Source organism: Phyllobates terribilis, unplaced genomic scaffold (assembly GCF_046119375.1).
Source record: "Phyllobates terribilis strain yellow unplaced genomic scaffold, ASM4611937v1 Scaffold_3__8_contigs__length_932513732, whole genome shotgun sequence".
Taxonomy (NCBI): domain Eukaryota; kingdom Metazoa; phylum Chordata; class Amphibia; order Anura; family Dendrobatidae; genus Phyllobates; species Phyllobates terribilis.
The window spans coordinates 13348715-13420803 of record NW_027362763.1 but is presented as its reverse complement, the minus strand read 5'-3'; the positions used below and the strand labels follow the sequence as shown (position 1 = coordinate 13420803).

At 45.8% G+C, this 72089-nt stretch overlaps 1 protein-coding gene across 1 annotated transcript; it reads left to right on the top strand.

Annotated features, from left to right (window-relative positions):
* The first annotated feature begins 34185 nt into the window (after nucleotides 1-34185).
* Nucleotides 34186-35118, top strand: LOC141257874 (olfactory receptor 2D2-like). Its single transcript, XM_073672882.1, has one exon. The coding sequence runs from the start codon at nucleotides 34186-34188 to the stop codon at nucleotides 35116-35118; it is 933 nt and encodes a 310-aa protein (XP_073528983.1).
* The last annotated feature ends 36971 nt before the right edge of the window (nucleotides 35119-72089 follow it).

Sequence of the window (72089 nt, the reverse complement as noted above, 5' to 3'; positions counted from 1 at the left end):
AGGTCAGTATAGATGGACTAATAGACCAAGTCCCACACACCGCTAGAAGCCCAAATATTTTTTCAGAGCTAGATGCAGAAATTTTTTTTATTCAGTTTGCAACCTGATGGAGGTCAGTATAGATGGACTAATAGACCAAGTCCCACACACCGCTAGAAGCCCAAATATTTTTTCAGAGCTAGATGCAGAAAAAAATTATTTTTAATTTGCAACCTGATGTAGGTCAGTATAGATGGACTAATAGACCAAGTCCCACACACTGCTAGAAGCCCAAATATTTTTTCAGAGCTAGATGCAGAAAAAAATTATTTTTAATTTGCAACCTGATGGAGGTCAGTATAGATGGACTAATAGACCAAGTCCCACACACTGCTAGAAGCCCAAATATTTTTTCAGAGCTAGATGCAGAAAAAAATTATTTTTAATTTGCAACCTGATGGAGGTCAGTATAGATGGACTAATAGACCAAGTCCCACACACCGCTAGAAGCCCAAATATTTTTTCAGAGCTAGATGCAGAAATTTTTTTTATTCAATTTGCAACCTGATGGAGGTCAGTATAGATGGACTAATAGACCAAGTCCCACACACTGCTAGAAGCCCAAATATTTTTTCAGAGCTAGATGCAGAAAAAAATTATTTTTAATTTGCAACCTGATGGAGGTCAGTATAGATGGACTAATAGACCAAGTCCCACACACTGCTAGAAGCCCAAATATTTTTTCAGAGCTAGATGCAGAAAAAAATTATTTTTAATTTGCAACCTGATGGAGGTCAGTATAGATGGACTAATAGACCAAGTCCCACACACCGCTAGAAGCCCAAATATTTTTTCAGAGCTAGATGCAGAAAAAAATTATTTTTAATTTGCAACCTGATGTAGGTCAGTATAGATGGACTAATAGACCAAGTCCCACACACTGCTAGAAGCCCAAATATTTTTTCAGAGCTAGATGCAGAAAAAAATTATTTTTAATTTGCAACCTGATGGAGGTCAGTATAGATGGACTAATAGACCAAGTCCCACACACTGCTAGAAGCCCAAATATTTTTTCAGAGGTAGATGCAGAAAAAAATTATTTTTAATTTGCAACCTGATGGAGGTCAGTATAGATGGACTAATAGACCAAGTCCCACACACCGCTAGAAGCCCAAATATTTTTTCAGAGCTAGATGCAGAAAAAAATTATATTCAGTTTGCAACCTGATGGAGGTCAGTATAGATGGACTAATAGAATGATGCTATGCCCAAAAGATTTTACTTCACTAGGTGCAGTAAAAAAATTGGTATTCTATACACAGGTGGTATATCTTGCAACACAGATAGGCTACTCCACTGACTAACACACTCTGCAATAGGCCAAAAAGGATTAGCTTTGCTAGATTCAGCCAAATGCTGTGAAAAAAACTTGCACAGCACTGGCACAGACCTGCCTGGCAAAAACTGATAGGAACTGATGTAACCTAGTCCTGAAAAGGACTCCAATTACAATTAGTCTTTACTCCCACAATCTATCTATTTAAGAGCACAGACCTGCCTGATAAAAGTCGTAGGAAATGCTGTAACCTAGTCCTTAAAAGGACTGCAATCACAACTATTCCCTACTCCCAAGCTATCTGTATATTTGTGCGAAAATTGGCTTGAAATTAACAAGGTATAGCGCACACAGCAACAGCGGTGCTGTCTAACACGCAGCTGCAGCAGTGAGAAAATGGTGGCGACGGGGAAAATGGCTTGGTCTTATAGGGCAAGGACATGTGACATACACTGCCAATCACACATGCCCTTGCTTGTGTGAAAAAAAGCACTTCGCTCCGTGTGTGCGCTGCTGATAGGCTGACAGATTGCACCTCCCCACTGCAAATGCGGGAAAGAGAAAAAAAAATGGAGATCTTCATTGTTCCTGCAGAGATCCATCCCCTGCCCCTCCCCCCGCCCCGCTGTACACTCAAACTGCGTATTAACATTAATTTTCATCATTACTGAGAAAAAATCCAGTTATGATTTTGGTGCACGAACAGTTATCGAACATAACCTCGAACAGCCGAATTTTTCTCAAATTGTTCGTGTTCGCCGACCGGCTCGAACACCGCCCAAAACAGCTCGAATTTGAGATTGGCGAACAGTTCGAGTAGAACAACGCTCATCTCTACTTCTAATAGTGTGAACACGTACGTGCTGCAATGTTCCAGGAGCGGGATCCCAAAAATGATCAATAGAAAAAAGAGAGGGGTCGCTCACTGGTCTATTTGGGTGCTCTGAAGAAAAAAGTAATCTCAATTGCAAAAAGAACTTCGGCACTCCATAGCGTAGTTTCCCATCATACGAAGGTGACCTTGTCGTGGTTGATGGGCACACATAAATTGGCCAAATTAAGCGCAAAAAACCTTCATTTTTCAAAGTGACATTAGTCTAGATACAATATTTATTATATATTCATGTATGGAGTGCCGAAGTTGCAATTCAAATATTTGAGCAGCCACGGTCACACGATGGCGAGCGTGGGAAACTGTCACAATAGGTGGATGATGATGAGACACAATTGCCAGAAAGTCAGAAGGAGGACCAGGGTGTGGAAGTGGAAGATGAGGTGGTGCATGATATAGTAACTTACCCAACCAGGCAGGGGGACATGCAGAGCGATGACAGCAGCACACTGGGAAGGGAGGCGCAGCAAAGCGTTCCTCGTAACGCCAACATGACGGAAGTTACCAGTACAACTGTTAGGTCTTCCAAAGTCTGGTAGTTTTTTAAAGACTCTGTCATTAACCCCAAAAAGGCCATTTGCACCACCTGCCAGGCCACCATCAGCAGGGGTAGCAAAACTAGCAGTCTGACCACCACCAGAATGATCAGGCACATGGCAGCAAAGCACCCGACTAAGTGGGCCGAAGCCCAGTGTCCAGCAACAGTTTCTGCGGGTGACACCACTGCTTGTTCTGCTGTTGTGCGTGCACGCAAATCTCTTGTCCATGGCGCATGCCAAGATGCCTCCCGCCCTGCACCTGTCGTTGAACACTTTCAACTAGCACCATCAGCAAGCACGTCCACATCCTTGTCCCATCGCAGCGTTCAGTTGTCCCTACCCCAGTGCTTGGAACGCAAGCACAAATACGCAGCTAACACCCCACAGGCCACACTACTAATTTCACACATTCTGCGAATGCTTGCGCTCAAAATGTTGCCTTTTAGGCTCGTGGAGATGGAAGCTTTCCGCAACCTGATGACGGCGGCCATCCCTCGGTACTCGGTCCACAGCCACCACTATTTCTCCCGGTGTGCCGTCCTCGAATTACACAAGCACGTGTCCCACAACATTAGCCGTGCCCTCAACAATGCAGTTACTGGGAAAGTCCACCTAACCACGGACATGTGAACAAGTGCTTGTGGGCAGGGACGGTATATCTCACCGACGGCACACTGGGTAAACATAGTGAAAGCTTGGACTCAGCCGGACCTTGGGACGGAACACTTCCTCCCGACGCTGAGAATTGCGGGCCCTTGGTCAATCAGGGTTGCCCCCACATTCTACAGCTCCTGCATCTCATCCTCCTCCGCCACTTCAGCCTCCATCTCCGAAATGACCACATCAGTCACAAGCTGGAAGCACTGCAGTACTGCCTCAGCCAAGTGGCAACAAGCTGTGCTGAAGCTATTATGCTTAGGTGACAAACCGCACAATTCTGAAGAGTTGTGGACAGCTCTGAAAGAGCAAGCAGATCTGTGGCTCACACCGCTAAACCTACAGCCAGGCATGGTCGTGTGTGACAGTGGCCGGAACCTGGTGGCGGCTCTGAGGCGAGGCAAGCTCACACACGCCCCATGCCTGGCCCATGTGCTTAACCTCACGGTTCAGGGGTTTCTCAAAACCTACCCGGATCTGTTGGATCTGCTTGTCAAAGTACGCCGCCTGTGTGCCCATTTTAGAAAGTCACCTACAGCTTCCGCTGCCCTTGCCGTGCTTCAGCAGCGTTTGCAGCTTCCAGCTCACCAACTGATCTGCAATGTCCCCACGTGTTGGAACTCTACATTGCAGATGTTGGGAAGGATTTGTGAGCAGAAGAGGGCAGTTGTTGACTACCAGCATCAACAAGGAGTGACATGGATGTCAAACATATGTACCATTCTCCAAAACATTGAGGACTCCACCAAGATGGTGAGTGACGATGACGCCATAATTAGCATCACCATCCCGCTTCTCTGTCTTCTGAAACACTCTCTGCTCTCAATTAAAGAGGATGCATTGCAGGAAGAGCACAATGAGATGGAGCAAGGAACCATACAGGGTGATTACACACAGCCCAGCCTCATCTCATCCCAACGTGGATTGGGTGACAATGAGGAAGAGGAGGTGGAAGAACAGAAACTAGTTTCCTGCACTATAGCCGGTACTACCTGCACAACCGTCATACCATCTGTTCAGCGTGGATGGCCTGAGGACAGGGAGGAGGAGGAGGAGGAGGAGAGCATGGTCAGTCATCCTCTTGGTGAGGACACAGAAGTCTTGCCTCTTTGCAGTCTGGCACACATGGCTGAGTTTATGTTACGCTGCCTTTCCCATGACCCTCGCTTTGTCAAAATTTTGGTTGACAGTCATTACTGGTTGGTGATGCTTCTAGACCCACACTTCAGGGAGAACTTTATGTCTCTTATCCCTTTGCAAGACAGTCCTAATAAAATGGGGCAGTACCAGAATGCCCTTGTTGCAGACTTATTAAAAAAATTCCCATCTGAAAACGCTGGCGGCAAAGGTCATAGTTCGTTGGGCAACCAAGGAATATAAGCGAGAGAGCCACAAATGCAATCCAGCAGAGGCAGGGGAACAATGTCAAAGTTCTGGGACAGTTTTCACAGACCCTCCCATTGCACCGGCCCTGAGGCGCGGGGTACTCTCACAAGGAGTGCAACGTTTCAGAAGATGGTGAGGGAATACCTTGCCGACCATACCAAAGTCCTCCGTGATTCCTCTGTGCCTTATAATTATTGGGTATCCAAGCTGGACATGTGGCATGAACTGGCTCTCTATGCCTTGGAGGTCCTGGCCTGTTCTGCCGCTAGCGTTTTGTCAGAGCGGATTTTTAGTGCCGCCCGTGGAATTTTAACCGATAGGCGCATCTGCCTGTCAACTGAAAATGCTGACAGGCTGACTCTTATTAAAATGAACAAAGGCCGGATTGGATCAGACTTCTCAAAACCACCGCATGATAGCAGCATAAAATAAACTCAAATACAGTGACTTTTTTTGACTTTTTTTGCGGAGGTCTAACTCTATTCCCATGCAGCTCTGTCTTCACATCCAGACATGGGTATACGCTTCCTGATTTTGTCTATTTCCTCTTGTCCTCCTCCTTCTCTGCATCCTCATCCTCCACCACCATATCACCACCATATGTACCATATCAACATATCTACGTCTCTTGCAAGGTAAGTTCCTCCAAACATTGTTTTCAGGAGGCCCTCCGATCTCTACGTCTCTTGTAAGGGGCATTAGAGTTCCTGAAAATTTTTGGCAGCTGTTGCTTCACTGCATAGGCAAACACTATGGGAGACCCACTTCCTAATAATAGGAGCATTTTTTGCAGGAGGCACTCCGACATCTACGTCTCTTGCAAGGGGCATTGGAGTTCTTCAAAATTTTTGGCAGCCGTTGCAGTCACTGCATACGCAATAACAGTATAGGAGACTCACTCGTTAATAATGGGAACAACAAAGCATAGCCGACTGATGGCTCTCTAACAATAGTGAGGGCCAATTCCTGGCCCTTTAAGAATAGTAAGTGAAACATAGCGCAAGATGTGGAGGAGCATTTTTGTTATTGTATATTTATTTTGCCTTATATACAAGTCATTTCCCTGGAAAGGATGTTCCTTAACATATTTCCAAGGAAAATCCATTTTGGTTTCGTTTTTCTATGTTTTCTTGTGAGTCTGTGAAAGTGGCGTAATACCACTGACAACGTTGTTGACAGCAGTGCCCTGGGAGTGAGAAATGCTTCCAAGGGTCTTCCCCATGTCATTTGAGCACTGTTTCCATCGATTTGGGCAATTTTTAAGCCCTTTGCAGACCACCGGGGGGAGCCGCCTGAAAAATGCTTGAGTTTCCCATAGACTTACATTGGGCTCGTTACTCGATCTGAGCACTCGAGCATTCCAATTTGCTCGACCCGAACAACGTGTACCCGAGCATTTTAGTCCTCGCCCATCACTAGTCTCATCTGACCACATGACCTTCTCCCATGCCTCCTCTGGATCATCCAGATGGTCATTGGTGAACTTCAAATGGGTCTGGACATGTGCTGGCGTGAACAGGGTGAATTTGCGTGCCCTGGAGGATTTTAATCCATCATGGCGTAGTGTGTTACTAATGGTAATGTTTGAGACTGTGGTCCCTGCTCTCTTCAGGTCATTGACGAGGTCCTCCCGTGTAGTTCTGTACTGATTTCTGACCTTTCTCAGAATCATCCTTACCACAAGAGGGTAAGATCTTGCATAGAGACCCAGACCAAGGAAGATTGACAGTCATCTTGTGTTTCTTCTATTTTCTAATAATTGTGCCAACAGCTGTTGCCTTCTCACCAAGCTTCTTGCCTATTGTCCTGTAGCCCATCCCAGCCTTGTGCAGGTCTACAATTTTATCCCTTGTGTTCTTAGACTGCTCATAAGTTTTGGCTATGATGGAGAGGTTGGAGTGCGATTGATTGAGTGTGTAGACAGGTGTCTTTTATATAGGTAACGAGTTCACACAGGTGCAATTAATACAGGTAATGAGTGCAGAGTAGGTGGGCATCTTAAAGAAAAACTAACAGGTCTGTGAGAGCCAGAATTCTTGCTCGTTGGTCGATGATAAAATACTTATATCACACAATAAAATGTAATTTAATTATGTAAAAATCATACTATGTGATTTTCTGTTTTTTCTTTTTAGTTTCTGTCTCTGACAGTTGAAGTGACCTACGATAAAAATTATTGACCTCATCATTCTTTGTAAGTGGGGAAACTTGCAAAATTGGCAGAGTATCAAATACTTATTTTCCCCACTGTTAATTATTATATTCAGTGTGAAACCTCCAGTAGCACAAACATCAGATATGTCATACGAACATGTAAGAAGTTGTCAGCTCTGGGTTGCCATATGAACCAATATTCAATTGACTTTTTTCAGTCTAAGATATGTCTATCTGTCGTCTTCAGGTCTCACAAATAAAAATGAGAATAGATATGACATTGTTACTGCTGATAGCTCCCCGACTTCTCTATGGTTCCGTCTGTTACAGGTTCACTTGGTGAGGTGGATTCTCTAAGTCACTGATCAGGGTGAGCAACACAGCCCCAAAGGTGATAGAACAGTGGGGCAGGACTTGCCGGATATCATGTGGCTCAATGGGAACCAGGACATAGAGGTGGACAACAGGTATACAATCAGAGAAGGTAACACCAGAAGACACATGACAGGAATATGGATATATACAGCATTTGTAGATTTATTGTCAATCCAGGACGTGCCACAAACAAATGCCTGATTGTAAAATTGTATGTTATCAGCAGACAGATAGTTAATGGCAGAAACATAGGCAATCAGGAAACAAATGGTTAATTGCAGGCAAAAGTGATGAGCAAGCAAATTGGATACATGATTGCTGAGGGAGAAAACTCACTGTTGCATGTAATATTATGGATCAGTATTTTATGGTTCATAAACACATTAGATGGCTTACGGCAGAATGGACAGCCAAACCATCATTGAGTTGACAGCCATCAAACATGTATGGTGGATTAAAGCTTTAAAATACAGAACATACTGAAAATACTGAGTCCCTTTATCTCAGCCATCTATCCCGTACACAGGGATGCTCACTTGACTGAATTCTCCTGTGCTCTTCATGAGAGATTGGCTTATGTTTGGGAGGAAAAAGGATCAGCTGTCTGAAATTGTACTTAACTCCTCCGACAATCAATTGTCCAGGACCTCATACACATTAGACTGTCGGACGAGCCAGTGATTATTTCAGCATTATGTCAGGTTCAGCCGACATTAGTTTAATATGTATTGGGACCTTTCCTCTCTCTATTTCTATGGCTGAGTTGTGAGTTGTGACGTTCTCTCACTATCCAGAATCCACTATTCCCAGATTGACCACAAAATATCTGCTGCATTCCCTGCCTCAGCTTTTATACAGACTATAAAAGTCTAACCTCATTGGCAGCGCTTTGCTATGTGATGTGATAGCTACAAGACATTATGGGGAAGCCCACCCATCCAAAATGTGCAAAATGACGGCACTCTTTTTATTTGATTCAGGTAAAGTGAATTGTACGTTCATCAAATTCCTTAACATTCAAAACAAATTTGATTTGATTAGAATCAATTCATTCATCTCTAATAGTCAATAATCACATAATGAGGAGATTTCGAGGGTTCACATATTTTTCCCACGTAAGTCCATTTTTAATAGATTTTACTCAACTTGAAATATAAGTCAATAATAAACTACAGGACATTTCTGATACTAAGATCTCAATTGTAGATTATGCCAATTTTTTTGTAACTGAGCTTCTCCTGCGGGACGATCCGATAATGAAATCAACCACCACCTGAGCCTTCCACACACCGTACACACCATCAGGTGATTATAGCTCTGCGTAATGCAGTGTCGGAGGAGTAAATGTCTTCTGATTACTTCGGGATCCCCATGGATTTACCGTCCACTGAGACTCGTCAAGAAATTAACAGATTCAAGTGAGTTATTCCAGATCATAATCCACACATAGAAGATGGCATTAAATGTTATTTATATAAAGAAGAAATAATGTAAATTTTTATAATCGTCAGCACACACAATATTCACCCAAGTTTAAACATATATATGACACATTTTTAACTTTTTCTTAAAGAAAAAAACATTCCCCCAAACTTAGGAGTCCTAATATACTGATTACAAATAACCCCCTTTTATGATTTTCCCCCTCTATATAAATGGGGTGTATAGAGATAGCTACTTTTACATGATAAGCCGAGACAACTGCATCTACCCGAGAAATATAATATTCTTGGCCATTTAGGTGAGCGGCTGACTAGCGATGAGCAAGCATACTCGCAGGTACTCGGTACTCGCCCGAGCATCTCAGTACTCGAGATGCTCGGAGCTCGCCGATTACTTGCGGATGCTCGGGTCCCCTCCCTGCATGTTTATCTTTAGAGCGCCAATCAACATGCAGGGATTGCCTACCACTCACTGTAATGCCGTAGCCATGTTGGTTGTGGCATTACAGTGATTGGCTGGCCGCACAGCGTCATCAGGTCTATATCAGACCTGGCACCGCCATGCTCGTCACAGTCACTCCGGATCAGACAGTGTAGGGAGAGCTGCTGCTGAGCTAGGGAGAGATTTGGTTGTGCATTAGGTAGTGTAGGTAGGAAACACGTACATTACACATATCCATCTCAACAAACAGTCCTTCTGAGGACTAATCCATCTGCAGAGATATCAGGCTGGCAGTGTATATAGGCAGGCAGGCAGGGTATATAGCAGACTGCAGTGCATATAGCACAAGAGACTCCATTCCAGTTCTACTGCTGTTAAATATTTCTAGACAAAGGCCCAGGTCTCAGGGGCCAGGAATAATTTTTTTTGGATCTTAATTAGAGATGAGCGTTGTTCTACTCGAACTGTTCGCCAATCTCAAATTCGAGCTGTTTTGGGCGGTGTTCGAGCCGGTCGGCGAACACGAACAATTTGAGAAAAATTCGGCTGTTCGAGGTTATGTTCGATAACTGTTCGTGCACCAAAATCATAACTGGATTTTTTCTCAGTAATGATGAAAATTAATGTTAATACGCAGTTTGAGTGTACAGCGGGGTGGGGCAGGGGATGGATCTCTGCAGGAACAATGAAGATCTCCATTTTTTTTTCTCTTTCCCGCATTTGCAGTGGGGAGGTGCAATCTGTCAGCCTATCAGCAGCGCACACACGGAGCGAAGTGCTTTTTTTCACACAAGCAAGGGCATGTGTGATTGGCAGTGTATGTCACATGTCCTTGCCCTATAAGACCAAGCCATTTTCCCCGTCGCCACCATTTTCTCACTGCTGCAGCTGCGTGTTAGACGGCACCGCTGTTGCTGTGTGCGCTATACCTTGTTAATTTCAAGCCAATTTTCGCACAAATATACAGATAGCTTGGGAGTAGGGAATAGTTGTGATTGCAGTCCTTTTCAGGACTAGGTTACATCAGTTCCTATCAGTTTTTGCCAGGCAGGTCTGTGCCAGTGCTGTGCAAGTTTTTTTCACAGCATTTGGCTGAATCTAGCAAAGCTAATCCTTTTTGGCCTATTGCAGAGTGTGTTAGTCAGTGGAGTAGCCTATCTGTGTTGCAAGATATACCACCTGTGTATAGAATACCAATTTTTTTACTGCACCTAGTGAAGTAAAATCTTTTGGGCATAGCATCATTCTATTAGTCCATCTATACTGACCTCCATCAGGTTGCAAACTGAATATAATTTTTTTCTGCATCTAGCTCTGAAAAAATATTTGGGCTTCTAGCGGTGTGTGGGACTTGGTCTATTAGTCCATCTATACTGACCTCCATCAGGTTGCAAATTAAAAATAATTTTTTTCTTCATTTAGATCTGAAAAAATATTTGGGCTTCTAGCAGTGTGTGGGACTTGTTCTATTAGTCCTTCTATACTGACCTCCAGCAGGTTGCAAATTGAATATAATTTTTTTCTGCATCTAGCTCTGAAAAAATATTTGGGCTTCTAGCAGTGTGTGGGACTTGGTCTATTAGTCCATCTATACTGACCTCCATCAGGTTGCAAATTAAAAATAATTTTTTTCTGCATCTAGCTCTGAAAAAATATTTGGGCTTCTAGCAGTGTGTGGGACTTGGTCTATTAGTCCATCTATACTGACCTCCATCAGGTTGCAAATTAAAAACAATTTTTTTCTGCATCTAGCTCTGAAAAAATATTTGGGCTTCTAGCAGTGTGTGGGACTTGGTCTATTAGTCCATCTATACTGACCTCCAGCAGGTTGCAAATTAAAAATAATTTTTTTCTGCATCTAACCCAGCCAATAGTTTTGGCCTAATACCACAGTTTGGCCACTCAGCTCTGCTCGGTTACCATCCATTGTTTTTTTGTGCAAACAACTCCAGAGTTGTGAATTAGTTAACCACCAAAATGAGTGGAAAAAGGCCTGCTGCTGGTGGAAAGGGGAATAGGCGTGTTGGGAAGGGGAAAAAAGGTTGTGTCCGTGGGGTAGGTGCAGAAGAAAGACCATCTTCCAGCCAAACTAAAATGTCTACTTCTTTTAGCGGACAATGTGATAAGATCCCTTTCTTACGGCCACGCCAATCGCTACAAATTCCAGATGAGGCACAAAAACAGCAGGTGCTTCAACGGATATCAAGTGCTCCTTTAAGTGGGCTCTCCTCCACATCAACTTCAACATCACAAATACTCCAGTCCTCAAAGGTGTCACCCAAATCGCACTTGCTTCCTCACAGCTCCCAAATCTCCAGCTGCCCGTCTGAGTATGAGGTAGAACAGATGGTTGAGTCTGCAGAGCTGTTTACTCATACTATAGCCTGGGAATCAGAGGTCGACTCCAGCGCTTCTGTGAATCCAGACGAGGAAATGATCTGCACTGATGCCCAGAATCTTTATGAGTCGGATCCAGGACCAGACGCAGAAGGTTTTGACCATAATGTAGACCCTCATTCCCAAACTGTAACTCCTGTTGGTGGAGACAATGAGGAAGACGATGATAAGACTCAAATACCTGATTGGAGCGACAACTTTAGTTTTTTGTCAGGGCAGGAACAGGTTGGCTCTGAGGACGACGGGTGTGATAACGCACAGGGTGATGATGATGAGGTCGGAGATCCCACTTACTGTCAACCCACAGTCAGCCAAGAGATGAGGTCAGCAGAGGAGGTGGAGGAAGATGCTAGTGACGACGAGGTCAGGTTGCGCCTTCCTGGACAGAGACGTAGTACTGGAAGCACGTCAACAACTGCATCCTCAAACACAACTCTGCCTCTCACCACAAGTCGTGGTGGCTCTTCAGGTCGCATGGGTGCTAAGCCTTGCATAGCCTGGGCATTTTTTCAGATCGATAAAGATGACCCAACTCGTGTTATCTGTAACATTTGTCAGCAAAAGCTAAGTAGAGGCCAAAAAATACATAGTTTGAGTACTTCATGCATGAACCGGCACATGGACATGAAGCATAAGTTGCAGTGGGAAGCTCAGTGTGCTACAATGCGGTCTAGCCGGCCGGGCCAACCACCGTCTGCCATATCTTGTGCATCCGCGGCCTCTTCATCCTCTGTGACTGGGGGGACAGCAGTCACACCTGTTTTGGGGCGCAGACCTGCCACCTCTTTACCCGCAACAGCCAGCGTGATTGGCAGGTCATCATTTTCTTTGGAGGTGGTAACACCAGCTGGTCTTGAGCGCTGTCCGACATCGATAGCACCACCTTTGGATCAAGGCAACCTAACATGTCCGCCTGCATCTTCCTCACAGACCGGCAGTTTGCCGGGGACACCCTTATCAACCCCGTCTAAGCACAATAGCCAGCCCTCGGTCCCTCAGATGTGGACAAGTAAAAGACCATTTCCTCCTAGCCATGAGAAAGCTAAGAGGTTGAATTTCACCATCTGCAAGCTCTTGGCTACAGAAATGCTGCCTTTCCGCCTGGTGGACACAGAGGATTTTCGAGACCTTATGTCCGTCGCAGTGCCCCAGTACCAGATGCCCAGTCGGCACTACTTCTCAAAGAAAGGTGTGCCTGCGCTCCACCAGCATGTCGCACACAACATCACCGCTTCTTTGAGAAACTCTGTGTGTGACAGGGTGCATTTCACCACAGACACTTGGACGAGTAGGCATGGACAGGGGCGTTACATGTCGCTGACTGGGCACTGGGTAACTATGGTGACAGCAGGACAAGGGGCTGCTGTCCAAGTCTTGCCGTCCCCACGAGTTGTGCGTCAATCCTCTTTATGTCATTTTTCCTCCACTGCTTCTGCCTCCTCAACCTCCTCTCGGTCTTCCACCTGCACCCAAAGCCTGTCTGGTCATGCCACAAGCTTTCTAACTGCGCAGAAGGGATCCTGCACACCTCCTTACTATGCTGGCAGTAGGGCTCAACGTCATCAGGCGGTTTTTACATTGAAATGTCTGGGAAATGTGAGTCACACAGCTGAGGAGTTGTTGTCAGCTCTGGAGAACCAATTTCATGAATGGTTGTCTCCACTGGACCTGAAACCAGGGAAGGCCGTGTGCGACAATGCTGCAAACCTGGGTGCGGCCCTTCGCCGGGGCAATGTCACACACGTGCCTTGTATGGCTCACGTGTTGAACCTGGTTGTCCAGCAATTTTTAGCCCACTATCCCAGACTAGATGGCCTTCTGCAGAGGGCACGGTCGCTGTGTGCTCACTTCCGCCGTTCGCATCCCGCAGCTCAGCGACTTACATCTCTACAGAAATCGTTGGGCCTGCCACTTCACCGGCTAAAATGCGATGTGCCTACCCGGTGGAATTCAACTCTGCACATGTTGCAGCGACTGTGGCAGCACCGACAAGCCCTGGTGCAATACGTTCTGACGTATAGCCTGGGCCAACGAGATTCAGAGGTGGGGCAAATCACGCTGGAGGAGTGGTCTCAGATCAGGGACCTATGCACCCTTCTGCACAGTTTTGAAATGGCGACGAAGATGTTTAGTGCTGACGATGCCATTATCAGCATGACTATTCCGGTGATTTACATGCTGGAGCACATGTTAAACAGAATTCGGAGTCAGGTGGTGGCACAAGAGGAGGTGGAGGAAGTAGAGGAGGAGGAGTTGTATGCGGAAGGGCTAACATCTGCAAGGTCCAGACGGTCGGCAGCACCAAGGCGGCAGGCATGTGAGGGTGGGGGAGATGGTTTTACCAGGGCGCATGGTAGCAGCCAAACTAGTGAGGAAGGTGCAGGAGCCCAGGAAGAAGTGGAGGACGAACTGATGGAAGACTCATCAGATGAGGGAGACCTTGATCACATTTCTGTTGTGCGAGGTTGGGGGGAGAGGACAGAGGAAGGAAGCATGATTGTTACCTCGCCACCAACACAACAGGGACTTGGTGCTCCTGGATGCGCAACACACATGAGTGCCTTCTTGCTGCACTACCTGCAACATGACCCTCGAATTGTGAGAATTAGAAATAATCCTGACTACTGGGTTGCCACACTGTTAGATCCCCGGTACAAAAGTAAATTTGCAGAAATTATTCCTGCCATAGAAAGGGATGCACGCATGCAGGAGTATCAGCAGAGACTGTTGCAGAATCTTACATGTGCTTTTCCACAAAATACCAGTGGTGCACGTAGTGAATCTCACAGTTCCAACTTGCCAACCGTGGGACCGTCAAGTGTTCAGCACTCAAACCGTAACAGAACCACAGTATCTGCTGGTAACATCAATTTTGCGGAATCATTTCACCACTTTTTTAGCCCATCCTTTGCAAGGCCACAGGAGACAAGAAGTCTGACACATAGTCAACGCCTAGAGACGATGGTACAGGAGTATCTCCAAGTAAACATTGAAGCCACGACTGTGTCACTGGACCCTTGCTCTTTTTGGGCTTCCAATCTGGATAAATGGCCGGAGCTAGCCACTTACGCCTTGGAGATCTTGTCATGCCCCGCAGCCAGCGTTCTGTCTGAACGTGTGTTCAGCGCTGCTGGTGGTGTGCTGACAGATAAGCGCACGCGGCTCTCCACTGATAATGTAGACAGACTCACGTTCATAAAGATGAACAAATCATGGATCCGAAACGACTTTTCTACCCCTGTGTCATCCTGGGGAGAGTAAAAGCTTGATGATTGGTTAAAATCACCCTACCAACCGTTTTAAGCTTTCAAATTACTAATCATGTTTATCTGTATCTTGACTGGAAAATAATTTGGGCTTTGTAGCAGTGTGCAGCACTGATCCTATTAGGCCATCTATACTAAAGCTTCACCAGATTTAAAATTAAAAATAATTTTTAGCTGCATCTAGCCCGGAAAATAATTTTGGGGCTCCGAGATGCGCAAGACACATAAGTGCCTTCTTGCTGCACTACCTGCAGCATGACCCTCATATTGTCAGAATTCGAAGTAATCATGACTACTGGGTTGCCACACTCTTAGATCCCCCAAACTTTTCGATCAACCTTTTCATTTTAATAAAGACCAAAAAAATGGTCATTTTTGAAATTATAAGCATTAGCAGGTTGTTAGAAACTGAAATCAAACAGTTTTCAACTCAAAACTTTATTCTAGGTGATGTTACATTTTCACATAGGACCCCTTGTTCGAAAGGAGCTTCTGAACTCTCTCGTCCATTGAATTTGTCAGGTTTTGGATGGTTTCTGCTTCAATTGTTTTGCATGAGGACAGAATACCCTCCCAGAGCTGTTGCTTAGATGTGAACTGCCTCCCGCCATTATAGACACTCCTTTTAATGATGCTCCAAAGGTTCTGAATGGGGTAGAGGTCAGGGGAGCATGGGGGTCACACCATAAGTTTGTCCCCTTTTATGCCCATATCAGCCAGAGATGCAGATGTTTTATGTGCAGCATGAGATGGTGCATTATCATGCAGAAAAATGATCTTGCTGTGAAATACACGGTTCTTCTTCTTGAACCATGGCAGGAAGTGCTGTTTGAGAAAATCCACATACATTATGGAGTTCATCTTTAGCGCCTTCAGGGATCCTAAAGGGGCCGACAATCTCTCTCCCCATGATTCCAGCCCAAAACATTACTCCACCTCCTCCTTGTTGGCGCTGTAGCCGTGTTTGCGTGGGGTGTCCATCAACCAGCCATCCTCCACTCCATCCATCTGGACCATCGAGCGCTGCACGGCACTCATCCGTGAACAAAACAGTTTTGAAATCAGTCTTCATGTAATGTTTGGCCCACTGGAGCCGTTTCTGCTTGTGTGAAGTGGATAGAGGAGGTCGACAGGATGGCGCATGCACAGCTGCAAACCTCTGAAGGACCCTGCATCTTGTTGTTCGGGGGACGTTGGAGGCACAAGCAGCTTCAAAAACTTGTCTGCTGCTATGACAAGGCTTTTTTGCCGCTGCTCTTTCAACCTGACGTAATTGCCTGTAGGAAAGAGTCCTCAATTTGCCCTTATCAGCACGCACACGTGTGTACTGTGAATCAGCTACATACTTCTTGATTGCCAAGACACTTCATCCTGATCATCGCACAATGTTGATTGTAGTCATGCCTTGACCTAAACACTCCACAATTTGTTGCTTCTCAGCAGCCGACACATCCTTTTTCTTTCCCATTTTGGCAGAAAATGTAGGCTGCTTAATAATGTGAGAGAGCCTTCTTAAGTAGTCTTGCCTTTCATTGGACACACCTGCCAAACTAATTAGCACAGGTGTCTGCAATTGCTTACAGTGATATAAAGAGCCCTGACACACATCACCATCAATGAGTTTAACTGACAAACAAACAAATTCTTCCCTTATCACTCCTAAACACTTTTTGCATAATAATTTGGAACGCGGTGTACATGTGCTTTTCCACAAAACACCAGTGGTTCACGTAGTGAATCTTACAGTTCTAACTTGCCAACCGTGGTCTGTATGGAGTTGTTCAATAAAGGGCCCAAAATTAAGATAACATAGATGGGAGAGGTCTCTATGAATAGGAATTCCTAAGTATTTGATACCCTGTGAGGGCCAGGCAAAGGGAAAGTTGGACTGGATGGAATCCTATATGGATTTAGGGAGGGAGACATCGAGGGCCTCAGACTTTGCTGCATTGATTTTAAAATTTGACCATGTAACAAAGTGATCTATTTCAGCCATAACAGCAGGGATGGATATATGTGATTGAGTGATATATACTAGGACATCATCAGCAAATAGAGAGCACTTGTACTCGGTGCCTCCCACCTCAATCCACCTAATATTGGGGTTATGGCGAATTGATGAGAGCAGGTGCTCCGTCACTAGGATGTATAAGAGAGGGGACAGAGGACATCCCTGCCTTGTCCCATTGGTGATTGTGAAAGGTGATGAAAATGTTCTGACGCACCCCCTGTGCCTTGGGACACCCGGAGCCGGACCCTTTTTGGTGGATGCTGGTGGTTGTAGTCTTCGTGGCGGCGACCCAGTTCCGTGGCTCAGGGCGGTCAAACCAGTGGCGGAACTATTTATGTGGTTTTCATGTTTAAATGTCCTGTAACATACCTGGCGGCGTCCTTGCATGGTGGTCCATCTCCCACTGTGCAAGAGCGCGCACTTGATCTCCAGTCCAGAATGTCTCTCTGGCTTCCCTCCATGCTGTCTGTTTGTGTCTGTTTCTGCTGCTTAAGGGCGGCGCCCGATCACTTCCTGCTTTTTGTACCTGCTGTGGGTCACACCCCTTGTGCGTCCTCAGCCTATTGCTGTCTGTCACCTGGTATATAGCTCAGCTGCTCCCATCTATCCCTGCCTGAGCATAGTGTTTCATTCAGTGTGTGCTTTCACTCTGAAGATGCCAGGTCCCGTTCTTTGTCTCCTGCCTTGCGGTATCAGTTCCCGTGTCTGAGCTGAGTCCTGTCTTTGTCTCCTGCCTTGCGGTATCAGTTCCCGTGTCTGAACTGAGTCCTGTCTGTGTACTCTTGCCTGCTGCCTTTCCTGGAGGCTGTATTTCCAGGCCTGTCTGAACACGCTCCTAGCCTGTTCCTCCCGCCTTCTAGGGGCCGATTACCTAGATCCGTTCCTGTATCTTGTCTGTCCTGTCTGAACACACTCCTAGCCTGTTCCTCCCGCCTTCTAGGGGCCGATTACCTAGATCCGTTCCTGTATCTTGTCTGTCCTGTCTGAACACGCTCCTTGCCTGTTCGTCCCGCCTCTCTGGGGGCCGATTACCCAGACCTGCTCCTGTATCTTGTCTGTTCTGTCTGAACACGCTCCTTGCCTGTTCGTCCCGCCTCTCTGGGGGCCGTATTCCCAGACCCGCTCCTGTGTCGGTCTCGTCCGTACACTCAGTTCCAGTCTGTACTCTCTCCTATCTTTCATCTGTCTTTTCTCTATGTCCGTTCCTTTCCTTTTTCTGCAGAGTCTGAACTCGTACCTAACTCCTGCCTGTTGTCTCTGTACTCCCGTTTGTGAGTTTGTGGTCCACTCGCTACTTCACTGCAAGTACCCTGTGGGTGTCTGGCTCTGCCTTTCCCTTCCTGTCTGTTCCGTGTGAACAGAGCCCTGTCCCCCCTACTCAGCCTTGCCTGCTCTGACTCCTTTGCTCACCGCTCCGGCGGTTCTAGCCTGCTCTGACTCCTTTGCTCACCGCTCCGGCGGTTCTAGCCTGCTCTGACTCCTTTGCTCACCGCTCCGGCGGTTCTAGTCTGCTCTGACTCCTTTGCTTACCGCTCCGGCGGTTCTAGCCTGCTCTGACTCCTTTGCTCACTGCTCCGGCAGCCTTGCTCCGCTCTGACCCTTTTGCTCGCTGCTCCGGCAGTCTCGCTCCACTCTTGCTCACCGCTCCAGGCGGCCTCGTCCTGCTTTACTCTTGCTCACTGCTCCAGCAGTCTCGCTCAGCTTTGATCCTTTGTTCACCGCTCCTGGCGGCCTTGTCCTGCTCTACTCTTGCTCACCACTCCAGGCGGCCTTGTCCTGCCCTGTTCTCGCTCACCTCTCTGGGCGGCCTCACTCTGCTGTGTTTGTCCGCCACATCTGTGGCTCTGTTCCTGAGTCCCAGTGTGTACTGGGTCCTATCCCGCCAGTGTCCCTACCTGCTAGTGCCTCCCTGTCTGCACTCTAGCTGTGCTTGCCTGTACCCCTCTGCCTGTATTGTTCCTGAGTCCCAGTGTGTACTGGGTCCTATCCCGCCTGTGTTCCTACCTGCTAGTGCCTCCCTGTCTGCACTCTAGCTGTGCTTGCCTATACCCCCCTGCCTGCTTACCCGCCTGCCTGCATACCAGTCGTGCCTGCCTATACCCACCAGTCTGTGTGCCAGCCTACCAGTCTGTTCCTGTATTCCCCTGTGTGGGTCAACAGCCGTGTCCGGGGTCTGTCCTGGAGTAGCACCTGGTCCCTTTGCTCGGTTCCTCCTTGGTGCACTGGCGTCGTATGCCGTCGTGCGACCCTGGTCGGATCGGGTGAATACCTAGTTAAGCCCCTCCAGGCATTCACTCTCCGGCACGGTCCAGTGGAATCACTACAATCACACGCCGCTCAGCCCGGGCGTGTGCATAACATGTCCGACTACGCCACCCGTGGATTGCGGTCAGAGTGAACCGCCGCTACAGGGCAGACCACTGAGGCTGGTGTTGTGGGTGCAGCAGAGCGTAGCATAACTCCCCACGGGAGGAGTATAGCCTCAGGGCAGTGTATGCGGAGGATGGGGGTGATGGTGCAGGGCAGCAGCAGTAACGACACGGAGTCAGTGATGCAGTTCAGGGCCTTTACTCACAGTTCTTATTATCCAGACTACGTCTGCAGGTAACGGCTGCCCACGTCGTACTGTGCTCACCAGGTGAGGGGCTCAGACAACTCCCAGATAACTTTGGAGCACTTCACAGGACCCCCTTTGTGTGTCCTTTGTCTGGCCTTTCTTACCAACACTTCTGTCCGGCTGCCTCGGGCCTCCTCTTGGTAAACTTGGCGCCAGTTTCCCTGACCCTATGTGGTGCCTTCCTAGCGGGTGTAGCGAGGGGCTGCGCCACATAAAATGTCAGAGCCTCCGGTTTCTAGCTGAGGGTCGTTTCCTGCCTCCACTAGTTCGGGGACCGGTCTCCCCCTTTGGCCTGACCCCTCCACGCAGGTGGATTCGGGCGTGCGGTGGCGACTCGCCCGTCCGCACCCCTGGGATCCCTTCATTCCTCGTTCCTGGAGCCTTCTCCGCTCCTCTTCCTTCCTTCTCCCTCTTCCAGGCCTGGGCCTCTGTTACTAGGCCCGCCTCCGGAGCAGAGCTCATGCAGAGCCCCTGCTCCCTGCCACTTCTGCTCAGACTTCTCTGCACTGAACTAAGATGGTGCCCACCTTTTATACTCCCTTCTCAATGCACCCAGGAACTGCTTCCTCCCTGCTCCTGCACTACAGGGTTCCCCTTCCTCAGTGTTCCCTCCCCCCACTCCAGCCAGGGACAGGGACTGTCGTGCCCATCTCAGGGGCATATTGGTCGCCCTGCCCCACGGCAATGTGGTGTAATGCATGCAGGTGTCGGGTCCTGATCCACACTCCATCCTTACCTGAGAGTGAGATATCACACCTCTGGGTGAGGTGCATTACGTCTTTAGCAACCGAGCCCTCAGGGTGCTACAGTTCCATTTATCTTCAGCCTAGGTGACGTATTGCGATACAGGGCCGTGATTTTGGCTATAAAAGGGTCCCCTAGACCCCTACCCCAAGCTTTTTAAGAGAATCATATATGGCGTGCCAGGAGACTCTATGGAATGCTTTCTCAGCATCCAACGAGAGTATCTAATTACAAATTTTTAACTGCATCTAGCCCAGGAAATACTTTGTGCCTAGTAGCAGTGTCTGCTAGTAAGCGGATTATCCCGGCTGTTAAGCAAGCTGCACCACCTGTAGTTTAGACACTTAATTTTTTCAAAGGAAATGCTTCGGGACCACGGGATACTCAGTGAAGAGCATCAGGAGGCACCCCAAGGCATAGGGGCTGGGACTGGCAGTAGGATGCCTTGCGGTGGACAGCCGAGCTCGATCCTTATAAAAGCTTTTTAACTGCAGCAGCTTTAGTGGACGCTACTGGAGCTGGAATTACGCGGCTGCTGGCATGAGACTTGCCCTCCAATAGATCCTTGTAAATGGATTTAAAGTGTATTCATTCAAATTAGAGAAACAATTTAAATTAAAAAGCTTAGAGCTGCCTCCACCACAGGGGGGCTCGCTCGACCCACCAGCGGACAGGCACCAGTATTGGGAGAGGGGGGGCTGGCCGTCAGGGTTCACCGCGGCTCTGGCACAAACCCGGCGACACGGAGGTGGCACGGGCAGGAGCGGACTGGCCGTGTCGGCTTCTCACTTTTTGGATTTTAGAAGGGCATGACATGCCTATATCTGTGTCTCCCCCTCCTTTTACTCCTCCACCTCTTTTCTTTTCGCATGACTATATGTACTTGTCACTTTTCCATGTGTTAGTTGTGTCTTCTGAGCAGTTTGTCAGCTTTTGGACACCTTTGAAGGTGGTTTCTATGTGTTTCTATGTGTTTTTGTTTGCCTGCCATTGGTTTTAACGGTGTTCGAAGGTGTTCGACGAACCGAACCGAACTCGAACACTACGGGGGTGGCTCAACACTAATTAGAAGTTTGACAGCTTTTTTTCTGACCATGTGTCCCTCCCATTCAGTCACAGGTGGTTTTAACTAGCTCTACCAGCCAGGGCCGGCTCCAGGTTTTTCTGGGCCCCGGGCGAAAGAGTCTCAGTGGCCCCTTTAACACATACCACGATTCATGATGCAGAGATACGGCGGAGAAATATATATATAGTACACAGGGCCCAGCCTGCCACCTCATCCTTCACATATGCAGACATGTGCACACACATGGTACGCAGACATGCACACACGGTACGCAGACACGCGCATGCACACACGGTACGCAGACACATGCACGCACACACGGTACGCAGACACATGCACGCACGCACAGTACGCAGACATGCGCACGCACACACGGTACGCAGACACATGCACGCACACACGGTACGCAGACACGCGCACGCACGCACGGTACGCAGACACGCGCACGCACACACGGTACGCAGACACGCGCACGCACACACGGTACGCAGACACGCGCACGCACACACGGTACGCAGACACGTGCATGCACACACGGTACGCAGACACGCGCACGCACACACGGTACGCAGACACGCGCACGCACACACGGTACGCAGACACATGCACGCACACACGGTACGCAGACACATGCACGCACACACGGTACACAGACACATGCATGCACACATGGTACACAGACACGCGCACGCACACACGGTACGCAGACACATGCACGCACACACGGTACGCAGACACATGCACGCACACACGGTACGCAGACACGCGCACACACGGTACGCAGACACGCGCACACACACACGGTACGCAGACACATGCACACACACACGGTACGCAGACACATGCACGCACACATGGTACACAGACACATGCATGCACACATGGTACACAGACACGCGCATGCACACACGGTACGCAGACACATGCACGCACACACGGTACGCAGACACATGCACGCACACACGGTACGCAGACACATGCACGCACACACGGTACGCAGACACATGCACGCACACACGGTACGCAGACACGCGCACGCACACACGGTACGCAGACATGCGCACGCACACACGGTACGCAGACACATGCACGCACACACGGTACACACACATGCACGCACACACGGTACACAGACATGGTACGCAGACATGCGCACGCACACGCGGTACGCAGACACACGCACGCACACATGGTACACAGACACGTACACATACAGACATACACACATTTTTACACAAATTCTTAAAAACATATATAAAACAGACAAATATATATACACAGTCATACACACTGACATTCACATACATGCACTCACACAGACCCATTACAAATATTTTTAAAATGGGGATTGGGGAAGCCTCACTCACCTGTCCCCGGTCCAGTGTCCTGTCCAGCAGCTCCTCGGGTATGGGGCAGTGCAGGGCCCCCGGCGTGTCACAGACTTCATGGCCCTGGAACATCAGAGGGGCCCACTTGCGGTTGGGTCCGGGCCGCTCCCCCCCATCTGTGCAGGACCTCTGACGGTGTTTGATTGCCGGCACTCCCCCAGACATGGCCGCGCGCTGTGCGGCTGTGTCTGCTAGTAATGACACGGCAGAGGCGACACACGAGCACAATTAAAGGTGCAGTGCCATCAATCCTGCCGTGTCATTACTAGCAGACATAGCACACTGTGCGCGGCCATGTCTGAAGTGCTGGGAATCAAGCAGCACCTGCGTCACTGAACAGGTGCCGAGGAAGCGGCCAGGGCCCTGACAGTGAGTGGGCGGTGGGCCCCGACAGTGAGTGGGCGGTGGGCCCCGACAGTGAGTGGGCGGTGGGCCCCGACAGTGAGTGGGCGGTGGGCCCCTCTGATTTTCCAGGGCCCCAGCACTTGCCCTGGTACGCCGGGTGCTGAAGCCGACCCTGCTACCAGCCCATACATTGTAGGTTAAAAGCCCAAGCAGAGACATATTGTTCATACAGGCTTACAGCCCAAGAGTGGCATATCCAGTGGTAGCGTAGCGTAGTTTCCCATCATACGAAGGTGACCTTGTCGTGGTTGATGGGAACACATAAATTGGCCAAATTATGCGCAAAAAAACTTCATTTTTCAAAGTGACATTAGTCTTGCTCAAATATTTGGGCATCGCTACATGCGATCTTCTCTTGCCCCGCTTTAAGTGGACCAGCCGAGAGGCCCGAATCTATAAATGGAAAATTGAACAGCTCCTCGGAGTGTCCAACTGTGGGATCAGTTGTCTCTGGGCACTGGGCATGGTGGGAGGAAGGAGGATCAGGGTGAGGAATATGCAGTCCAGACTCACGGCTACTGAGACTTGACCATGTGGAAGACAGAGTGGTGGTGGTGGTGGTGGCTAAGTGACTGGAAGCATTATCTGCTATCCAACCAACAACCTTTACACTTTACACACTGCTCTGTGTTCAATAGTGGTGTTCTGCGGTCCCCTATTTATTGGGACAGGAAGGTCGGGAGACAAGATGTGGGTTTTTGTTGTGACACAACACAGATGACTGGATTTGAACCGCAGTGATATGTGATACGTGTGACGGAAAACCACAGTTTTAAATAGCGGGCTTGTAGGTTACTATTTTTCACAGCAACCTCATGTCAATAACTTCACTGACACACTGCAACAAAATTGAAATGGAGGCCAATATTTTCCACGTTCACTACTATTTTTTATCGCTGTAATATGGAAAGGACCTGTCTGTATTCTGCTGTGGCAACAAGCAAATGGCGCAGAACAACGGTGTTCTCTGGATTGCTTTTTAAGCAAATAATGAGGATTAAGATCCAAAGAAAACTATTCCTGGCCCCTGAGACCTGGGCCTATGTCTAGAAATATCTAACAGCAGCAGAAGGCAGAACTGGAATGGAGCCTCTTGTGCTATATGCACTGCAGTCTGCTACATACACTGCCTGCCTGCCTAGCTCTGAGATATATATATATATCTATATATATAGATAAATATATATACAGTACAGACCAAAAGTTTGGACACACCTTCTCATTTAAAGATTTTTCTGTATTTTCATGACTATGGAAATTGTACATTCACACTGAAGGCATCAAAACTATGAATTAACACATGTGGAATTATATACTTAACAAAAAAGTGTGAAACAACTGAAAATATGTCTTATATTCTAGGGTCTTCACAGTAGCCACCTTTTGCTTTGATGACTCCTTTGCACACTCTTGGCATTCTCTTGATGAGCTTCAAGAGGTAGTCACCGGAAATGGTTTTCACTTCACAGGTGTGCCCTGTCAGGTTTAATAAGTGGGATTTCTTGCCTTATAAATGGGGTTGGGACCATCAGTTGTGTTGTGCAGAAGTCAGGTAGATACACAGCTGATAGTCCTACTGAATAGACTGCTAGAATTTGTATTATGGCAAGAAAAAAAGCAGCTAAGTAAAGAAAAACGAGTGGCCATCATTACTTTACGAAATGAAGGTCAGTCAGTCCGAAAAATTGGGCAAACTTTGAAAGTGTCCCCAAGTGCAGTTGCAAAAACCATCAAGCGCTACAAAGAAACTGGCTCACATGAGGACTGCCCCAGGAAAGGAAGACCAAGAGTCACCTCTGCTTCTGAGGATAAGTTTATCCGAGTCCCCAGCCTCAGGTTAACAGCAGCTCAGATTAGAGACCAGGTCAATGCCACACAGAGTTCTAGCAGCAGACACATCTCTACAACAACTGTTAAGAGGAGACTTTGTGCAGCAGGCCTTCATGGTAAAATAGCTGCTAGGAAACCACTGCTAAGGACAGGCAACAAGCAGAAGAGACTTGTTTGGGCTAAAGAACACAAGGAATGGACATTAGACCAGTGGAAATCTGTGCTTTGGTCTGATGAGTCCAAATTTGAGATCTTTGGTTCCAACCACCGTGTCTTTGTGCGACGCAGAAAAGGTGAATGGATGGACTCTACATGCCTGGTTCCCACCGTGAAGCATGGAGGAGGAGGTGTGATGGTGTGGGGGTGCTTTGCTGGTGACACTGTTGGGGATTTATTCAAAATTGAAGGCATACTGAACCAGCATGGCTACCACAGCATCTTGCAGCGGTATGCTATTCCATCCAGTTTGCGTTTAGTTGGACCATCATTTATTTTTCAACAGGAGAATGACCCCAAACACACCTCCAGGCTGTGTAAGGGCTATTTGACCAAGAGGTAGAGTGATGGGGTGCTATGCCAGATGACCTGGCCTCCACAGTCACCAGACCTGAACCCAATCGAGATGGTTTGGGGTGAGCTGGACCGCAGAGTGAAGGCAAAAGGGCCAACAAGTGCTAAGCATCTCTGGGAACTCCTTCAAGATTGTTGGAAGACCATTTCCAGTGACTACCTCTTGAAGCTCATCAAGAGAATGCCAAGAGTGTGCAAAGCAGTCATCAAAGCAAAAGGTGGCTACTTTGAAGAACCTAGAATATAAGACATATTTTCAGTTGTTTCACACTTTTTTGTTAAGTGTATAATTCCACATGTGTTAATTCATAGTTTTGATGCCTTCAGTGTGAATGTACAATTTTCATAGTCATGAAAATACAGAAAAATCTTTAAATGAGAAGGTGTGTCCAAACTTTTGGTCTGCACTATATATATATATATATATATATATATATATATATATATATATATATATGTGTTGTGGAATACCTAGATTAACAGGACATTCAATGGACTCTCTTGTTATATGCACTGCAGTCTATCACATACACTGCCTGCCTAACTCCTGCTGTCACCACTGAATAGATCCAGCCCACCAAATCTCTCCCTAGCTCAGCAGCAGCTCTCCCTACACTGCTTGATTCCGGAGTGACTGTGACGAGCATGGCGGCGCCAGGTCTGATATACACCTGATGACGCTGTGCGGCCAGCCAATCACTGTAATGCCACAACCAACATGGCTACGGCATTACAGTGTGTGGCAGACAATCCCTGCATGTTCATTGGCTCTCTAAAGATCGCCAAACATGCAGGGAGGAGACCCGAGCTCCCGCCGAGCAACCCAGAAATACTCGCAGAGAGCCGAGCATCTCGAGCAGTGAGATGCTCGGGTGAATATCGAGCAGTGGCTAGCATTCTCGCTCATCACTAGATAAGGCCAAAATAAAACTTTTTGGTATCAACTCCATTCGCCATGTTTAGGGGAAGAAGAAGGATGAGTACAAACTCAAGAACACAGTCTCAACCGTGAAGCATGGTGGGGGTGCTTTTCTGAAAATGGGACAGGACGATTGCGCCGTATTGAAGGGAGCATGGATGGGGTCATATATAGCAAGATTCTGGCAAACAACCACCTTGCCTCAGTAAGAGCATTGAAATGGGTCGTGGCTGGGTGTTCCAGCATGACAATGACCCGAAACACACAGCCAAGGCAACTAAGGAGCGGCTCCGTAAGAAGCATTTCAAGGTCCTGGAGTGGCCTAACCAGTCTCCAGACCTGTACCCAATAGAAAATCTTTGGAGGGAGCTGAGACTCAATATTGTCCAGCGACAGCTCCGAAACCTGAAAGATCTGGAGATGATCTGTATGGAGGAGGGGGCCAAAATCCCTGCTGCAGTGTGTGCAAACCTGGTCAAGAACTACAGGAAACGTCTGACCTCTGTAACTGCAAACAAAGGTTTCTGGACCAAATATTAAGTTCTGTTTTTCTATTGTATCAAATACTTATTTCGTACAATAAAATGTTAATTAATTATGTAAAAATTCTACAATGGTATTTTATGGATTTTATATTTAAGATTCTGCCTCTCACAGTTGAAGTGTAATAAATATTACAGATCTCGCCATTGTTTGTAGGTGGGAAATCTTGCAAAATCCGCAGCGTATCAAATACTTATTTTCCCCACTGTACATTGTAAAACAGATAAGTACAGTTAGCCTAAAAATATTAAAAAAACGATAAATATATTCTAAAAGTATAAATCAAAATATAAGAATATAATGTAAACTTTGTAACACATTTCTAATTGTAAAGAATGGAAAGAATACAATAGAAGTAAGAAGTTGAATACAGGCAGTTAATGAATAGGTGGGAGTATCTTCCGGCCCCCCGCGCCTGTACTCCCTGATGGATAATTAGTGGATATTACTTTAGTTGCCGCCAAACAACAGTATCCTGGGATTTATTTCGGATTAATAAGAAGAATCTGAACCATAATTCATTATTGTACTAAGCATACAATGAATACATAACGATTTGCCGATGTCTCCTCATTTAGAGAAGCGAAGGCTCCACAGACTTGTAATTACCGCAATTCACGGAAGAATCAGACAGGTGGAAGATTCTTTTTTATTTTTTTTTTGTCTATTAGAAGGAGCTTAGTGTGTACTCTTATTATTTTTATCTTAAAGGACAGGACATTGGGATCCCAGGTTTGAATCAATCCAAAGGCAACATCTTCATGGATCTTAAATTTGGCCACATCACCCAACTAATATTGTTTATTTTGGCCCTGGCTTTCATGGTACATTGTTGAACCAAAGTATCCACCTACAATTCTAATTGTCCCATACATTACGTGTATGAGTGTGTTAGGGAAATATGCATATGGATGTGAAGTGCAGGGATGTTGCCCATCGTGTGGCCACAAATACTATTCCTGTGTAGCAAGTGGATGGTCCTAGACCACATAGGGTAGACTTGTACAGGTCATGTACTGTTCCTGTGCACATAAGGAGTATATTGCACTTTATTGTGTATGCTAGGGTGGATTTAAGACAGGTTTTCCCGGCTATTTAGGGTCCGTTACAGAGTAGATTTTATCCGGATGGCAACTAAGCTGTCGGATATAGCCTGTAATGGTTAGCCTAGAGATGGGCACACTTGTAGGTATGAGTTGCCACCTTGGCTAAGTAGGTGGAGGAGTGAGGCTCTCCATGAATGTACTGAACGAGGAATAGCAGATACCTGTGAGGAGCATCCAAAGCTGTGAAATAGGGATGTATGGCGAAATGGAGTAGAAGGGAGTGTGTCCGCTTGTGTGACACAGAGGCTGAGGTGGCAGGGTGTTGTGTCAGTGAGATGGTAGAAGAAGACCTCTGAGGATGGAGTGAAAGTCCCTAGAATACCAATTGAGGGACTCGCCCATGTTGTCCCAAGGAGAAGGAGCCTCTTGTGGTGAAGAGACAACACCTCTTCTACTGAGCAGTGTGAGTAGTCTAATGGAGAGGTCGGCTGTGTATTAGATAGCCTAAAGAAACCATCTGGCTAAAGGCAGGTGACGCGCCCCCTGGGCCGTGGAGTACTCGGTAGCCGGGCCGGTCGGTGCTGGGGATGTCAAGAGGGCAGTGACCCGGTCCGTGACACAGGGCGGTCAATTAAAGGGAAAGTAAAAAGGGAATGAAGTTTTTAGAGATAATGTTCGTGACGCCACCTGTGGTATGCGGCTATATGGGGCCGCCGCTGCGGTGCAGATCCTCTGGAGCTGATGGTGACGCAGCAGAGTTGGTTGAGCTCTCCACAGGCAGACCTAAGCTCCAGGGCAGTATATGTAGATTTGTGGAGGTGGATGTTGTTGGTGTGGTGTAATGCAGGTGATTTCGCAGATAATGACCAGTCCACAACTTAATGGCGGTTTCCTCTTATCTTTACTTGCGGTTTGTCAGAGCAGACCGGGGCACGGGTACTAGCTGGTAGTAGAGGTCTGGGCGGCCTGGGAGCAAGTTTGGGATCTACCTCGCCAGGTGAAGTTGTAGGCCTTCCCTCTGCGCTAATCTCTTTGGCCCTGCTGCTTGTAGCTATGCTGAGGCCCTCGTCCCTGAGTAAAACGTCTTTTTCCTCATCACTATGGCAGGCAGCTCGGGCCTTCCTCAAGTGTCGCTCCCTCGTGGCAGTGCTGAGCCCTATGATGCTGTTGAGCTGCCGGGCGTCTGGTGGGGCCAGGAGACCTGCAGTCTCCTGCCCTCCGCATTCTGCTGCTGGGCCTTCAATGCCCCACAACCACGGACTCCGGTGTCCGGTTCCTTTGCGCTTCTCTCCTCTGGGGCAAGCTTGTCCACAGCTCCCTTCCCCAGGTCCTTCCTCGTCGCTGTCCTGTTTTCAACTCCTCTCAACTCACTCACTCTCACTAACCCCGCCTCCAGATTCCAGTGTGAAGAGGAGGAGCTCCCCTTGCTGGTCTGGAGCCAGTAAAGTGTTGTATACTGGTAAACCTGATTAGGGGACCCCTCCTTGATTCCAGGCATGGCATCACCCCTTGTGAGGGAGGCAATGCCACTGTGGCAACCGGACCCTTGGGGTGCCACACAGGCTCAACCTGAGAAGTTTGCCAACACCAATTACTTTATATGATGATTTTAAGAAATGTCTAATTCTGAGGTTATGAAGGTTATGTTCATACGACAAGAAAAATCCATGTTTAAAACTGGCATAAAAACAGTGTTTTAAGTGCTCTGAGTTGTTTTTTTTAAGCAGTTTTGGATGCAATGTATCGGGTGTTTCTTTTGCTCCTGCTGATTCAGTGGTCAAACAGCCGGAATGTTTTTCAAACATAAACGATTCAAGAAAAGAGGTGTTGCTTTTTTTTTGTATGGGGAGAAAGAGCATCATGGGCCTTATTGAAATCAATAGGGAGGTTACACAAAGTGTATTAGACTTGGGTTTTCACCTGGATTTCTCTCCAAAATCCATGTAATAAACGCTCTGTGTGAAAATACCCTACACTTCCATCTGGGAGACCCCCATTAATAAAATATATCGTGTTCATTCTACAGCTGAAAATCACGGACACAGCTCAGCGGTGACAAAGAACTTTTCTCAGATGAGGAACTTTGCTGAAACTTTACAGCAGCAACATAAGTACAGTCACGGGATACATCGCAGTGGCCTTTTGCTTAGGATTTCAGGTGCCATCCTAGCTGAGCTCCTCACCCTCACTTGCTGGGTGGTCTTTTCCTCCTCTCCTTATGGGGGGGGGGGGCACAGTTCTCTGTGTGTGCGACAGTCATAGAGGTAATCTCCTCTCTGTAACTTGAGGTAGTAGCCTAAGTAGTGGCAGTTACAGTTGTAGTATGAGTGATATCATAAAGTATTATACTATCATTGTTACTATGCTGTAGTATGCAGCAGCTGCAGGCTTATGCTAGGGACAACCCTAAGCGGACAGTAGATGGAGCATAGTTTGCACTCTCTGACCTCTCAGTTTGTGTTTCTTTTAGTTCTTTCCTTTATGACCCAAGTAAAGCAGTTCATTCACCCACAAGGTCAGAGCGCTGAACTCTACAACAGGTTGTTGATGGTAGTAGCTGCAATTGTCTGGTCCTAACTGTGGTGACATTAGTTGTAATAGTCAAAGTAGTGCTGCTAGTAGTAGAATAGTATTCTCTATTACCGGTACTGCTAAAGTTGTATTATTATTATATATTATTAGTAGGAGATGTTTAAAATAGTGTATAGTATCTGTTATTAGTAGTGCTATAGCTATAGTATTAATATATAGTAGTATCTAATGACAGTAGCACTGTGGTTGTTGTAACATTATTATATATTTTATAGCTAGCATTGTAGTTGTCGTATTATATATCACAGTGGTGAGAAAAAGTGTTTGCCCCCTTCCTGATTTCTTATTCTTTTGCATGTTTGTCACTTAAAGGTTTCAGATCACAAAACAAATGTAAATATTAGACAAAGATAACAGAATTAATCGCAAAATGCAGTTTTTAAATGAAGGTCTTTATTATTAAGGGAAAAAGAAATCCAAACCTACAGGGTCCTGTGTGAGAAAGTGATTGCCCCCTAAACCTGATAACTAGTTGGGCCACCCTTAGCAGCAACAACTGCAATCAAGCATTTGCGATATCTGGCAATGAGTCTTTTACAACGCTCTGGAGGAATTTTGGCCGCTCATCTTTGCAGAATTGTTGTAATTCAGCCATATTGGAGGGTTTCCGAGCATGAACCACCTATTTAAGGTCCGGCCACAGCATCTCAATCAGATTAAGGTCAGGACTTTGACTAAGCCACTCCAAAGTCTTAATTTTGTTTTTCTTAAGCCATTCAGAGGTGGACTTGCTGGTGTGTTTTGGATCATTGTCCTGCTGCATAACCCAAGTGCACTTCAGCTTGAGGTCACGAGCAGATGACTGGATATTCTCCTTCAGAATTTTTTGATAGACAGCAGAATTTATGGTTTCATTTACCACAGCAAGTCTTCCAGATCCTGAAGTAGCAAAACAGCCCCAGACCAACATACTACCACCACCATATTTTACTGTTGGCATGATGTTCCTTCTCTGAAATGCTGTGTTACTTCTATACCAGATGTAATGGGACGTACACCTTCCAAAAAGTTCAACTTTTGTCTCATAAGTCCACAGAGTATTCTCCCAAAAGTATTGGCAATCATCAAGATGTTTTCTGGCAAAACTGAGACAAGCCTTTATGTTCTTTTTGCTCAGCAGAGGTTTTCGTCTTGGAAATCTGCCATGCTGCCATTTTTGAACAGTCTTTTTCTTATGGTGGAGTCATGAACACTGACCTTAACTGAGGCAAGTGAGGCCCGCAGTTCTTTGGATGTTGTTGTGAAGTCTTTTGTGACCTCTTGGATGAGTCCTCACTGCGCTCTTGGGGTAATTTTGGTCAGGCAGCCACTCCTGGGAAGGTTCACCACTGTTCCATGCTTTCGTCCTTTGTGGATAATGGCTCTCACTGTGGTTGGCTGGATTCCCAAAGCTTTAGAAATGGCTTTATAACCTTTTCCAGATTGCTATATCTTGATTGCTTTGACCCAGTGAAGACGGCAGCGTTTACAGACTCTGTTGATATATGGCTTCATCTTTAAATGATGGAGCTTTTACTTACATTTGTGAATTGCATGGAGAACTGTGTTCACAGACAATGATTTCTGGATTATTCCTGAGCCCATGCAGTGATTTACACGACAGAATCATGCCTGTATGTAATGCAGTGATGCCTGAGGTCTCACAGATCACCAGTGTCCAATACTGACCATCGGTCTTGTTCCTTGTGCACATGAATTTCTCCAGAATCTCTGAATCTCTTGATGATATCATGTGCTGTAGACAGTGGATATTCAACATGTTAGTAATTTTACTTTGATGACCAGTTATCTGAAATTGTTCCATAATGTTTAGACGCAGATTGGTGACCTCTGACCATCTTTGCTCCTGAGAGACTCTGCCTCTATCACACACTCTTTTTATTCAGTCATGTGACTTAGTTGAAAACTGACCCTCTTTTTTTCCATTGGAATCACTCACTTTTCCAGGTTTTTGTTAACCCTCTCCTAATTTTTTTGACATGTGTCGCTACCATCATAAACGAAGTGAGTTAATTTTCTCAACTGAAATGGAGAAATGTCCAACGTTCAACTTCTGACCTGTTCTATGTTCTGTGTGATAAAATATGGAGATAAGAGATTTCCACATCATCGCATTCTTGTTTTCTTTACATTTTAAACATAGCGGCCCAACTTTTTTGGATTTAGAGATGTATATTATATAGTATTTTCTGATGGTAGCATTGTATTATCCTACATTTTATACCATTATATAATATTGTTTTCTCTAGAATGTCCTGTCTTGTGTTTGGGTCTTCAGGCTTCTTCTGGCTCTTGGTTCCAGTGATTGTCCAGTATTGACCGTCTGCTTCTCACATCTCCTCGCAGTGTCGTCATCTTCTCATCATATTATGTCCAGCATAACATTTATTTTCTGTCTCCTCATTAAATGCTCAGATGGAAGGTTAATTCAGATTTTTTACGAGATCCTCAATAGCATAAAAAGTAGGTGTCATTCAGTATCCCTATTGTTTGTTATGGAATATATCCCTCGTTATTATATTTCACCAATTATAACACAAACTGGATCATAAGATGCAACCAAGAAAATATTCTACCATCTCATACTCACAAGGACTCTGAAAACCCAGAATACTCAATGTAGGGTTAGAAATTACACCTTTTCTTTCCCTAGTAATAGTGAAACTAGCTTCATAGTCATGGAGGTGCAAGACCCATAGTACCAGTGGAGAACAGCTTTCTCTTGAGACAATGGTGGTTCCTCTGGTATCACAATAGGTGAGGGGGACAGTCCAGTTTGGCACCATCATGATCCTTCCTTGCAGCTCTCTATTTTTGGTGTGTTCCTCGCTGTCCAGACTGGACTTCCCTTGTATCAATCCCCGCTGCAATCATTACTTTGCATCTCCCAGGTTGTTCAGTGGTAGCGCTCTTTGTGACGGGCACAAGCCAATATATTTTGCACACCGCACTCTTCCTATGATATTAAATTATAGTAGGAAACCTGCCCCTTTTTAAATCAGACCAATAAAGGGTCCTCTGAGTGACACGGAACCTCTGTTTGATTGTTCCATCGCCTGCTTTCCAAAAAAGAGTCATAGCTTGTACCCAAATATTATTTACATTTTACTTAGTAACTAGCGAGTATGTTATGTCCGAGTATGCTCGGGCCGAGCTCCGAGTATTTACAGCTGCTCGGTGATAAGGTTGAATCGCTCCAGTGTGCATGATTTGCGACTGTTTGACAGCTTTAATACATGTGAGGAATGTGTAAGAAATAGAAATTCCTCCCATGTAATAAAGCTGTCAAAACAGTTGCAAATCATGCACACGGGAGCGATTTATCACCGAGCAGCTATAAATACTCGGAGCTCGGCCCGAGCATACTCGGCGAAAGCATTAATAGAACATACTCGCTCAACACTATGAGTAACACATGCAACAATATGGGGAACAATGCAAAAATTGTCATAATAAAACATAGATATAAATATACAGTTTTTCCCATTCTAGATTTGTGCCTGAATGACTATGACCTGGTTCTTTGACTCTATTTTTGCAGATTTCTCTTCAGTTCGCCATGGTCCGATATATGTAAACAATTCTCATCATGGAAAAGGGAAATGACAGCCAAGTGACAGAGTTCATTCTTCTGGGATTTTCCCCTGACCCCGCTGTACAAGTTCTACTCTTCCACCTGTTCTTGATCCTGTATACAGCCACCTTGGCCGGGAATCTTCTGCTCATCGTGGCGGTAACATTTGACCAACGTCTGCACAATTCTATGTATATCTTTCTGGCCAACCTGTCCTTCCTGGACATCTGCTTCACCTCCATTATCGTTCCCAAGATGCTCATCAATTTCTTAATGGAGAAGAAGAGTATTTCCTACGCCAGTTGCTTGGTTCAGGTGTTTGGCTTCCTTCTTCTTGGTGAGACTGAGTGCGTTCTCTTGGCTTTCATGGCTTACGATCGATACGTCGCCATCAGTAATCCCTTACGTTACAATGTGGTCATGAGGACAATGACTTGTGTTGGAATGATAAGTGCTTCATGGTTGACCGGAAGCGTCATATCGTCAGTGGACATTTACCTCCTGTGTCAACTCACATATTGTAAGTTCACCCCAATTGACCACTTCTTCTGTGAAGCTCCGTCATTGATGGAGCTCTCATGCAATGACCTTGCCCACTTTAATTTGGTTGTGTTGAAGTTGGTTGGGAGCTCCATATTGCTCCTGGTTCCTCTCTCATGTATCCTTTACTCATACGGTCACATCATCCTGGCAGTCCTGAAGATCCGCTCTAGCAGATACAAGGCTTTCTCCACTTGCATCTCCCACTTGATCATAGTCATCCTTTTCTATGGTACAGCCATTATCATGTACATGAAGCCCCAATATTCGGGGCACTTATCGGATAAGCTTTTATCGGTGTTTTATACAACGGTCACTCCAATGCTGAACCCAATTATCTATAGCCTAAGAAATAAAGATGTCCAAGCGGCCATTCACCATCTCAAGAGATCCACAATGAAGTCCTAGCCTCATGTTCGATGCTCCATTCCTAGTTGTTGCAGCCTATGGACTGCACATTACTGTGGTCTGTTCTCTTAAAGGGGCTGCTCAGATGTCACTGGTTGTACCATTTACATGCATGAGGTTGCACTGTGTCTGTGTTTTTCTTTGCAGGTCAGCTGGACTGAGTAAGTGTGGCTCTGTGATTGGGAAATAGAGGGAGTTTAGTAAAGGACGTAACTAAAGTAGATACTATGGATGCAGTTGCAATTTCAGCCCTTGAGCCTAGGAAAACCCAAAGGGTCCAATTGACACATAGTAGAAGACCAATACTACTAAAGAACTGTGATGGTTGAGGCCCTGTTAGACATTTTGCATTGGGACCCACAAGCAGGGCCGGCTCCGGGTTTTTCTGGGCCCCGGGCGAAAGAGTCTCAGTGGGCCCCTTTAATACATACCAGGATTCATGATGCACAGATACCGCAGAGAAATATACAGCATATATAGTACAATGAAAAAGATTTCCCTTCTTACATTACATGAGTGATATCTATTGTAAATTCCACAATAGCTCAGAAACCGGTGAATCACTCCACACAGAATACTGGCCCCCATATAACGCTCCACACAGTATACTGGCCCCCATATAACGCTCCATACGGAATACTGGCCCCCATATAAGGCCCCATACGGAATACTGGCCCCCATATAAGGCTCCGTACGGAATACTGGCCCCCATATAAGGCCCCATACGGAATACTGGCCCCCATACGGAATACTGGCCCCCATATAAGGCCCCATACGGAATACTGACCCCTATATAAGGCCCCATACGGAATACTGGCCCCCATATAAGGCTCCATACGGAATACTGGCCCCCATATAAGGCTCCATACGGAATACTGGCCCCCATATAAGGCTCCATACGGAATACTGGCCCCAGCAGGGTGCGCGACCGCCAGTGGGCCCCCCTGCCTGCTCAGGGCCCTGGCACTTGCCCTGGTGCGCCGGGTGCTGACGCCGGCCCTGCCCACAAGCTTCAAGTAACAGAACTGAGCTGAATGATGGCTCTGGATGGAGCATGTTTCTGCACATACATTGCACCACTATTCGGTGGAGCTGAGGAGAGCCCATGTAAGGAAGAAGTTTGTTGCCATTCTGGTAAAGGGTGGACTTATTGTGTGCGGTGATGAAGGTCTTTGCAGTAATTAAATCTCGCTCGGACCACCTGTAAGGAGTAAGCTATCATTCTGTAGTGACGACAAGGAGACTGAGGGCTCTAGCTGTACAGATGGTGTCCTAACAGGGGCCTGTGTAGAACTGAGAAGGACGACGGCCAGCGTGGATAGTGACAGAGTGGGAAGACTGCACCATCAGGGCAAGTGGCTAGCTCTGGAGAGCCTGCTGAGACTATGGTAACCATCAGACCCATAAGGGTACCAGTAATGGGTTATGGTGGTCTGCGACTACCCCCGGGTGGCTGTAGTAAGACATGCAGAGTTAGGGGAATTCCTTTAATCTGGGAGAGACTATAGTACATACGTAAAGCCTGGATGCCCTGTAGGTCCATCTCGTATTACAGTCCAGAATTATGCTGGACTGGGTGGAAACGACAGTGGGAGAAGACACATAGTGCAGTCTCGTTAGGTTAGATCATGTGCTGGTGCAGTCCCTGTGCTAGTGAGGTTCCTGTGCTCATGCGGTCCCAAAAACTGTGTGTACCCAGTGCCTGTGTAGACCCCAGGTTTGTGTGGACCCTGTACCGGTGTGCTCCCCGTACCCATGTGGCCCATATGCCGGTGTGATCCTTTTGCTTGAGTGGTCCCTGTTCTGGTGTGGTCAAGTGGAGACTTGGAGACTCTTAAATTGAACTTTTAACTGTTTAAACTTCTTTGGTCTGTGATTGTTTTCTGTAAAAGGAAATAACTCGATAACCGAAGATACAAAACCGTCACTGTACTGTGCAACCATAGTGGAGTATTTTCCTACAAAGGCCACAGGGAGAGACCACTGGTGGACACCATTGGAGAAGCCATCATGGAGTTACACTGGCCCTTTGGCAGACAGATGTATGTGTCAGTATTCAATGTAGTACAGACAGTGTATGAATCAGATACAGTGGTGTGAAAAAGTGTTTGCCCCATTCCTGATTTCTTATTCTTTTGCTTGTTAGTAACATTTAAATGTTTCAGATCACAAAACAAATGTAAATATTAGACAGAGATAACACAAGTAATCACAAAATGCAGTTTTTATATGAAGGTCTTTATTATTAGGGGAAAAAGAAATCCAAACCTACAGGGCCCTGTGTGAAAACAGTGCCTCTCCCTTTAAAACATAAAATAACTGTGGTTTATCACATCTTTGGGAATCTGATTTCAATTTCCCTACCCGCCCACAGGCCTGATTACTGCCATATCTGTTCTCAATCAAGAAATTACTTAAATAGGACCTGCCTGACAAGGTGAAGTAGTCCAAAAGATCCTCAAATGCTAGATATCATGCTGCGATCCAAAGAAATTTAGGAACAAAGTAATTGAGATCCATTAGTCTGGAAAAGGTTATAAATCCATTTCTAAAGCTTTGGGACTCCAGAAAACCATGGTGAGAGCATTTATCCACAAATGGTGAAAACATGGAACAGTGGTGAACCTTCCCAGGAGTGGCTGGCAGACCAAAATTACGCCAAGAGCGCAGTGACAACTCATCCAAGAGTTCACAAAAGACCACACAAAAGACCCCACAACATCATCCAAGGAACTACAGGCATCACTTGCCTCAGTTAAGGTCAGCGTTCATGACTCCAGCACAAGAAAGAGACTGGGCAAAAATGGCCTGCATGACAGAGTTCCAAGATGAAAACCACTGCTGAACAAAAAGAACATAAAGGTTCGTCTCAGTTTTGCCAGAAAACATCTTGATGATCACCAATACTTTTGGGAGAATACTCTGCGGACTGATGAGAGAAAAGTTGAACTTTTTGGAAGGTGTATGTCCCATTACATCTGGCTTAGAAGTAACACAGCATTTCAGAAAAGGAACATCATACCAACAGTAAAATATGCTGGTGGTAGTGTGATGGTCTGGGGCTGTTTTCCTGCTTCAGAACCTGGAAGACTTGCTGTGGTAAATGGAACCATGAATTCTGCTGTCTACCAATAGATACTGAAGGAGAATGTCCGGCGTCCAGCTGAAGCGCACTTGGGTTATGCAGCAGGACAATGATCCAAAACACACCAGCAAGTCCACCTCTGAATGGCTTAAGAAAAACAAAATTAAGACTTTGGAGTAGCCTAGTCAAAGTCCTGACCTTAATCCGATTGAGATGCTGTGGCCGGACCTTAAAAAGGCGGTTCATGTTCGGAAACCCTCCAATGTGGCTGAATTACAACAATTCTGCAAAGATGAGCGGCCAAAATTCCTTCAGAGCGTTGTAAAGACTCATTACCAGTTATCCCAAACGCTTGATTGCAGTTGTTGCTGCTAAGGGTGTCCCAACAAGTTATTAGGTTTATGGGGCAATCACTTTTTCACACCACTGTATATCAACAACAATCCATAACAAAGATAGGTATGTTACTAGATAAAAAGAGATTCCTGCAAAAAGAATAAAATGAATATATTTTTATTGTATTTCAACATAACAAAAGAAAAAAAATATATAAAAAGAAAGGGCAATAGGCCTCCACAAAAAAGGGAGATCTCAGGCCATATGCAGGGATCCCAGGGATTAAAAACTGTATATGTAGACAATCACAGACAACGTACATAAAGTGCAAAATGCAAAAACAATAGTACACAGAGGCAAAAATACATCCAAGCTCATAGACTATTGTATATATACATAATCATAGACATAAGAAATAAGGTGCAAAATGCAAATGCAATAGCATGCAGGGGCAAGAATACTTCCAAGTACATAAACTATTGCAATATGAGTATGAGATAATGAAAAACCTACACAAAGTGCTTAGTGCGATACAGTCGTGATAACTAAACTGTGTTTCCACCTATTAGATAATCCCAAGCTGGATTCCACGCTAAATAATTAGCTCTTGGAAGCCAAATGAATAAAAAAAATAGTAAAAGGTATGTTACCTATATCTGTATTCCACCAGAGGGGATAACGGATCCTGTGTCTCCCCATCTCGACGTCGTTTCTCCTCGCTTCTTCCAGGGGCATGGATATATACCAGGATGGAGCCCAGGAAAAGGGACATATACCAGGATGTGGGATATATATACCAGGATGGAGGATATATATACCAGTATGGGGGATATATATACCAGGATGGGGGATATATATACCAAGATGGAGGATATATATACCAGGATGGAGCCCAGGAAAAGGGACATATACCAGGATGTGGGATATATATACCAGGATGGAGGATATATATACCAGTATGGGGGATATATATACCAGGATGGGGGATATATATACCAAGATGGAGGATATATATACCAGGATGGAGCCCAGGAAAAGGGACATATACCAGGATGTGGGATATATATACCAGGATGGAGGATATATATACCAGTATGGGGGATATATATACCAGGATGGGGGATATATATACCAAGATGGAGGATATATATACCAGGATGGAGCCCAGGAAAAGGGACATATACCAGGATGTGGGATATATATATACCATGATGGAGGGTATATATACCAAGATGGAGGATATATATATACCAGGATTGAGGATATATATACCAGGATGTGGGATATAAATACCAGGATGGGAGACATACATACCAGAATTGGGGATATATACACCAGAATTGGGGAGATATATATATATATATATATTTATATACAGTGCCTACAAGTAGTATTCAACCCCCTGCAGATTTAGCTGGTTGACACATGCGGAATTAACTTGGCATTGTGACATTTGTACTGTAGATCAGCCTGGAAGTGGGAAATGCACTGCAGCAAATTTGCAGCAAATTTTTTATTTTTTTTTTAAAACGTTAAAAGTTAATTCAGAGTGTCATTTATTATTCAACCCCTCAAACCACAAGAATTCTGTTTGGTCCCCCTAAAGTATTAAGAAGTACTTCAGGCACCAAGAATAATGAGCTTCACATGTGTGGATTAAAGATCTCTTTTGCCAGCCTTTTCTAACTATTTAAGACCCTCCCCAAACTTGTGAACAGCACTCAGACATGGTCAACATGGGAAAGACAAAGGAGCATTCCAAGGCCATCAGAGACAAGATCGTGGAGGGTCACAAGGCTGGCAAGGGGTACAAAACCCTTTCCAAGGAGTTGGGCCTACCTGTCTCCACTGTTGGGAGCATCATCCGTAAGTGGAAGGCTTATGCAACTACTGTTAGCCTTCCACGGCCTGGACAGCCTTTGAAAGTGTCCTCCCGTGCCGAGGCCAGGCTTGTCCGAAGAGTCAAGGCTAACCCAAGGACAACAAGGAAGGAGCTCCGGGAAGATCTCATGGCAGTGGGGACATTGGTTTCAGTCAATACCATAAGTAATGTACTCCACCGCAATGGTCTCCGTTCCAGACGAGCCCGTAAGGTACCTTTACTTTCAAAGCGTCATGTCAAGGCTCGTCTACAGTTTGCTCATGATCACTTGGAGGACTCTGAGACAGACTGGTTCAAGGTTCTATGGTCTGATGAGACCAAGATCGAGATCTTTGGTGCCAACCACACACGTGACGTTTGGAGACTGGATGGCACTGCATACGACCCCAAGAATACCATCCCTACAGTCAAGCATGGTGGTGGCAGCATCATGCTGTGGGGCTGTTTCTCTGCCAAGGGGCCTGGCCATCTGGTCCGCATCCATGGGAAGATGGATAGCACGGCCTACCTGGAGATTTTGGCCAAGAACCTCCGCTCCTCCATCAAGGATCTTAAGATGGGTCGTAATTTCATCTTCCAACAAGACAACGACCCAAAGCACACAGTCAAGAAAACCAAGGCCTGGTTCAAGAGGGAAAAAGTCAAGGTGTTGGAGTGGTTTAGTCAGTCTCCTGACCTTAACCCAACTGAAAACTTGTGGAAGGAGCTCAAGAATAAAGTCCACATGAGACACCCAAAGAACCTAGATAACTTGGAGAAGATCTGCATGGAGGAGTGGGCCAAGATAACTCCACAGACCTGTGCCGGCCTGATCAGGTCTTATAAAAGACGATTATTAGCTGTAATTGCAAACAAGGGTTATTCCACAAAATATTAAACATAGGGGTTGTATAATAATTGACCCACACTTTTATGTTTAAAATTGAATAAAATTCAACTGAGCAACATAACTTTTTGGTTTGTAAGATTTATGCTTCTGTTCATAAATCCTACTCTCGTTTGCAGTTTGAAGGCTCTAACTTATTTGCATCTTATCAAACCAGCTAAATCTGCAGGGGGTTGAATACTACTTGTAGGCACTGTATATATAAATATATATATATATATATATATATATATATATATATATATATATATACAGTGGGGAAAATAAGTATTTGATTCACTGCCGATTTTGCAAGTTTTCCCACCTACAAAGAATGGAGAGGTCGGTAATTTTTATCGTAGGTCACTTCACCTGTGAGAGACAGAATCTAAAAATAAATCCAGAAAATCACATTGTATGATTTTTACATAATTAATTAGCATTTTATTGCATGAAATAAGTATTTGATCATTGACCAACCAGCAAGAATTCTGCCTCTCACAGACCTGTTAGTTTTTCTTTAAGAAGTCCTCCTACTCTGCACTCATTACCTGTATTAATTGCACTTGTTTGAACTCGTTACCTGTATAAAAGACACCTGTCCACACACTCAATCAATCACACTCCAACCTGTCCACCATGGCCAAGACCAAAGAGCTGTCTAAGGTCACCAGGGACAAAATTGTAGACCTGCACAAGGCTGGGATGAGCTACAGGACAAGAGGCAAGCAGCTTGGTGAGAAGGCAACAACTGTGGGCACAATTATTAGAAAATGGAAGAAACACAAGATGACTGTCAATCTTCCTTGGTCTGGGGCACCATGCAAGATCTTGCCTCGTGGTGTAAGGATGATTCTGAGAAAGGTGAGGAATCAGCCCAGAACTACACGGGAGGACCTGGTCAATGACCTGAAGAGAGCTGGGACCACAGTCTCAAACACTACCGTTAGTAACACACTACGCCGTCCTGGGTTAAAATCCTGCAGGGCACGCAAGGTCCCCCTGTTCATGCCAGCACATGTCCAGGCCCGTTTGAAGTTCACCAATGACCATCTGTATGATCCAGAGGAGGTATGGGGGAAGGTCATGTGGTCAGATGAGACCAAAATAGAACTTTTTAGTATCAACTCCATTCGCTGTGTTTGGGGGAAGAAGAAGGATGAGTACAACTCCAAGAACACAGTCCCAACTGTGAAGCATGATGGGGGAAACATCATACTTTGGGGATGCTTTTCTGCAAAGGGGACAGGTCGACTGCACCGTATTGAAGGGAGGATGGATGAGGTCATGTATCGCGAGATTATGGCCAACAACCCCCTTCCCTCAGTAGGAGCATTGAAGATGGGTCGTGGCTGGGTCTTCCAGCATGACAATGACCTGAAACACACAGCCAAGGCAACTAAGGAGCGGCTCCGTAAGAAGCATTTCAAGGTCCTGGAGTGGCCTAGCCAGTCTCCAGACCTGAACCGAATAGAGAATCTTTGGAGGGAGCTGAGACTCAATGCTGCCCAACCACACCTTATTGCATAGGTGGCACAATCAGGAATCTGATAGGGCTGTGGTTCTAGGTGTGGGGCAGTGGCTCTCAGCTCTGCAATACTTTTTGACTGGAGGTTTGTCCAAGCTCGTATCTCCAGCACTGGTCCCAGCGAGCCCCCGCTGCTGAGAAACCCCGTCTGAGATGCACACCCTGCAAATGCCATCAGTGTGCCCCTGATTCCCAAAAGTGAAAGATCCAGGCTCAGACAATATAAAAGGTCCCAAAAGGTGCAATAGGATAAAGTCCCATTAGGACCCTCTGCTTGGTTTGTGTCCAGGGGTCACTTATTTAGGTCTCACCGGAGTCTGGGTCTAAATCATCAGCTGCTCTTTCTTTGTCCCATGTTTCTGTCAACTGGAGACTTATGGCCCCGATTTCTCCAGTCTTGCATTATATCCCCAATGGTGACGAAAAGTGTGATGAAGTAAAATGCACCAGAGGCGCGGACGGCTCACTGCGCTGCCGCCTGTGTCAGCTGCCGGGGGAAACGTTCTCCAATCGTGGCCTGGGGGGGGGGGGTCTCTGGCATATTTTAGCTACTTTTGTAACATAAATCATGATGAAGCTGTCGGGTGCTCTTGTCTCCCCGAAAAGTTCTGCACGCTTTTTAAAAGTTTGTGGAGCTGCCGGGAACCGGCGCGAAAACTTTTAAAGTTTCTGCATTTCTGCACAACTGTGAGAAGCACAAAAAGTTTTTGACAATTCAGTTTCATGCAAAAACTGTTCAATGAATCAGAGCCGTAACGTTCTCTATCTGGAGACAGTAACTTTTTCTGACAACTAAAGACCAGTAATGCTGTCTGACAACCAGGGACCTGCCGTGATATTTATCTGACAACCAGGGACCTGCCGTGATATTTATCTGACAACCAGGGACCTGCAGTGATATTTATCTGACAACCAGGGACCTGCCGTGATATTTATCTGACAACCAGGGACCTGCCGTGATATTTATCTGACAACCAGAGAGCAGTAACTGTCTGTGCCTTAATGAAGATGATGGGAGTAGTTTTAGAAGTTGGTGATGAAATATCCTTTTATTCAGTGACATGGAGCTGAGTCCCTGCTGTGCACTACACCAGGACACCTGGAGGCCTGCAGTGCAGGCTGTATACAGTGCAGGCTGTATATAGTGGTGACTGCTGTGTGCACCATCACTGCTCTGCTTATATAATGTAACCCTCCCCCAATATTCTGCCCCTCACTGACTCTCTCACCTATACACCAGTCTCTGCAGGAACAATCTGCTGCGCCCTCTGCTGGTGACTTGTGGAAGTGCAGGCTGCAGCAGTGAACAGACACAGCGCCCTCTGCTGGCCCCATGTGCAGTCGTGCTGTGCAGCAGTGACCCTGTGTGGAGTAGAAAGTTTCGTCCAGAATGTAAGTACTAAGAAATGGGTGGAGAGTCTGGAGACATCATGTATGGAAGTGATAATTACAGCCACAGATACAACCACACAGCTCAGATACAATGCAGCAACACATAGAACAAGTCACAACACAGTAACCCATAATATACACAACACACATTATATACAACAACATGACAGATACTGAAACATCACAGATACTTTATCATTCAAAGGAAAGAATCCTAGAAAACACAGAAACATCAGATACAATAAGACCCAGCGAACCATCACACGGGGACCGCACCACTAATGTCGCTGCGCCGACTGCGACCGCACCACTAATGTCGCTGCGCCGACTGTGACCGTCCCACTAATGTCGCTGCGCGGACTGCGACCGTCCCACTAATGTCACTGCGCGGACTGCGACCGTCCCACTAATGTCACTGCGCGGACTGCGACCGCCCCACTAATGTCACTGCGCGGACTGCGACCGCCCCACTAATGTCACTGCGCCGACTGTGACCGTCCCACTAATGTCACTGCGCGGACTGCGACCGCCCCACTAATGTCGCTGCATGGACTGCGACCGCCCCACTAATGTCGCTGCGTGGACTGCGACCGCCCCACTAATGTCGCTGCATGGACTGCGACCGCCCCACTAATGTCGCTGCATGGACTGCGACCGCCCCACTAATGTCGCTGCGTGGACTGCGACCGCCCCACTAATGTCGCTGCGTGGACTGCGACCGCCCCACTAATGTCGCTGCATGGACTGCGACCGCCCCACTAATGTCGCTGCATGGACTGCGACCGCCCCACTAATGTCGCTGCGTGGACTGCGACCGCCCCACTAATGTCGCTGCGTGGACTGCGACCGCCCCACTAATGTCACTGCGCCGACTGTGTGTTACTTATACACTGTGTTCCAAATTATTATGCAAATAATATTTTCTCAGATTTTCCCAAATTACCTATATGAATTGCAGTCATTGTAATTTTCCAGTCAAATAACTATTAGAGACAATTGAAAGGTTTTTGTACAAACTGCCGATGATAAGAGGATATTTTTTAAAAATAAAACACTCAAACTGCACTCAAAATGCATGTTCCAAATTATTATGCACAGCAGAGTTTTCAACCTTTTCATTTTAATAAAGAACAAAAAAATGGTCATTTGTGAAATTATAAGCATTAGCCGGTTATTACACACTGAAATCAAACAGTTTTCAACTCAAAACTTTATTCTAGGTGATGTTACATTTTCACATAGGACCCCTTGTTCGAAAGGAGCTTCTGAACTCTCTCGTCCATTGAATTTGTCAGGTTTTGGATGGTTTCTGCTTCAATTGTTTTGCATGAGGACAGAATACCCTCCCAGAGCTGTTGCTTAGATGTGAACTGCCTCCCGCCATCATAGACACTCCTTTTAATGATGCTCCAGAGGTTCTCAATGGGGTTGAGGTCAGGGGAGCATGGGGGTCACACCATAAGTTTGTCCCCTTTTATGCCCATATCAGCCAGAGATGCAGATGTTTTATGTGCAGCATGAGATGGTGCATTATCATGCAGAAAAATGATCTTGCTGTGGAATACACGGTTCTTCTTCTTGAACCATGGAAGGAAGTGCTGTTTGAGAAACTCAACATACATTATGGAGTTCATCTTTACCCCTTCAGGGCTCCTAAAGGGGCCGACAATCTCTCTCCCCATGATTCCAGCCCAAAACATTACTCCACCTCCTCCTTGTTGGCGCCGTAGCCGTGTTTGCATGGGGTGTCCATCAACCAGCCATCCTCCACTCCATCCATCTGGACCATCGAGATCATTTCATGCATTTCATCATTGTGCTTTATTTTATATGAGCTGTAATTCGGAATCTATTCTACATATTATTATAGTCATGGCCAAAAAGTGCTGGCACCCTTGAAATTGTTCCAAAAAGTAAAGTATTTCTCCCGGACAAGTATCACATTAGGCCTCTTTCACACGTCAGTATCTTCGGACACTCAAATGAATGGGTCTGTGCACACATTAGTGTGTTTCCGTGGCCCGTGTGTCCATGTGCTCCACACGCTGACATGTCCGCTTATTTGCGGATACACGGTCCGCAAAAGTGCCTCATGCTGAACACGCACGGGTACATCCATGTGTCATCACTGTGACACATACCGGCGCCTGGGAATCAGCGCTACAGTTAGCGCTGATCCCAAGTGCCTGGTGCTGAACTCTGCCCTATCATGGTTCCCTGCCGGCGCTGCGATCAGCACTAGCAGGGACAGTGATGAGGGTAGTAGTAGTCTGATCCCGCAGTGTCCCCACCTGTAAAAATAAGAATAAAATAATAAAATCCATGTACACACCTCTCCTAGGTGTCTCCCGCTGTAATCCATGCGACCGCTGCTGCCGAGGAGCCGGAGAGAATGAGCCGCTCCGGAGCTGCGCTCAGTGAGTGACGGGAAACCGCTCCTGAGCTGCAGCTCAGGAGCGTCTGATTCTCCCTGGCTCCTCTGCAGCAGCATTTTTTTTATTCTTATTTTTACAGGTGGGGACACTGCGGGATCAGACTACCACTACCCTCATCATGGTCCCTGCTGGTGCTGATCGCTTCACGGGTAGGGAACCATGATGAGGGAAGCGTTCAGCATCGGCGCTTGGGAACAGCACTAACTCTACCGCTGATTCCCCAGCGCTGTCCATGTGATCCTGATGTGGCACATGGGTGGCACACGGTTGCCACACGTGTGACACACATGGATACACGGGTATCTCCGGTACCGTTTTTTCCAGTACCGGAAATATCCGGAAGTGTGAAACCAGCCTTAAAAAACAGAGGAAAAAACATAATTTCACAGAAAAAAAAATGGTCCAGACAAAATTGTTGGCACCTTCATCTTATTATTTGGTTGCATCCTTTGGAATAAATAACAGCAATCAATTGCTTCATATAACCATCAGCTTCTTACTAATCTCAGCTGGGATCTTGGACTCTTCTTACAATCTGCTCCAGGTTTCTCATATGTGAAGACGTCTTCTCCCAGCAGCAATTGTAAGATCTCTCCACAGGTGATCAATGGGATTTAGATCCGGTCTCGTTGCTGCCACTTCAGAGCTCACCAGCGCTTTGTTTCCATCTATTTCTGGGGGCTTGTTAAAGTATATTTGGGTTCATTATCCAGCTAGGACGCAAACCCAGCTTTCTGACACTAGGCACTACATTGCCACCCAAAATCCTTTGGTAATCTTCTGATTTCATGATGCCTTGCACACAGTCAATGGACCCAGTGCCAGAGGCAGCAAAACAACCTCAAAACATCTCTGACCCTCCACCATATTTGACTGTAGGTACTGTGTTCTTTTCTTTTTAGGTCTCATCCCATTCTCAGCAAACAGTAGAATGATGTGCTTTACCAAAAAGCTCTATCTTGGTCTCATCTGTCCCCAAGATGCTTTTCCAGAAGGATTTTGGCTTACTCACGTACATTTTGCCAAACTACAGTCTAGAATTTCTATGTCTCTGTGTCAGCAGTGGGGTCCTCCTGGTTCTCCTGCCATAGTGTTTCATATCATTAAAATTCTGATTGATAGTTCGTGCTGACACTGATGCACCCTGAGCCTGCAGGACAGCTTGAATTTCTTTGAAACTTGATTGGGGCTGCCTATCCACCATCTGGACTATCCTGCGTTGCAACCTGTCAACAATTCTCTGCTGTTCACGTCCAGGGAGATTAGCTACAGTGCCATGGGTTGTAAACTTCTTGATTGTGTTATGCACCGCGAAAAAAGGAACATCAAGTTCTCTGGAGATGGACTTGTAACCTTGAGATTGTTGATATTGTTCAACAATTTTGGCTCTCAAATCCTCAGACAATTCTCTTCTCCTCTTTGTGTTCTCCATGCTTAGTGTGGCACACACAGACACACACTAATGCAAAGATTGGGTCAGCTTGTCCCCTTTTTATCACACCTGTTACTTGTCTTAGGTGAGTGTGAACAAGCATCACATGCTTGAAACAAAGTTGTTTACCCCCAATTGTGCAAAGACGCCAACAATTTTGTCTGGCCCGTTTTTGGGGTTTTGTGAGAAATGATGTCCAATTTGCCTTTTTTTCTGTTTTTTTCTATTGTTCCAATACACAGAGGACATAAACATGTGCATAACAAAACATGTGAAATTGTACTAATTTTCTGGGAACAATGCTTCATAGTCTGGAACAGTTTCAAGGGTATCAACGCTTTCGACCATGACTGTATATATGTTGTAGCATTATATACCTGTTGTGTTATTATGCATATAATGTGAGGGGAAGAAACAGAGGAGTCTGAAGAAGGACTGAAGGATCTAGAAGGACAAGAGGAGTATGTACAGGATACAGGGGTCTGGAGGGGACAGAGACATCTGGAATAGATAGATTTATGATGTGCTTCATTGTGTCTTTGTTAAATTACCAGGTCTGTGCTGTATTTTTGCAGTTGTGCTGTGTTCTTCTGTGTTTGTGCAGCATTATATGTGTGTTCTTTTTTTGCAGATGTGTATTTTATGTGAGTTCTATTGTTGTATTTTGGGCTGCATTTTATAGTATTTTCTTGTATTATTATACATATTGTATGGATTCACTCTCTCTGGTAGGCATTTTGGTCCAAACTGATGCAGTTTTTTTATAGCTTTCTACAGGTTGCACAGCACTGAAACATACTCGTATACATAAATCCTGGCCTTGTTCAGGCGCTAACTAAACAGAACAGACCTTGGCTACTCACACACAGCTGAGCTAGCCCCGGCTCGGTCACACAACACAGATATTGTCCATAGCAACCACTGATGCTTGCTGTTCTCTCCACACAGCCTATGCAAACTCTTCTCAGAGAGGGATTCTGGCCTGTCTCTCTCTTTAGCTCCAAGACAAATCCAGTCTGCTCAGCCTCCCCAGCTTACTGACTGAGATGAATAGCTAGCCTGTTTATTTGCTGAGCTATTCAGGTGCATTAAACAGAGACTGCAGAGCTAGGATTTAACCCAAGCTTACCGGACATTGCTACAATATATTTTATTATTGATTGTATCTGTGTTGTATTACTTCTGTGCTGCCTATTTGTATGCATTGTATATTTTTGTGCTTGTAGATGGCCTATATTCTATACATTATTGCAGTGTTCTGGTATAGTATCTATGTTGTGTCATTGCTGTTTATGTGTTGTATTATATCACACTATTACATAGTATAATGCAATGTTACACATCAGGTAATTTGATATTTCCAACCAGGTTTGCTTCCCTACACAGTGACACGATGAACAGAAATGAGAACACAGCTGAATGGACCGAACCCTGCATCCACGGCACGCAGGACCCCAGCGGTGAGTCACTAGATGAGAGGAGGACAGAGAATCCTAGAGCAGACAGAGGAGTCTGGAGGAGGAAACAGGGTCTGGGTCAGACAGGGGAGTTGGGAGGGAACAGAGGAGAAGAAGGAGTCTGTAGTGGGAAAGAGGAGTCTGATGAATTCAGAAAAGTTTGGAGGAGGTAGAACTGTCTGGAGGAGTACTGGAGGGTCTGGAGGAGGACTGAGGAATCTGGTGGGGGACTAAATGGTCTGGAGGCGGACAGAGGGGTCTGAAGGAGGACCAAAGGGTCTGAAGGGAGACTAAAGGGTCCAGAGAGGGACTAAAGGGGTCTGGCAGAGGACTAAAGTGTCCAGAGGAGAATAGATGTCTCTGAAAGACATAACGGGGTCTGTTGGGGACAGTGGAGTCAGGAAAGGATAGATAGGTCTTGATGAGACAGAGTGGTCTAAAGGGAACACAGGGTTCTGGAGTGAACAAAGGAATCTAGAAGGGGCAGAACAGTCTGGAGAAGAACAGAGATGTCAGAAAGGGAAGGTACAGAAGTGTTTAGCGGGTACAGAAGAGTCTTAAAGGGGACAGAGAGGTCTGGAATGGACAGAGGACAGAGGAGTCCAGCAGGGAAAAAGGACCTGAAAGAATTAGAGGGGTTATGGAAAGGGCAGAGAAGTTTGGAAGTGACAAAGTAGTCTGGAGGGAAACAGAGGTGTCTGGTGGGGACAGAAGAGTACGGAGAAGGACAAAGACATATTGAAAGGTCAAAGAGGTTGGGGGGACTGAGGAGTTTGGAAAGGAGATTTGACTAGAGCCTAAAAAACAGCTGGAGGGTCAGAGGATTTGGATGGTGAAGAGGAGTGTTAAGAAAATAGAAGAGCCTGTATGGAGAAAAGTGTCGAGGGCAAAGCAGATCTAGATGGTAAGGAGATGTCTTGAGAGGACCTGGAAGTCTGCAGGGTCCAGAGAGTTTTGGACAGAGCAGAGTCATCTGAATGGACTGAGGGGTAAGGAGGGGATAAAAGGTTCAGGAAAGGACAGTGGTGTCTGGACAGAGGAATGGGGGCAGAGGAGTCTGGACAGAACATTTGGGTCTGTAGAAGGACAGAATTGATTGGGGTTGTACAGAGGCACCTGAGGGCAGACAGAAGGGTCTACCGAGAACATAGGAGTGCGGAGAAGGACACCGGCATGTGGAGGAGGACAGAGGAGGGACAGTCTGTGTGAGATGTCACTTACAGGTACCCCTCTATTTTCCAGAAGATTATATCTATGTTGAGTCCGATGATGAGACCCCCGGAGAGAAGAGGAAGGAGAATAAATATAATGAAAGTCCAACCAGTAAGTGACCCTCCCCTGAGGATGCTGTATATAATGTATATACCAATGTGTACGGAGATATAGGGAATGGGAAGACAGGGACATCCGCTCAAAGAGGCCCAGCCCCGTGTCATCATCCGTGTAAGAAGGGGCGATTCTCCCGTACAATGGAGAATGGAGGCTCGGTGTGATCCGCTCAGGTCAGATCCTTATCCTGACAGGTTACATCTATGTGTCTGATGATGACGGAGATCAGCCGCGGTCTACTGCTGGAGGCTCCGAGAAGAGGAAGGTGGACGACGAGGAGAAGCTGTCAGGTGAGAAAGTAACAGGGAAGAGTCACACAAAGCAATACCGACATCCACAGTGCCCCCATAATAACAGTGACATCCACAGTGCCCCCATAATAACAGTGATATCCACAGGGCCCCCATAATAACAGCGACATCCACAGTGCTCCCATAATAACAGTGATATCCACAGTGCCCCCATAATAACAGTGACATCCACAGTGCTCCCATAATAACAGCGATATCCACAGTGCCCCCATAATAACAGTGACATCCACAGTGCCCCCATAATAACAGTGATATCCACAGTGCTTCCATAATAACAGCGATATCCACAGTGCTCCCATAATAACAGTGACATCCACAGTGCCTCCATAGTAACAGTGACATCCACAGTGCTCCCATAATAACAGCGATATCCACAGTGCCCCCATAATAACAGTGACATCCACAGTGCCCCCATAATAACAGTGATATCCACAGTGCTTCCATAATAACAGTGATATCCACAGTGCTCCCATAATAACAGTGATATCCACAGTGCCCCCATAATAACAGTGATATCCACAGTGCTCCCATAATAACAGTGACATCCACAGTGCTCCCATAATAACAGTGATATCCACAGTGCTCCCATAATAACAGTGACATCCACAGTGCTCCCATAATAACAGTGATATCCACAGTGCTCCCATAATAACAGTGACATCCACAGTGCTCCCATAATAACAGTGACATCCACAGTGCTCCCATAATAACAGCGATATCCACAGTGCCCCCATAGTAACAGTGATATCCACAGTGCTCCCATAATAACAGCGATATCCACAGTGCCCCCATAATAACAGCGATATCCACAGTGCCCCCATAATAACAGTGACATCCACAGTGCTCCCATAATAACAGCGATATCCACAGTGCCCCCATAATAACAGTGACATCCACAGTGCCCCCATAATAACAGTGATATCCACAGTGCTTCCATAATAACAGCGATATCCACAGTGCTCCCATAATAACAGTGACATCCACAGTGCCTCCATAGTAACAGTGACATCCACAGTGCTCCCATAATAACAGCGATATCCACAGTGCCCCCATAATAACAGTGACATCCACAGTGCCCCCATAATAACAGTGATATCCACAGTGCTTCCATAATAACAGTGATATCCACAGTGCTCCCATAATAACAGTGATATCCACAGTGCCCCCATAATAACAGTGATATCCACAGTGCTCCCATAATAACAGTGACATCCACAGTGCTCCCATAATAACAGTGACATCCACAGTGCTCCCATAATAACAGTGATATCCACAGTGCTTCCATAATAACAGTGATATCCACAGTGCTCCCATAATAACAGTGACATCCACAGTGCCCCCATAATAACAGTGATATCCACAGTGCTCCCATAATAACAGTGACATCCACAGTGCTCCCATAATAACAGTGACATCCACAGTGCTCCCATAATAACAGTGATATCCACAGTGCCCCCATAATAACAGTGACATCCACAGTGCTCCCATAATAACAGTGACATCCACAGTGCCCCCATAATAACAGTGACATCCACAGTGCTCCCATAATAACAGCGATATCCACAGTGCCCCCATAATAACAGTGACATCCACAGTGCCCCCATAATAACAGTGACATCCACAGTGCCCCCATAATAACAGTGACATCCACAGTGCTCCCATAATAACAGTGACATCCACAGTGCTCCCATAATAACAGTGATATCCACAGTGCTTCCATAATAACAGTGATATCCACAGTGCTCCCATAATAACAGTGATATCCACAGTGCCCCCATAATAACAGTGATATCCACAGTGCTCCCATAATAACAGTGACATCCACAGTGCCCCCATAATAACAGTGACATCCACAGTGCCCCCATAATAACAGTGACATCCACAGTGCTCCCATAATAACAGCGATATCCACAGTGCCCCCATAATAACAGTGACATCCACAGTGCCCCCATAATAACAGTGACATCCACAGTGCCCCCATAATAACAGTGACATCCACAGTGCTCCCATAATAACAGCGATATCCACAGTGCCCCCATAATAACAGTGATATCCACAGTGCCCCCATAATAACAGTGACATCCACAGTGCTCCCATAATAACAGCGATATCCACAGTGCCCCCATAATAACAGTGACATCCACAGTGCCCCCATAATAACAGTGACATCCACAGTGCTCCCATAATAACAGTGACATCCACAGTGCTCCCATAATAACAGTGACATCCACAGTGCTCCCATAATAACAGTGACATCCACAGTGCTCCCATAATAACAGTGACATCCACAGTGCCCCCATAATAACAGTGATATCCACAGTGCCCCCATAATAACAGTGACATCCACAGTGCCCCCATAATAACAGTGACATCCACAGTGCCCCCATAATAACAGTGACATCCACAGTGCCCCATAATAACAGTGACATCCACAGTGCTCCCATAATAACAGTGATATCCACAGTGCTCCCATAATAACAGTGATATCCACAGTGCTCCCATAATAACAGTGACATCCACAGTGCCCCCATAATAACAGTGATATCCACAGTGCTCCCATAATAACAGTGATATCCACAGTGCTCCCATAATAACAGTGATATCCACAGTGCTCCCATAATAACAGTGATATCCACAGTGCTCCCATAATAACAGTGATATCCACAGTGCTCCCATAATAACAGTGACATCCACAGTGCCCCCATAATAACAGTGATATCCACAGTGCTCCCATAATAACAGTGATATCCACAGTGCTCCCATAATAACAGTGATATCCACAGTGCTCCCATAATAACAGTGACATCCACAGTGCCCCCATAATAACAGTGACATCCACAGTGCTCCCATAATAACAGCGACATCCACAGTGCCCCCATAATAACAGTGATATCCACAGTGCTCTCATAATAACAGTGATATCCAGTGCTCCCATAATAACAGTGATATCCACAGTGCCCCCATAATAACAGTGACATCCACAGTGCTCCCATAATAACAGCGACATCCACAGTGCCCCCATAATAACAGTGATATCCACAGTGCTCTCATAATAACAGTGATATCCACAGTGCTCCCATAATAACAGTGATATCCACAGTGCCCCCATAATAACAGTGACATCCACAGTGCTCCCATAATAACAGCGACATCCACAGTGCTCCCATAATAACAGCGACATCCACAGTGCTCCCATAATAACAGTGACATCCACAGTGCTCCCATAATAACAGTGACATCCACAGTGCCCCCATAATAACAGTGACATCCACAGTGCTCCCATAATAACAGTGATATCCACAGTGCTCCCATAATAACAGTGACATCCAAAGTGCTCCCATAATAACAGTGATATCCACAGTGCCCCCATAATAACAGCGACATCCACAGTGCTCCCATAATAACAGTGACATCCACAGTGCTCCCATAATAACAGTGATGTCCACAGTGCTCCCATAATAACAGTGACATCCACAGTGCCCCCATAATAACAGTGATATCCACAGTGCTCCCATAATAACAGTGATGTCCACAGTGCTCCCATAATAACAGTGATATCCACAGTGCTCCCATAATAACAGTGATGTCCACAGTGCTCCCATAATAACAGTGATATCCACAGTGCCCCCATAATAACAGTGACATCCACAGTGCCCCCATAATAACAGTGATATCCACAGTGCTCCCATAATAACAGTGATGTCCACAGTGCTCCCATAATAACAGTGATATCCACAGTGCCCCCATAATAACAGTGACATCCACAGTGCCCCCATAATAACAGTGATATCCACAGTGCTCCCATAATAACAGTGATGTCCACAGTGCTCCCATAATAACAGCGACATCCACAGTGCCCCCATAATAACAGTGATATCCACAGTGCTCCCATAATAACAGTGATGTCCACAGTGCTCCCATAATAACAGTGACATCCAAAGTGCCCCCATAATAACAGTGATATCCACAGTGCTCCCATAATAACAGTGATATCCACAGTGCTCCCATAATAACAGTGACATCCACAGTGCTCCCATAATAACAGTGATATCCACAGTGCTCCCATAATAACAGTGATATCCACAGTGCCCCCATAATAACAGCGACATCCACAGTGCCCCCATAATAACAGTGACATCCACAGTGCTCCCATAATAACAGTGACATCCACAGTGCTCCCATAATAACAGCGACATCCACAGTGCTCCCATAATAACAGTGATATCCACAGTGCTCCCATAATAACAGTGACATCCACAGTGCTCCCATAATAACAGTGATATCCACAGTGCTCCCATAATAACAGTGATATCCACAGTGCTCCCATAATAACAGTGATATCCACAGTGCTCCCATAATAACAGTGATATCCACAGTGCTCCCATAATAACAGCGACATCCACAGTGCTCCCATAATAACAGCGACATCCACAGTGCCCCCATAATAACAGTGATATCCACAGTGCTCCCATAATAACAGTGATATCCACAGTGCCCCCATAATAACAGTGACATCCACAGTGCCCCCATAATAACAGTGATATCCACAGTGCCCCCATAATAACAGTGACATCCACAGTGCCCCCATAATAACAGCGACATCCACAGTGCTCCCATAATAACAGCGATATCCACAGTGTTCCCATAATAACAGTGACATCCACAGTGCTCCCATAATAACAGTGATATCCACAGTGCCCCATAATAACAGTGACATCCACAGTGCCCCCATAATAACAGCGATATCCACAGTGTTCCCATAATAACAGTGACATCCACAGTGCTCCCATAATAACAGCGATATCCACAGTGCCCCCATAATAACAGCGATATCCACAGTGCTCCCATAATAACAGCGATATCCACAGTGCTCCCATAATAACAGCGATATCCACAGTGCTCCCATAATAACAGCGATATCCACAGTGCTCCCATAATAACAGCGATATCCACAGTGCCCCCATAATAACAGTGATATCCACAGTGCTCCCATAATAACAGCGATATCCACAGTGCTCCCATAATAACAGCGATATCCACAGTGCTCCCATAATAACAGCGATATCCACAGTGCCCCCATAATAACAGTGATATCCACAGTGCCCCCATAATAACAGTGATATCCACAGTGCTCCCATAATAACAGTGACATCCACAGTGCCCCCATAATAACAGTGATATCCACAGTGCCCCCATAATAACAGTGACATCCACAGTGCTCCCATAATAACAGTGACATCCACAGTGCCCCCATAATAACAGTGATATCCACAGTGCCCCCATAATAACAGTGACATCCACAGTGCTCCCATAATAACAGTGACATCCACAGTGCTCCCATAATAACAGTGATATCCACAGTGCCCCCATAATAACAGCGACATCCACAGTGCTCCCATAATAACAGCGACATCCACAGTGCTCCCATAATAACAGCGACATCCACAGTGCCCCCATAATAACAGTGACATCCACAGTGCTCCCATAATAACAGCGATATCCACAGTGCCCCCATAATAACAGCGATATCCACAGTGCCCCCATAATAACAGCGATATCCACAGTGCTCCCATAATAACAGCGATATCCACAGTGCTCCCATAATAACAGCGATATCCACAGTGCTCCCATAATAACAGCGATATCCACAGTGCTCCCATAATAACAGCGATATCCACAGTGCCCCCATAATAACAGTGATATCCACAGTGCTCCCATAATAACAGCGATATCCACAGTGCCCCCATAATAACAGTGACATCCACAGTGCTCCCATAATAACAGTGATATCTACAGTGCTCCCATAATAACAGCGATATCCACAGTGCTCCCATAATAACAGCGATATCCACAGTGCTCCCATAATAACAGCGATATCCACAGTGCCCCCATAATAACAGTGATATCCACAGTGCTCCCATAATAACAGCGATATCCACAGTGCCCCCATAATAACAGTGACATCCACAGTGCTCCCATAATAACAGTGATATCTACAGTGCTCCCATAATAACAGCGATATCCACAGTGCTCCCATAATAACAGTGACATCCACAGTGCTCCCATAATAACAGCGATATCCACAGTGCTCCCATAATAACAGCGATATCCACAGTGCCCCCATAATAACAGTGATATCCACAGTGCCCCCATAATAACAGTGATATCCACAGTGCTCCCATAATAACAGTGACATCCACAGTGCTCCCATAATAACAGTGATATCCACAGTGCTCTCATAATAACAGTGACATCCACAGTGCCCCCATAATAACAGTGATATCCACAGTGCTCTCATAATAACAGTGACATCCACAGTGCTCCCATAATAACAGCGATATCCACAGTGCCCCCATAATAACAGTGACATCCACAGTGCACCCATAATAACAGTGACATCCACAGTGCTCCCATAATAACAGTGACATCCACAGTGCTCCCATAATAACAGTGATATCCACAGTGCTCCCATAATAACAGTGACATCCACAGTGCTCCCATAATAACAGTGACATCCACAGTGCTCCCATAATAACAGTGACATCCACAGTGCTCCCATAATAACAGTGACATCCACAGTGCTCCCATAATAACAGTGACATCCACAGTGCTCCCATAATAACAGTGACATCCACAGTGCTCCCATAATAACAGTGACATCCACAGTGCTCCCATAATAACAGTGATATCCACAGTGCTCCCATAATAACAGTGACATCCACAGTGCCCCCATAATAACAGTGACATCCACAGTGCTCCCATAATAACAGTGATATCCACAGTGCTCCCATAATAACAGTGATATCCACAGTGCTCCCATAATAACAGCGACATCCACAGTGCCCCCATAATAACAGCGACATCCACAGTGCTCCCATAATAACAGTGATATCCACAGTGCTCCCATAATAACAGTGACATCCACAGTGCTCCCATAATAACAGCGACATCCACAGTGCTCCCATAATAACAGTGACATCCACAGTGCTCCCATAATAACAGTGACATCCACAGTGCTCCCATAATAACAGCGACATCCACAGTGTTCCCATAATAACAGCGACATCCACAGTGCTCCCATAATAACAGTGACATCCACAGTGCTCCCATAATAACAGTGACATCCACAGTGCTCCCATAATAACAGTGATATCCACAGTGCTCCCATAATAACAGTGATATCCACAGTGCTCCCATAATAACAGTGACATCCACAGTGCCCCCATAATAACAGTGACATCCACAGTGCCCCCATAATAACAGTGACATCCACAGTGCTCCCATAATAACAGTGACATCCACAGTGCCCCCATAATAACAGTGACATCCACAGTGCTCCCATAATAACAGTGACATCCACAGTGCTCCCATAATAACAGTGACATCCACAGTGCTCCCATAATAACAGTGATATCCACAGTGCTCCCATAATAACAGTGATATCCACAGTGCCCCCATAATAACAGTGATATCCACAGTGCCCCCATAATAACAGTGATATCCACAGTGCTCCCATAATAACAGTGACATCCACAGTGCTCCCATAATAACAGTGATATCCACAGTGCCCCCATAATAACAGTGATATCCACAGTGCCCCCATAATAACAGTGATATCCACAGTGCCCCCATAATAACAGTGACATCCACAGTGCTCCCATAATAACAGTGACATCCACAGTGCTCCCATAATAACAGTGACATCCACAGTGCTCCCATAATAACAGTGATATCCACAGTGCCCCCATAATAACAGTGATATCCACAGTGCCCCCATAATAACAGTGATATCCACAGTGCCCCCATAATAACAGTGACATCCACAGTGCCCCCATAATAACAGTGATATCCACAGTGCCCCATAATAACAGTGACATCCACAGTGCCCCCATAATAACAGTGATATCCACAGTGCTCCCATAATAACAGTGACATCCACAGTGCCCCCATAATAACAGTGATATCCACAGTGCCCCATAATAACAGCGACATCCACAGTGCCCCCATAATAACAGCGACATCCACAGTGTTCCCATAATAACAGCGACATCCACAGTGCTCCCATAATAACAGCGACATCCACAGTGCTCCCATAATAACAGCGACATCCACAGTGCTCCCATAATAACAGCGATATCCACAGTGCCCCATAATAACAGTGACATCCACAGTGCCCCCATAATAACAGTGACATCCACAGTGCTCCCATAATAACAGTGACATCCACAGTGCTCCCATAATAACAGTGATATCCACAGTGCCCCCATAATAACAGTGACATCCACAGTGCTCCCATAATAACAGCGACATCCACAGTGCTCCCATAATAACAGCGACATCCACAGTGCTCCCATAATAACAGCGATATCCACAGTGCCCCCATAATAACAGTGACATCCACAGTGCCCCCATAATAACAGCGACATCCACAGTGCTCCCATAATAACAGTGACATCCACAGTGCCCCCATAATAACAGTGACATCCACAGTGCTCCCATAATAACAGCGACATCCACAGTGCTCCCATAATAACAGTGACATCCACAGTGCTCCCATAATAACAGCGATATCCACAGTGCCCCCATAATAACAGTGACATCCACAGTGCCCCCATAATAACAGCGACATCCACAGTGCTCCCATAATAACAGTGACATCCACAGTGCTCCCATAATAACAGCGATATCCACAGTGCCCCCATAATAACAGTGACATCCACAGTGCCCCCATAATAACAGCGACATCCACAGTGCTCCCATAATAACAGTGATATCCACAGTGCTCCCATAATAACAGTGATATCCACAGTGCTCCCATAATAACAGTGATATCCACAGTGCTCCCATAATAACAGTGACATCCACAGTGCTCCCATAATAACAGTGACATCCACAGTGCTCCCATAATAACAGTGACATCCACAGTGCCCCCATAATAACAGTGACATCCACAGTGCTCCCATAATAACAGTGACATCCACAGTGCCCCCATAATAACAGTGACATCCACAGTGCTCCCATAATAACAGTGACATCCACAGTGCTCCCATAATAACAGTGATATCCACAGTGCCCCATAATAACAGTGACATCCACAGTGCCCCATAATAACAGCGATATCCACAGTGCCCCCATAATAACAGTGACATCCACAGTGCTCCCATAATAACAGTGATATCCACAGTGCCCCCATAATAACAGTGATATCCACAGTGCCCCCATAATAACAGTGATATCCACAGTGCTCCCATAATAACAGTGACATCCACAGTGCTCCCATAATAACAGTGATATCCACAGTGCCCCCATAATAACAGTGATATCCACAGTGCCCCCATAATAACAGTGATATCCACAGTGCTCCCATAATAACAGTGACATCCACAGTGCTCCCATAATAACAGTGATATCCACAGTGCCCCCATAATAACAGTGATATCCACAGTGCCCCCATAATAACAGTGACATCCACAGTGCTCCCATAATAACAGTGACATCCACAGTGCTCCCATAATAACAGTGATATCCACAGTGCCCCCATAATAACAGTGATATCCACAGTGCTCCCATAATAACAGTGATATCCACAGTGCTCCCATAATAACAGTGACATCCACAGTGCTCCCATAATAACAGTGACATCCACAGTGCCCCCATAATAACAGTGACATCCACAGTGCTCCCATAATAACAGTGACATCCACAGTGCCCCCATAATAACAGTGATATCCACAGTGCTCCCATAATAACAGTGACATCCACAGTGCCCCCATAATAACAGCGACATCCACAGTGCTCCCATAATAACAGTGACATCCACAGTGCTCCCATAATAACAGTGACATCCACAGTGCTCCCATAATAACAGTGACATCCACAGTGCCCCCATAATAACAGTGATATCCACAGTGCCCCCATAATAACAGTGACATCCACAGTGCTCCCATAATAACAGCGACATCCACAGTGCTCCCATAATAACAGTGACATCCACAGTGCCCCCATAATAACAGTGACATCCACAGTGCCCCCATAATAACAGTGATATCCACAGTGCCCCCATAATAACAGTGACATCCACAGTGCTCCCATAATAACAGTGATATCCACAGTGCCCCCATAATAACAGTGATATCCACAGTGCCCCCATAATAACAGTGATATCCACAGTGCTCCCATAATAACAGTGACATCCACAGTGCTCCCATAATAACAGTGATATCCACAGTGCCCCCATAATAACAGTGATATCCACAGTGCTCCCATAATAACAGTGATATCCACAGTGCTCCCATAATAACAGTGACATCCACAGTGCTCCATAATAACAGTGACATCCACAGTGCTCCCATAATAACAGTGACATCCACAGTGCCCCCATAATAACAGTGACATCCACAGTGCTCCCATAATAACAGTGACATCCACAGTGCCCCCATAATAACAGTGATATCCACAGTGCTCCCATAATAACAGTGACATCCACAGTGCCCCCATAATAACAGCGACATCCACAGTGCTCCCATAATAACAGTGACATCCACAGTGCTCCCATAATAACAGTGACATCCACAGTGCTCCCATAATAACAGCGACATCCACAGTGCTCCCATAATAACAGCGACATCCACAGTGCTCCCATAATAACAGTGATATCCACAGTGCTCCCATAATAACAGTGATATCCACAGTGCCCCCATAATAACAGTGATATCCACAGTGCTCCCATAATAACAGTGACATCCACAGTGCTCCCATAATAACAGTGATATCCACAGTGCTCCCATAATAACAGTGATATCCACAGTGCCCCCATAATAACAGCGACATCCACAGTGCCCCCATAATAACAGTGACATCCACAGTGCTCCCATAATAACAGTGATATCCACAGTGCTCCCATAATAACAGTGATATCCACAGTGCTCCCATAATAACAGTGATATCCACAGTGCTCCCATAATAACAGTGACATCCACAGTGCTCCCATAATAACAGCGACATCCACAGTGCTCCCATAATAACAGTGATATCCACAGTGCTCCCATAATAACAGTGATATCCACAGTGCCCCCATAATAACAGTGATATCCACAGTGCCCCCATAATAACAGTGATATCCACAGTGCCCCCATAATAACAGTGATATCCACAGTGCTCCCATAATAACAGTGACATCCACAGTGCTCCCATAATAACAGTGACATCCACAGTGCTCCCATAATAACAGTGATATCCACAGTGCCCCCATAATAACAGTGATATCCACAGTGCTCCCATAATAACAGTGATATCCACAGTGCTCCCATAATAACAGTGATATCCACAGTGCTCCCATAATAACAGTGACATCCACAGTGCCCCCATAATAACAGCGACATCCACAGTGCTCCCATAATAACAGCGACATCCACAGTGCTCCCATAATAACAGTGATATCCACAGTGCCCCCATAATAACAGTGACATCCACAGTGCCCCCATAATAACAGTGACATCCACAGTGCCCCCATAATAACAGTGACATCCACAGTGCTCCCATAATAACAGTGACATCCACAGTGCTCCCATAATAACAGTGATATCCACAGTGCTCCCATAATAACAGTGATATCCACAGTGCTCCCATAATAACAGCGATATCCACAGTGCTCCCATAATAACAGCGATATCCACAGCGCCCCCATAATAACAGTGACATCCACAGTGCCCCCATAATAACAGTGATATCCACAGTGCCCCCATAATAACAGTGACATCCACAGTGCCCCCATAATAACAGTGACATCCACAGTGCCCCCATAATAACAGTGATATCCACAGTGCTCCCATAATAACAGTGACATCCACAGTGCTCCCATAATAACAGTGACATCCACAGTGCCCCCATAATAACAGTGACATCCACAGTGCCCCCATAATAACAGTGACATCCACAGTGCTCCCATAATAACAGTGACATCCACAGTGCCCCCATAATAACAGCGACATCCACAGTGCCCCCATAATAACAGTGACATCCACAGTGCCCCCATAATAACAGTGACATCCACAGTGCCCCCATAATAACAGTGACATCCACAGTGCTCCCATAATAACAGTGACATCCACAGTGCCCCCATAATAACAGTGACATCCACAGTGCTCCCATAATAACAGTGACATCCACAGTGCTCCCATAATAACAGTGATATCCACAGTGCTCCCATAATAACAGCGACATCCACAGTGCTCCCATAATAACAGTGACATCCACAGTGCTCCCATAATAACAGTGACATCCACAGTGCTCCCATAATAACAGTGACATCCACAGTGCTCCCATAATAACAGCGACATCCACAGTGCTCCCATAATAACAGTGATATCCACAGTGCCCCCATAATAACAGTGACATCCACAGTGCTCCCATAATAACAGTGACATCCACAGTGCTCCCATAATAACAGTGACATCCACAGTGCTCCCATAATAACAGTGATATCCACAGTGCTCCCATAATAACAGTGACATCCACAGTGCTCCCATAATAACAGTGATATCCACAGTGCTCCCATAATAACAGTGACATCCACAGTGCTCCCATAATAACAGTGATATCCACAGTGCTCCCATAATAACAGCGATATCCACAGTGCTCCCATAATAACAGTGATATCCACAGTGCTCCCATAATAACAGTGATATCCACAGTGCTCCCATAATAACAGTGATATCCACAGTGCTCCCATAATAACAGTGATATCCACAGTGCTCCCATAATAACAGTGATATCCACAGTGCCCCCATAATAACAGTGACATCCACAGTGCTCCCATAATAACAGTGATATCCACAGTGCTCCCATAATAACAGTGATATCCACAGTGCTCCCATAATAACAGTGATATCCACAGTGCCCCCATAATAACAGTGACATCCACAGTGCTCCCATAATAACAGTGATATCCACAGTGCTCCCATAATAACAGTGATATCCACAGTGCCCCCATAATAACAGTGATATCCACAGTGCTCCCATAATAACAGTGATATCCACAGTGCCCCCATAATAACAGTGATATCCACAGTGCTCCCATAATAACAGTGACATCCACAGTGCTCCCATAATATCAGTGATATCCACAGTGCTCCCATAATAACAGTGATATCCACAGTGCCCCCATAATAACAGTGACATCCACAGTGCTCCCATAATAACAGTGACATCCACAGTGCTCCCATAATAACAGTGATATCCACAGTGCCCCCATAATAACAGTGACATCCACAGTGCTCCCATAATAACAGCGACATCCACAGTGCTCCCATAATAACAGCGACATCCACAGTGCTCCCATAATAACAGTGACATCCACAGTGCTCCCATAATAACAGTGATATCCACAGTGCCCCCATAATAACAGTGACATCCACAGTGCTCCCATAATAACAGTGATATCCACAGTGCTCCCATAATAACAGCGACATCCACAGTGCTCCCATAATAACAGCGACATCCACAGTGCTCCCATAATAACAGTGATATCCACAGTGCTCCCATAATAACAGCGACATCCACAGTGCTCCCATAATAACAGTGATATCCACAGTGCTCCCATAATAACAGTGATATCCACAGTGCTCCCATAATAACAGTGATATCCACAGTGCTCCCATAATAACAGTGACATCCACAGTGCCCCCATAATAACAGCGACATCCACAGTGCTCCCATAATAACAGTGACATCCACAGTGCTCCCATAATAACAGTGATATCCACAGTGCCCCCATAATAACAGTGACATCCACAGTGCTCCCATAATAACAGTGATATCCACAGTGCCCCCATAATAACAGTGATATCCACAGTGCTCCCATAATAACAGTGACATCCACAGTGCTCCCATAATAACAGTGATATCCACAGTGCTCCCATAATAACAGTGATATCCACAGTGCCCCCATAATAACAGTGACATCCACAGTGCTCCCATAATAACAGTGATATCCACAGTGCCCCCATAATAACAGTGATATCCACAGTGCTCCCATAATAACAGTGACATCCACAGTGCTCCCATAATAACAGTGACATCCACAGTGCTCCCATAATAACAGCGACATCCACAGTGCTCCCATAATAACAGTGACATCCACAGTGCCCCCATAATAACAGTGATATCCACAGTGCTCCCATAATAACAGCGACATCCACAGTGCTCCCATAATAACAGTGACATCCACAGTGCCCCCATAATAACAGTGACATCCACAGTGCTCCCATAATAACAGCGACATCCACAGTGCTCCCATAATAACAGTGATATCCACAGTGCCCCCATAATAACAGTGATATCCACAGTGCTCCCATAATAACAGTGACATCCACAGTGCTCCCATAATAACAGTGACATCCACAGTGCTCCCATAATAACAGCGACATCCACAGTGCTCCCATAATAACAGTGATATCCACAGTGCTCCCATAATAACAGCGACATCCACAGTGCTCCCATAATAACAGTGACATCCACAGTGCTCCCATAATAACAGCGACATCCACAGTGCTCCCATAATAACAGTGACATCCACAGTGCTCCCATAATAACAGTGATATCCACAGTGCTCCCATAATAACAGTGACATCCACAGTGCTCCCATAATAACAGTGATATCCACAGTGCTCCCATAATAACAGTGATATCCACAGTGCCCCCATAATAACAGCGATATCCACAGTGCCCCCATAATAACAGCGATATCCACAGTGCCTCCATAATAACAGTGATATCCACAGTGCTCCCATAATAACAGTGATATCCACAGTGCTCTCATAATAACAGTGATATCCACAGTGCTCCCATAATAACAGTGATATCCACAGTGCCCCCATAATAACAGCGATATCCACAGTGCCTCCATAATAACAGTGATATCCACAGTGCTCCCATAATAACAGTGACATCCACAGTGCTCCCATAATAACAGTGACATCCACAGTACCCCATAATAACAGTGACATCCACAGTGCTCCCATAATAACAGTGATATCCACAGTGCTCCCATAATAACAGTGACATCCACAGTGCTCCCATAACAGTGACATCCACAGTGCTCCCATAATAACAGTGATATCCACAGTGCTCCCATAATAACAGTGATATCCACAGTGCCCCCATAATAACAGCGATATCCACAGTGCTCCCATAATAACAGTGACATCCACAGTGCTCCCATAATAACAGTGACATCCACAGTGCTCCCATAATAACAGTGATATCCACAGTGCTCCCATAATAACAGTGACATCCACAGTGCTCCCATAATAACAGTGACATCCACAGTGCTCCCATAATAACAGCGATATCCACAGTGCTCCCATAATAACAGTGACATCCACAGTGCTCCCATAATAACAGTGATATCCACAGTGCCCCCATAATAACAGCGATATCCACAGTGCCTCCATAATAACAGTGATATCCACAGTGCTCCCATAATAACAGTGACATCCACAGTGCCCCCATAATAACAGTGATATCCACAGTGCTCCCATAATAACAGTGACATCCACAGTGCCCCCATAATAACAGTGATATCCACAGTGCTCCCATAATAACAGTGACATCCACAGTGCTCCCATAATAACAGTGACATCCACAGTGCTCCCATAATAACAGTGATATCCACAGTGCTCCCATAATAACAGTGACATCCACAGTGCTCCCATAATAACAGTGACATCCACAGTGCTCCCATAATAACAGTGATATCCACAGTGCCCCCATAATAACAGTGACATCCACAGTGCTCCCATAATAACAGTGATATCCACAGTGCCCCCATAATAACAGTGACATCCACAGTGCTCCCATAATAACAGTGACATCCACAGTGCTCCCATAATAACAGTGATATCCACAGTGCTCCCATAATAACAGTGATATCCACAGTGCCCCCATAATAACAGTGATATCCACAGTGCTCCCATAATAACAGTGACATCCACAGTGCTCCCATAATAACAGTGATATCCACAGTGCTCCCATAATAACAGTGATATCCACAGTGCCCCCATAATAACAGTGATATCCACAGTGCTCCCATAATAACAGTGACATCCACAGTGCTCCCATAATAACAGTGACATCCACAGTGCTCCCATAATAACAGTGATATCCACAGTGCTCCCATAATAACAGTGATATCCACAGTGCTCCCATAATAACAGTGATATCCACAGTGCTCCCATAATAACAGTGATATCCACAGTGCTCCCATAATAACAGTGACATCCACAGTGCTCCCATAATAACAGTGATATCCACAGTGCTCCCATAATAACAGTGACATCCACAGTGCTCCCATAATAACAGTGACATCCACAGTGCTCCCATAATAACAGTGATATCCACAGTGCTCCCATAATAACAGTGACATCCACAGTGCTCCCATAATAACAGTGATATCCACAGTGCCCCCATAATAACAGTGACATCCACAGTGCTCCCATAATAACAGTGACATCCACAGTGCTCCCATAATAACAGTGACATCCACAGTGCTCCCATAATAACAGTGACATCCACAGTGCCCCCATAATAACAGTGATATCCACAGTGCCCCCATAATAACAGTGATATCCACAGTGCTCCCATAATAACAGTGATATCCACAGTGCCCCCATAATAACAGTGATATCCACAGTGCTCCCATAATAACAGTGACATCCACAGTGCTCCCATAATAACAGTGACATCCACAGTGCCCCCATAATAACAGTGATATCCACAGTGCTCCCATAATAACAGTGACATCCACAGTGCTCCCATAATAACAGTGACATCCACAGTGCCCCCATAATAACAGTGATATCCACAGTGCTCCCATAATAACAGTGACATCCACAGTGCCCCCATAATAACAGTGATATCCACAGTGCCCCCATAATAACAGTGATATCCACAGTGCCCCCATAATAACAGTGACATCCACAGTGCTCCCATAATAACAGTGACATCCACAGTGCTCCCATAATAACAGTGACATCCACAGTGCTCCCATAATAACAGTGATATCCACAGTGCCCCATAATAACAGTGATATCCACAGTGCTCCCATAATAACAGTGACATCCACAGTGCTCCCATAATAACAGCGATATCCACAGTGCCCCATAATAACAGCGACATCCACAGTGCTCCCATAATAACAGTGATATCCACAGTGCTCCCATAATAACAGTGATATCCACAGTGCTCCCATAATAACAGCGACATCCACAGTGCCCCATAATAACAGCGATATCCACAGTGCTCCCATAATAACAGCGACATCCACAGTGCTCCCATAATAACAGCGACATCCACAGTGCTCCCATAATAACAGCGACATCCACAGTGCCCCCATAATAACAGTGACATCCACAGTGCTCCCATAATAACAGTGATATCCACAGTGCTCCCATAATAACAGCGATATCCACAGTGCTCCCATAATAACAGCGACATCCACAGTGCCCCATAATAACAGCGATATCCACAGTGCTCCCATAATAACAGCGACATCCACAGTGCTCCCATAATAACAGCGATATCCACAGTGCTCCCATAATAACAGTGATATCCACAGTGCTCCCATAATAACAGCGACATCCACAGTGCTCCCATAATAACAGTGATATCCACAGTGCCCCCATAATAACAGTGATATCCACAGTGCTCCCATAATAATAGTGATATCCACAGTGCTCCCATAATAACAGTGACATCCACAGTGCCCCATAATAACAGCGATATCCACAGTGCTCCCATAATAACAGTGATATCCACAGTGCTCCCATAATAACAGTGATATCCACAGTGCTCCCATAATAACAGTGATATCCACAGTGCTCCCATAATAACAGCGACATCCACAGTGCTCCCATAATAACAGCGACATCCACAGTGCTCCCATAATAACAGTGATATCCACAGTGCCCCCATAATAACAGCGACATCCACAGTGCTCCCATAATAACAGTGATATCCACAGTGCCCCCATAATAACAGTGATATCCACAGTGCTCCCATAATAATAGTGATATCCACAGTGCTCCCATAATAACAGTGACATCCACAGTGCCCCATAATAACAGTGACATCCACAGTGCTCCCATAATAACAGTGATATCCACAGTGCTCCCATAATAACAGTGACATCCACAGTGCTCCCATAATAACAGTGATATCCACAGTGCTCCCATAATAACAGCGACATCCACAGTGCTCCCATAATAACAGCGACATCCACAGTGCTCCCATAATAACAGTGATATCCACAGTGCCCCCATAATAACAGCGACATCCACAGTGCTCCCATAATAACAGTGATATCCACAGTGCTCCCATAATAACAGTGATATCCACAGTGCTCCCATAATAACAGCGACATCCACAGTGCTCCCATAATAACAGCGACATCCACAGTGCTCCCATAATAACAGTGATATCCACAGTGCCCCCATAATAACAGCGATATCCACAGTGCCCCCATAATAACAGTGATATCCACAGTGCTCCCATAATAATAGTGATATCCACAGTGCTCCCATAATAACAGTGACATCCACAGTGCCCCATAATAACAGCGATATCCACAGTGCTCCCATAATAACAGTGATATCCACAGTGCTCCCATAATAACAGTGACATCCACAGTGCTCCCATAATAACAGCGACATCCACAGTGCTCCCATAATAACAGCGACATCCACAGTGCTCCCATAATAACAGTGACATCCACAGTGCTCCCGTAATAACAGCGACATCCACAGTGCCCCATAATAACAGCGATATCCACAGTGCCCCCATAATAACAGTGACATCCACAGTGCTCCCATAATAACAGTGACATCCACAGTGCCCCCATAATAACAGTGACATCCACAGTGCTCCCATAATAACAGTGATATCCACAGTGCTCCCATAATAACAGCGACATCCACAGTGCCCCCATAATAACAGTGACATCCACAGTGCTCCCATAATAACAGACATCCACAGTGCTCCCATAATAACAGCGATATCCACAGTGCCCCCATAATAACAGCGACATCCACAGTGCTCCCATAATAACAGTGATATCCACAGTGCTCCCATAATAACAGTGACATCCACAGTGCCCCCATAATAACAGTGACATCCACAGTGCTCCCATAATAACAGTGATATCCACAGTGCTCCATAATAACAGTGATATCCACAGTGCTCCCATAATAACAGTGACATCCACAGTGCTCCCATAATAACAGCGACATCCACAGTGCCCCATAATAACAGCGACATCCACAGTGCTCCCATAATAACAGTGATATCCACAGTGCCCCCATAATAACAGCGACATCCACAGTGCTCCCATAATAACAGTGATATCCACAGTGCTCCCATAATAACAGTGATATCCACAGTGCTCCCATAATAACAGTGACATCCACAGTGCTCCCATAATAACAGCGACATCCACAGTGCTCCCATAATAACAGCGACATCCACAGTGCTCCCATAATAACAGTGATATCCACAGTGCCCCCATAATAACAGCGATATCCACAGTGCCCCCATAATAACAGTGATATCCACAGTGCTCCCATAATAATAGTGATATCCACAGTGCTCCCATAATAACAGTGACATCCACAGTGCCCCATAATAACAGCGATATCCACAGTGCTCCCATAATAACAGTGATATCCACAGTGCTCCCATAATAACAGTGACATCCACAGTGCTCCCATAATAACAGCGACATCCACAGTGCTCCCATAATAACAGCGACATCCACAGTGCTCCCATAATAACAGTGACATCCACAGTGCTCCCATAATAACAGCGACATCCACAGTGCCCCATAATAACAGCGATATCCACAGTGCCCCCATAATAACAGTGACATCCACAGTGCTCCCATAATAACAGTGACATCCACAGTGCCCCCATAATAACAGTGACATCCACAGTGCTCCCATAATAACAGTGATATCCACAGTGCTCCCATAATAACAGCGACATCCACAGTGCCCCCATAATAACAGTGACATCCACAGTGCTCCCATAATAACAGCGATATCCACAGTGCCCCCATAATAACAGCGACATCCACAGTGCTCCCATAATAACAGTGATATCCACAGTGCTCCCATAATAACAGTGACATCCACAGTGCCCCCATAATAACAGTGACATCCACAGTGCTCCCATAATAACAGTGATATCCACAGTGCTCCATAATAACAGTGATATCCACAGTGCTCCCATAATAAAAGTGATATCCACAGTGCTCCCATAATAACAGTGACATCCACAGTGCTCCCATAATAACAGCGACATCCACAGTGCCCCATAATAACAGCGATATCCACAGTGCCCCCATAATAACAGTGACATCCACAGTGCTCCCATAATAACAGTGACATCCACAGTGCCCCCATAATAACAGTGACATCCACAGTGCTCCCATAATAACAGTGATATCCACAGTGCTCCCATAATAACAGTGACATCCACAGTGCTCCCATAATAACAGCGACATCCACAGTGCCCCCATAATAACAGTGACATCCACAGTGCTCCCATAATAACAGTGATATCCACAGTGCCCCCATAATAACATTGACATCCACAGTGCCCCCATAATAACAGTGACATCCACAGTGCTCCCATAATAACAGTGACATCCACAGTGCTCCCATAATAACAGTGATATCCACAGTGCTCCCATAATAACAGTGACATCCACAGTGCTCCCATAATAACAGTGACATCCACAGTGCCCCCATAATAACAGTGACATCCACAGTGCTCCCATAATAACAGTGACATCCACAGTGCCCCCATAATAACAGTGACATCCACAGTGCTCCCATAATAACAGTGATATCCACAGTGCTCCCATAA

Bases quoted from the DNA above. Each gene is read 5' to 3' on its own strand.
- LOC141257874 (XM_073672882.1), top strand. From the start codon at position 34,186: ATGGAAAAGGGAAATGACAGCCAAGTGACAGAGTTCATTCTTCTGGGA.